This window comes from Lottia gigantea, assembly GCF_000327385.1.
Source record: "Lottia gigantea unplaced genomic scaffold LOTGIsca_55, whole genome shotgun sequence".
Taxonomy (NCBI): Eukaryota; Metazoa; Mollusca; class Gastropoda; family Lottiidae; genus Lottia; species Lottia gigantea.
In genome coordinates this window covers 1,540,606-1,612,694 of record NW_008709889.1, presented here as the reverse complement: position 1 = coordinate 1,612,694, position 72,089 = coordinate 1,540,606, and the positions used below count along the sequence as shown (strand labels likewise).

Below are 72,089 nucleotides of genomic sequence, written 5' to 3'. Positions count from 1 at the left end.
ATTCAACATAAAATATTTATTAATTTTGGCTGATTCAGAGAATAATATCCAAAAATAAAATAATTTACGAAAAGTAATATATTTAAAGGTCCATAGAGACCATTCAAAATACAGAAATAATTTAACAAAAATACTTTTCAAAGTTTCATTTTTTGATAATAAATCTTAAAATTTAATATAAATAGATATAATTGCATGCACAAATAATATTAGTTATAAAAGATGGATTTATGGCTTAAGCATCTTTTTTACAATCAAGAAATTTATTAAATGCTTAGTTTGGTCGCACAAATTTAAGTCAGCTGGAAAAACAAATGACAAAGCTTAACATCGGTATAATTTTGATATTATCAATTAAGATATTAAAATTTGTTACACGGGTATATCGTGTTCCTTTATAAGGTGTATTTTGAAAACCGATCATTGTCTGAAGACCACATTTGACTTTGGATAGTTCAGTTCAATAAAACACAATACAGAGTTGCTTAAGCCATTCAAATTAATCATTTAATGGATAACTCACCTGCACCAGCTCCTGCTGCGGCTCCAGCTCCTGCACCAGCACCGACGGCACTCATACCTCCAGCTGCTTGAACTACTCCTAGATTTGAACCTGCTCTTGGAGGTGAGATGGCAACTGGAGCACCTGCGGCTGGTCCAGCTCCGGCACACCATCCTGGTTTACACCTAGAATAGCATACGATAATCATGCAATTGAGTGTAAGTTACCCTTTCGTAAACGACAGCCCATTAGTAATTTTAAGATATTTCAGTTTAAAATCCAAATACATGTTCTTCGGTTTATGTGCACCTGATTATTTTATTATACAGATACAAAGAAATACTAAACTTACATGTAAAAAGCCCACATCAAACTACTAGCTAAAGCCAGAATTCCCAATATAGCTCCCATAACAGCTCCTGCTCTCGGTCCAGTACCGAAAACACCGGAGCCGGGTCCACCAATGGCAGCAGCAGCAACAGGACCTCCTCCAGCAGCACCACTACCACCACCAGCAGAGCCAATTAGAATACCAGATCCACCTCCACCGGTTGAAGTTTGTGTTCCAGTTCCACCTTCTTCCCATCCTAGTCCCCCTCCTCCGGTTTGTCCTGTACCCCCTGTGCCACTTGGTGGTATTACCACTGGGGGAACTGTAGGTTTGGGGAATGGTGTTGGTAAAATTGCAGGTTGTGTAACAATCTTGATGGTACTATAAATATAGAGTAGAAAGTTATGAGGTTCATACTTGTTTTTTTATTTATGTGATATTAATTTAATAATATGTTTCATTAACCCGGATTATCAATGTATTTTATGTTTTTAGTTCATTTGTTCAAAATTTTTCGCATTTTGACAACTTACCTTCCAGACAATGAGAATGGATGAGGAGCAATGGCTACATCACCAATCCATGCTGTCTGGCGTTTGTTTGCTGCCAAGTCTAATACTCTTAACCCATTGTAGTACATACCTAAAAAAGAAAATTTTAGCGGATTTTATTTACGAATTAATTAGATATAAAAGGAAATGTTGATTTTGCGTTTCGAACATCAACAACAACATTTACAATATCAGTGTATTTTTAAATGATAATAGAATTTAACAAATCGATATAAGAGATCGTGAAGTAAAGTAGATAGATACTTACCAGCTATGATACCATTAAACGGTTGTTGTACAACATTATTAACTCTGTAACCACCGACATATATTGTTCCTTGTTTATCAAATACTCCATGGCGGACTAAAATTAGAATGGAGCATTATCATCAAACTCGAGAGTGCATATAATTCTTTACCAAAATGGGAAAACTATGAACAGCTTTCACCAAATATCATTGGGAACTAGTTACAATTACAATCGAGATCGACCAGAATATGTAGTGATAAGTACACTCGGACTCCGTTGAGTTTAAGTTACCACAACAAATTCTCAAAATTGAGACCTCAACCTCCTGAATACTAAAACATTGTTTTAGCAATGCGAGCCTTTCAAGATAGTAAAAGCCTTAAATGTATTATACTTACTAGCATGGGAATTAATCCTAGCTCCCAAATCATCAACTCTCAAGGTAGCATTGTTACTGGTCCTGTAAAACCTGACTACATGGTATTTACCATCATTGAACTTTTTGGAAGACTGGACGATCTTGCTACTTTTTCCAGAAGAGTCTGTATCGTATTCCGCAACAACGTATCCGTTTTCCTAATGAAGATAAAGAATTTTTGTGATAATTACTCCAGATTCTCTAAATTTAAATTTGAAAAGCAAGATTTGTAGACAGTGGCGTTTCTTGGAAAACTACACTAAACGAATTTGAAATTTCTTACCATTTTCAGTTCAATGAAGTCTCCAACTAAAGCACTGTTGATTCTCATCAGCAAACCGTTCTCTTCGTTAGTCATAAAACCAAAGGCAATATCATCAGCCATGGTGCTGGGTTCAAATCCAGCTGAGTAAGAGTAGATTAACACACCGTTGTTGGCCCCAGATTCCATGATTCTAAATCCATTTGCCTCTGAAAACCCAAAAAGAAGCATTAAAAAGATCGGATAATTCAGTAAGTTTACATGTATGCATGTATATACCTGTATTCCATAATTTGTCCTTGCAACAGGATTCATCAAAGAATCGTTGTGGTTGTACCAGTACCTTAATCGTATCAACAGTTCAGGGAAAATTACATACCTTCGCTACAGATCGTACCAACATAAGATGTCATGTTACAATCGCATCGGAAAAGACCTCCATCAGGTACACAGGTACCGAAGTTTGAACATGTATTTGGTCCACAGATAGACTGGATTTCTGAAACGAAATATATATGTACATATGATTACAGCACTTGGGTGATTACAGCCATTGTCGATTGTATCAAGATCCAAAAAGCCAATTTCCTGATAGCTAGTTCATATTGGTATAATATTTGACAAGTTACTGTATAATCAGGTAATATTATGGTTTTCTTCTAATATGTAAGAGATTTCATTAAAAATACAGTTTAACTTACCAGTACATCCAGTAGAGATATCAGTTGATCCTCGACTGTATTGTAACAGATCAGGTACAGCTCCACTCAAATCAATGGAGGCCAAACATCCTTGGAAACCATTTTTAGACAGTAGAGCACTATTGATGTATGGTTTATCAAACATGTTCTCTGGTAATCCACCAATATACAGGGGACCTTGTAAGTCAATACTGGTATCTCGTCCTTCACTTGCAATAGTGGTAGATGCACCGTCAATACTGACACTGAAACGACGGTTGTCAACTCGACGGATTGTTACAGTATGCCATTTATTGTCGTTCAGTGGTTGAGGTGTATTCATACGCAAAGCTGGAGCACTGTCGCTAGTATTGAAGGAGAAGTGAAGATATCCATTGTAGAGTTCCACGGCAATGAATTCATTATTACGACCACCATTAAACAGTATAACACCACTGGTTTCTTTGGTTTTAAACATCAGGTTGATGACCATAGACTGTGGAATTCTAAGTGTTGGTAACTGGACGTAATGTTCACGTGTCTTGATGGTAACCGGGTTGTAGATCAAGGGAGGTAATGTGGTAATATCTGTCAAGTTGAAACTCAGTGGTTTCTTTGCTGTGTCAAAAACACTGACGTCATTGAACATAAAGCTTTGCATGTAGCCGATATAATTAGTGGCATCACCACCAATTGCAGTTCTGTCGTCAGTTAAACCGCCAACAAATATTTGTCCAATGTCGAAAAAGTATCTTTCACCAGCAAGTTCACCTGGAAAGAAGAACAATAATAATGTGTACGAGCGGTTTCTTCGCTTTGTCTGGGCTCTGATAAAAATAACTTTCAACAGAAAAAGAGATGTCTGTGGTTGATAATGGCATTTCTGTCCACCATGTTTTTGTTTTTGTTCAAGGATTATTTCAGTCTGAAGAGAACGTAGATATTAAATTGCTTTCAAAGGCATAAATATTGGATAAAAGCCAAAAAACTCAAGATAATCACACTATATAACCCACCTGTGACTCTTTCACCATCGTCAACCCAAACTTCTATCTGGTTAGCTCGTCGGTTAATATATACTGTATGCCATTGGAAATCATTGAGATTCTCTCCAGCATAATATGACTAAAACACAATTAACATTTTTGTCTAATATTGTTTAGTTAATTTGTTTTAATTGTACTGAAACAGAAACTCTTTTGGACCATTGTAAGAAATTATAAACTATTGCTCAAAGATACTATATATAAGCAGAAAACAATGCTTAGCCCACGGATGAATTTATGCCTCGTGTTCCTGAAAGTTTGTTGCATGTGAAGACATTTGATACTATAATTGATATCAGTGTTCTATAAACATATTGTATATTGTGACAATAAATTAATAATCACCCCACCTTTGTTTCACCACCGAGATTTGTGGTAACTTTTATACGACCATTTTCTAATTCACATCTGAGGTATTCATTGGATACATCAGTGTAGGTTTGGAACAATAAGGCATCTTTCAATGGTGATTTAAATCTCAATGAGATATCATTAGTGTGAGTCCGAGGAGCATCAATGGATACTATAGCTACTTGATTACCATCTAAAGCACCAATTAATGCATCTGAAGAAAAAAAAACATTTCAAAACTTGGGCATGAATTCAATTGATACGCAGTAGGCAAGGAAAATATCTAAGAAAAAACCTGGGATGATGCTACTAATAGTGGAATAGGTAGCAAATAACACAGTATGCAGCATATGGGATTAGTTTGAACATTTTTCAATAATACCTACTCTTTTCACAGTTTCTTCCAGTAAAACGTGTTCCTCTACAGTCACAACGATAACCATCCCAGGAGTCAATACAGAAACCATTTCTACAGGGTTGAAGTTGGGTACATTCTCGAGGCATATCAAGACATTTTCTTTCTACTTTACCATACAGGAATTGGCCCTTGACCAAGGCATGTAGATCAACCTGTTTACCATTGATTCTCAAATCCTGGATGCAACCTTGATAACCTTCTCTCGACCAGACATACCATGGTAGTGTAGTATAACTGTCATAACCTCCCACATAGAAAGCACCTCGTAGATTATCAGTCAAATTTTCTCCACTGACAAAATTAATTCTCTTAGATTCACCATTCAATAGAAGATCAATATGGCGTCCAAAGAACCTGATCTGCACCTCATGCTGTTGTCCATCCGAAACAATTCTTGGTGAAAAGAGAACTCTTCGAGTAATGCTTCCAAAGTCATAGACAAAGTACAGTTTACCATCATAAAGTTCAATAGCCACGAAGTTAGGTTCAGTTGGTGATCCTTTATTGTAGAACATAAGACCATTGTCCTTGATGGTTTTAAACTTGAAGCTTACGACTCCAGCTTGCTGTACTTTAAGAGTAGGCAAGGTGATGTAAGTTTCAGAAGATTTGAATGTTACCGGTGTAGGACCAACCCTTGGTGGAGGGGTAACACGTGGTGGTGGAGGGGTTCTTATGATTGTGGGTTCCCGGGTGACTGACGGTCGTGGTGTTCGATTAGGAGTTGGTCTATTTATTCCAATATATTCTTCTCGGATATCGATGTCACCATGAGATGAACTGGATAATCCAATAAGATTGACGTCAGTTATTGTATTACCATCTCTAGTGGAGTATATCATCTGTAAGACAAGACAAAAAACTATCATTAAAATAACTTTTATTGCCATTATTTGTATAATTCGCTCTACATATCATTATAAGAGTACTCTTATTTTTATATTGCTCCACGTACTAAACTGCAACTGGGTAAAACTTATACATGAAGGATTATTTCAATTAATTTAGGATATAGTTCAAATACAACAAGAGAACATAAGATGTAAAAACATATGCATTTCCAGAGAGATCTGAGCTAGCGTCAACAACAGCTAGTTTTGATTATTCGAGACTACAGAATTTTCATTTTAAAGTATGGCGTTCACAAAGTTTATAATTCTATCTTCCTTAAAGGTATATAGATATCATACCTCAGCAACACCACCATCGAAGTTTCGTCTGACCACACCATTTGTTAATTCATACGTATTGGGTGTACCACCAACCCATACATCAGCCAATGTTAAGAATTGAATATCATCATTCTCAAATATATAATCTCTACCATTTCTTCCGTCAACTGAGATGTTCACCTGCAATGAAGAAGACACGATTTAACTTTATGAAACTGGGCATGAAGAATGAGACTTGTGCTTATAACTGCAGATAATTTAACGCGATTTATGTACAGATCATGGCTCTGAACACTAACGATGCAGCTAACGCTTTTATCTTTAAAATGTTGATGAACTTGCTACGTTGTTGTCTACTTATTGAGCTATGTTGATGTAAAGTCATAAAATATACTTACTCTTCTGCCCTTTCTGGTTACATGAAGACGATGCCATCTCCAGTCGTTATAACCAGCACCACTATCAGGTCTTATAGTAATCTCTTTAGGACTACCATCTTCATCATTTACGAAGATTAAATTGCCATCCTGTATAATATAAAAAAATAAATTAATAAGAAAAAACAGAAAGAAACAACTGAGGTGCACGATGGATCCTTTCTGTTAGCTGGTCCTCATACGTTGATCAAAGCTCATTGATCTTTCCTGAATTATCCGTAAACATTTACAACTGGATCGACTCTGAGTCACCAGATTTTTACAAGCCGACCAAAATTAGTACCTTACTCTTTCAGAATGAAAGCTGACAGCCCGAAAGATTCTGTGCCACAATGTTCTGGAATTTGGTAAATTGCATAAATGATCAAACCATTCTCTGATAATAACATTACGGAGATTAAAAGAAATATAAAGTAGCATAATTAACTCTACCCACCTTAAGACTGATGTGCATCTCTCGACCATCTTCACCTTGATGGAACCACAGAAGTCCATCAGGTTTGTCCGTAATGAAATAAAAACTAAGATCTTCCTCATCTGTTCTTTGATAATAATTTGGTGGTAGTGTATTGTAATCAAATTTATATTTTAAATAGGCTAAACCATTGAATCTGATAACTTTAGTTGTTCCTCGTCTATCCTCTGTACGAACATTGTAATCGGGTCTTTGGGTGATAATTTCTCCAAAAGCTGGAACACAAGAAAGGTTTCATATATATTGGTTGTCATCGTCTTGATTTCAAATGCAACTCTTATAATCTAATTTCCGGTCTTTTTAATTGCTCGTGTTTCTGTATTTCTGTATGTGAAATGTCTAGCAATTAAGGATTAGTAAGCACGAGTTACGTTAATACTTTGAATGTTGTTTCAAGTTTGATTTCGTCTTGATATTATTTATTCAAATTATGATTCGTTGAGTGTTTAGAAACTGGTTACATGAAACGATGTCATTATCTGATGATACGCTTTTCATAGAAGAGAAGGAAGCTATGTAGTTAATATGTGGCTGAAAGAGGTAGAGATTTTCCAAGGCAAATGCATGTACATCCACCCTCCAGAACACTAAGAACATCGACTTTCCTCCATCAAGATCTGGTTCAAGACAAATATACAATATTAAAAGTAAATTGTGATAAATATAATGGCAGTAGAGATATATGATATGAGTATATTAGGTAAAGAATTACCATCCTCACGGTAATACAAGTATCTCGAGATAAAACCTAACTGGCGTTTACCTTGTTTATTGGTAACTACAAGTGGCTCTGCAGATAACGCTTTATTAGACCAGTAAAACGCTATAATAATATATATTTATATATATATTTCATAAATTAGATATACTGCTGGGTTTCCATATTATACTCATTGTATTGAGTGAATTTTTATGACGCCTTAATTTTCGAGATTTTCAAGTTTTTACACAATGAAATTTATTGTTCGCGCTTCTATCAGTCTGACACTGAGGGAAATCTATAGATGATTCATATTTATATTTGTTAATATGAAAGTGGCTCTCGGCAATATGTGTATTTCCTTGTCCTTAACACAATTTGACAGGACACGAACATAAAAAGAGCCGGCTACCCCTACTTCCCTGAAAATATTTCCCTTATCATTTCTTATTTGAGAACTAACATAATACTAGACTAAACAGAAACACGAAAAAATGTGAAAATAAAAGCCACTTTCTGTAAAAGCCATTCATATATTTTTTTCATAAAGTAAATTATGTACATAAACACGCGCCATAGTGTTATAAAACAACAGGAATTCTACAGTAAAACAGTGATTCTATTTTTACTTTGTGAACTCTCCCTGCTGTCACGATGAGAGAAATTTAACCAGCATGTTGGCTCTATATATCATATAGATATTCTGATAACTGGGTTGTATTTTCACTGTATATCATATATAATTAACTCACTTCCTTATAATGAGACAAATACAGATAGTGCTAGTGCCTTGGTCTGAATTTCAATTACAAAATAATGAGAACAGATATAGAACCATTATCAACGCTATTATTGTAAAGATACAGTCTATAAACAGAAACAGTGAAACCTGTCTCTGGATTGATACAGGACACAACCGTAGAATAACATTCTGATAATTTGTCAGAAGTAACTGGTCATTCAAAACAACACATGTATCGATATAATAATGTATTGCCTTTTTGGATAATGTGCAAAATCTAGTGGCGGCGTTCTCGAAAGAACCCTCTCAGAAGACAGAGTTGCGGCATTGAATTCAGCCGCAAAAGTCTCCCTATTGAGTCAGTGTTACTCCTATTTGTACCCCCAGTCTTGGGCGACTGGCCCCGCCACTGTCAGAATCTCTTATTTATCCGACTCTTTGGAAATAATGTGAGATATACATAATCAGTCATTTGTAAGCTTCAACATTCGTTGGTGAACCCTTCCCCTTACCCATAGCTTGTTTCAGAACAATCAAAGCTTTATATTATAAAAACACATGTTTTATGTTTATAAATATTTCTTCATGTTAAAATGTTTTCAATTTACACTTTCTCGGTTCCATCAACAAATTACTAGCCTCATTGACCTGTACGTCTTCACCACTGGTCAATAAACATTATTTTTACCAGACTTTTATTGTGGTAATGACCGCCTTTGAGAACAAGTGTTTTAGTAGAGAATTATACACACCAGATTAACTATATTCCTCAGGAAGAAATATAAACCTAATATAATATAACATAATAGCTTATAAAGTTTTTCTACTTTGACATATTTGATTTGGTTTAGGTATTCTTTTGAGGCAATCTTGAGAGTCCGGTTGTTTTCTTACAACTACTAAGCAGGAATCATTGTTCAACAATAGAAATTCACTTTTTCTGAACGACAATTATTTCTATTCGAAAGAATTTTTGACAGACTGATTATCAGATGAAAACTTTCTATTGCAGAAATTCTTTTATAACACAAATAAAAGTGCAGATAAATATGAAAAACCCAAGCAACCTATTGATACAGATCAGATGGTAAAACCATCATATTATTTATAATATCAGTAACCTTTCACCTATTACATGTTATCTGGGAAGAATATATACAAGATGTCAGTGTAGTGTGTTCCAGGAACCGTGCCAATATTTACATATTTTAATAATTAATGACTCATACCGGCTCTCATCATCTGATTACAATCCTTTCACTGTGTTGCTTCACTCGATAAGAAACTTTAGGTTGATTAAGTTATAAGCATTAACACACTTAAATAAAATTAATAAATACAAACCTTTTGATTTGTATTCTAAAAGTTATTTAAAATCAAGCTAAGCGATCACAAAATAATGGTCTGAATAGCATAAATGACGAGAATGAACTTGAGGAGCCGCAGCTCGAAATTATCTATAAAGATACACGTTAAAAACCGGATTTTGGTGCTTCTCGTGCAAAATGAATGCAAAACGAATATTAGTTGAGTAATTTCGTTCCTTATCTCAATGATATAAAAACATGAATGCTGCTTAGTCTGCAGGGATTTCAAACCACAATTTGGCATTCGAAAAGAACATGTACTGTTATCATTTCTGTATTGTATTCGTATCTGTAATTCAAGCATGTAATACTTGCTAATATCCTGGTTTAAATTACATTAGTTCCCAAGATTTTTCGTTGCTGAACTCTGAAATGGTGAGTGAAATTAATGTGCCTTCATTATAATCTGTAGGTGTATAAAAGTATCATCGGGGTCATATTCAAAACTATTTTTGTAGAACTGTGTTTATTTTGGTCTCAATTTACATGCTAGTTAAATATTGACTCAAACGCGTGCATGACATTCTAATTCATCTATACTTGACATAAGATCGCCTGTTTGTAATATAATACTCCTTTGGATTGCTCGGACAAGTTTTGTTTTACTAAAAATTTTCATTCTGTTTCTGTTGAATCATTCTCACCTTACCGCAACTACTTCAATAATAAATATACAGTTGAGCATCTTTATTCTTTTTCAAAATGGTATGTACATTCTTCTTAGCCTTTTAAAAGATTGTTAATCATTACCTTCTTGGTACCAGTAAAACCTTATAAATGAATTGAGATTCTTAAAATAAGTTGCCTAATCAGCAAGTTCTTTTCTTATATGATGAGAGTTACAACCAGATAAAATCTAAAAATTCTTAAAATAAACCACAGAAGTTTAAACATACTCTACAGGTGTTAGATCGCCTTGTACCATAAGCCTGTTCCTATTCCTACCAACAATTTAAAATAATTAGGAGAAATCAATGGCTACGTGATATGAATTAATGATTATTATTAGCTGCACCCATAGATTATATGAAAATTAACTACATTAGTCATCCACGACCACGAAGGAATTTTCGTGGAAATACTGACTTAGTGGCAGGCTCTTCCCAAGTTTTTAAAACAAGAGGGAATTTTTTTTACAATTTAACTAAATGTTACTTGTCACTCAAAAATTTGACAAATTTCTTGTAGAAATATGACAAATAATCTCAAATCTTGTATTGCTATATGTCGTCGAAAAGGGTTTAAGACAAGGTGCGCGTGTTAGCCCATGCTTTTTCAAGAGCCATACAAACGACATTAAAGATAATACCTATTTTCTAGATCTTTTTTAACAATTGGCCATAATTACTAGTAAATTCTACTTGAAATGGTATGTTTTCAGAATTTTACAGAATCTAATCTCATTGTAGGTCATGAAATTGGTGTTGGAAATATTTACTAAATTGATATAACGGTAAATATCGCTTCACACAGTTTGTTAACATATAAACTATTCTACACAGTAGCACATTAATTGGTTGGAATTCATCTCATAAAATATACAGACTGATTTCTTACCTAGAAACAAAACACAGAGTTCTAAACTCCACTTCATTTTAGGTCAGCAACAATTACGATATTCCATCAATATATTATACAAAAATCCTTAAAAATAACTTATTTTTTTTTTATTCCGACACCTTTTGAAACACTTGTTTTATATCCTATCTGTATATTGATTCAGTCAGACCTACCATCCTTACTACACTTCAACTCCCGTCTATTTTTAGCTTATGGCTTATTTTGGCGAGGCGATATGCCAAATACAGGCGAGAATTTTTCATTGCTTTACTCATCTACATACAACATCTACACACGTTTCGATTCACACCATTTACTTTTAGTTACCATTCCACATTTTGTAGGTTACCGGACGTCTGCTGGCATTCGTTTTGTAAACTGATTCGAATCACATTTGCACAGGCATAAAAAAAATTGTGAGCCTTCGACCGTTTTGTATTGAACCATTTGGTTATACACGGAAGTTTGAAGTATCATTTAAACTTAACTGATCTAATTTAATATTGTATAAATGAATATGTATACCATAGCTTGCCATATTTATTAAAGATGCAATTTTAGATCAAAGCCAATTGGTTGTATTCCACATTGCAGAGGTAATGAACCTCTATTCTGAAACTAGTCGTTCACGTAGTGATTATGAATACATGTACATTGTTAATCGGAATGATTAAATTCAAAGTAAGATAGTTACTAATCACTGCATTGCAAGTGAAAGTGGCCATAGTAGTTTGCAGTGCATGCAACTTATCGGTCATATAAGAACATTGAGGCATTATAGTTAACCAATTTTGATTATGTTGGACCTCTTATTGTAGTGTTTCTTTTAAATGAAAATTGTAGTAGAAAAAGGGTGAAGATGTCCTCTAATATATTGTAACCTTTGAAAAACAGGTCAAACAAACAAGGGAGGAGGCTCAGTCAACGGGGTGTTTTAATAAAACACAGTAGGTACTATATAGTAGTTTGGTAATACACCTGTCTACCACGTTATGAATATAGGTTATGTTTTGTATATACAATACCATAATATATACCGATTCTTATAATAATATTGCAAGATTTGTTATACACAATCTAATTGGCCATAGATTTCAGGGTCAAAAAGGGTATTTCAATATAGTTTGCATTTTGGCCTGTCGTGGCTGTCTGCCTATTGTAAGGATACTTAATATATTACGGTGATGATATTACATTATAATACACGGTCATGACTGTAGACCATTAAAACTCTAGGAAAAATGCTATGATCCTTGTGTTAGTAGTGTTATTAACTTTCTTAATACGTTTTGCATGCGAATTATATGAAAAATGTTTCAATCAGAATATCTATCAACATGGTTCACCATTGTAACTGTATAACCATACACTTAGAGCTTCACACATTTACACATGGTACCTTTATATTGAGGTTGGAAAGGTCAAAGGTTAGGTATACAACCTTCTAGGTAGTTTAAAGATCCAATCTGGTTCTTTTTGTGAACACAATGATTTTTTTATGAGATTAAACAAAGGCAAATGAATTTTTGCTTCATAGAAAAAAGACTCTAGTTACGGCCTTGTATTGACATCATTTCCAGTAAAACGTCTGGAAATCCCGATGTAGAAAAAATGCACAATAGAATTTATCTCAACTCGAAACTTGACAAAAGCAATTATATCTAATTATGTCAAACAGCAGATAAATGATATAAAACCGAACAACTATGAGTGGTGTATTGAAAGAACTTCAAGTACGTACTATGTTAAAAAGTATCAAGTTCGAAACTAAATCTAATTGACAGTGTTGTTATAAAAGTACGATGCAGGTGGTAACCATATAGGACATGGTGAAGGAGTTCCGCATTAAAATTTCGTAACGGCTACGTATAGGCTAGAACAACCAGAATTGTCAGTTTCCGCTGATTCACTTACACCGAGTTCGACTATAAAGACGCTGAAAATATCCTAGGAATAACTACTTTAAGGTTTACCGCAAATTCCACCCAAGTCAAATTTCGCCTTTAGCCATTTTGACTGCATTCTTCACAATTGATAGGATGTGAAAATAGGTTTAATCACTTTTATCACTACACAAGTTGATATCTTAACTGAGTTTACCATACATTTGAATTATGTGTCCAGCAAGTTCTATTTTTTCATCTCAAGCATATCAGAATGAACGTATCAAGTAATACTGTGTCCTCCTATTTTTGTTTAAAGTCTCTAAATATGCTTAGTTATATGTAACTGAATATATCCCATTCTGTGTTTCTGTGTTCACTGGATTGTGAATGGAGAAAGAGTCGGTTAATTAATTTTGGCACCAACACAAAACTATTTATACAGTGTTTAAACTTAAAGTTTACGTTGATGATCGTTAAGTAATGAGTATTTATAGGTGAATGTATTGGAAATATGTAATAGGATTTTAGATTATTAATGTGTAAAATACAATGCAAACGGGTTTTTTTTCAAAAAGGCAAGCATATGGTGAACAGAAACATAAAAATGTATGGCTAAAAAGTTTGTAAATATTACCAGCAATTCTTTAATTTGTAATTGAGAAGAAACGTTTTAACTTACTTCCATTTAGGTAGACATCTGTTCCGCCAGGACGTGGTCTAGGATACACGATATCAGGACGTGGTCGTGGACGGGGTCTTGGTCGTGGTCTAGGAGTAACTATATCTGGTTGAGGTTGAGGTCGTGGTCTGGGTCTAGGTGTTGGAATAGGTCTATAAACACTAGGTATATAATCCCTTCTTGTATTATACAGTTCAATATTTTCAACATAGGTATTTGCGTATCTTCTTCCAGAACCAGTATTCAGAGGACGTCCAACATACGTTCTCCAATCATCATTCTGAATTGCTGTTCTAATGGTTGGGTAAGTCTGATGAGCAACTCTTCGTCCATTGAGGTACATGCCTAATCCAACAACTGGATGCCAGGACAACTCGATGTTCTGCCATCGACCAGCTTCTAATCCACGTGTAGATACATCCCATTGTTGAGTTGATGTTTGCATTTCGGCGTATAATTTACCATCACGGTAATATAATTTGAGAGGGTAACTGTCTATGAAATATTGCCCATCACGAAGATTCTCTGGTTTCATTTGGATCCTAATAGTGACACCTTGACGACAATTATCCAAGTTACCGCCACAAGTAAAATTCTGTCCAAGATCCACATATTGGTTTTGACCGTTCAAGAAGATGGCACGGTATCTTTGACCCTGGACGGTATTGGGGCCACCATAAACAGTAATCCTTCGATCTCCAATGATTAAACTTCCCCCACGAAGTAGGTCGAAATTAACTCTTTGAGGAACAATAGGAGCTAAAAAAGAGGGACATTGACAGTTATTTACAGAGAAGTAAATTTAAAAAAAAACAGACTCGGAAGCATAGCACGTAAGACGTTCCTGGATTTTTAGACATCGCACGTGTGATAGTTTGCTAAGAGTATTGTATCTGGGAAAGCTTAAGGTTATTTCTAGTTCATCAATGGAAAGACTTTCTGGTTTTAAAAATCCATTTGGCCAAGATCGTAGTACTATTACTACTGTTCATCAAATATTTTTGTCCACAGTTTTTTTTTTGGTAAGCATGTACTGTACATACTAAAACGTTTATCTCTGAAACAACCATTCGATACAGACTAATAAATATCAAAAATCAAACACTACTGAAACACAATGTAAAAAAGTCACATTTCAGTCAGAATATGGGTAGTTGAAATAATATGCTCTAATGAAGTATTAGGCTATTTAAATGGTGCTTCAATGTGACTATTTTAGTGATACGATAGTATTATAGATGACCACAAATGGCATATATAGACATAAAACATTCCATGCAGATTACTTTATGCTTTTTGAACCCAAGAGATTCAATAAACTGACAGACGGACAATCGTACTATTTGTAAAAAACCTTCAGATCTTGCTGCAGTCAGTTTACTGAATCCTGATGAGTTGCCAACGAATTATTTATATTTATAAGTTGACCCATTTTAAATCAAAAATCACGTTTTACCTCCATATTGACCGGTAGCTTTGAGATGTTCTAAGTCATCATACCAGAATTGGACTTCATCAACCATTGCATCAGCAGTAGCGCGTTCTCCTTCTCTCAGAGCGTTTTTACCAACGTACACAGTATTGGTTCGGGGTTGGTCACCCATTGGTTCTTCATTACCATAAGCTGTATCAACCTGAACATCATCTAAATACAGACTCAACCCTTTCACTGGATGCCAGGATAGAGTTACATGCTGCCATTGGTTTTCTCGGAGTCTGTCTGTGGTCACGGTCCAAGATCTAGAAGCACTCTGGAACTTGCTCACCAGTTGGCCGTTTTGGTAGTATAGAGAGTATGCTGGACTTGATAGGAAGTAGTTGCCATTTCTCAAGGATCTTGGGTTCAACATCAACGAGATGGTTAGACCATGGGTACAGATATCCAATTCTGTCATACACTTGTTTGGATGTTCATCTAGGGTGACATACTGGTCTCGTCCATTCAATGATGCAGCATTTCCAATAAGTCCCTTGGTGATAGTAGCTCCGTTGACTAAAAGGACAGTGTATACGGGGTGTTCAACCTTATCACCCACTTCCTTTTCCATGGAGAAAGTCTCATGTCCAAAGTTATCTGGAGGAAACGAGAACGAAAAGCATCTAAGGATTGGGATCATGCATTACAATATAGCATAAAATATAAGATACCATTAATCCATAAACATTTAATTAAAAAAAATTGTTCACCTTATCAGTGTGCTTGATCTTTAATATTGATTTAAATATAAAATTGATACTTTCCCTTCTGACAATACTACAATATGATGATGAGAGAGCATTGTCCAGAAAAGCTTTACCAAGGAAATCAAAAAATCAGAGAGGGGATTGACGAAGGAATATAACGAGAAACTAACATATAAAAGGTATCATATTGTGGAAATGGGGTAGCACACAATGGTGGTCACACATAAACTTGCACATCAGCAGTAATTTCAAACAGGTCAAAATAAAATGGTGGGTTGGGTGTTTTCAACTGATCACATTTTCAAAATAAAATCAAACACACTCGTGAAGTAAAAAGTCATAAAAAAATCAAAACGATAGAACATAATTAATAAAAAAAAAACGTGCAGGATTACAACAACACTGAAATTGTTAAGTCATGAAAACATGAAAGTTTGCTTATTGAGAACTGAAAACAGCGGTTAAACGTTGTGTTTACTCAGTATAAGAATCTTTAATTTCAGATTTGTCAAAGAAAAGGTATAGGTCAGTATATGTATAATAAAATCGTAAAACTTATAAACCTCTGATTAGTCAAATGAACGACTTCAGGCAAATCAACTAATCAGCATTGTGTTTCGACTGTTATTTCTTTTATTTTAATGCAGAGATTTCCATGAAATTCATTAGACAACAGCAATGAAAAGTAAATACTCTGAACTGAAGTATGGAGTGCTATTACCACTAACATAAAGAAATCCACGATGCAAGAGAAATTATTCTACTGAGGTCTAGAGAATCTAACATAAAAAAAACAAATAATTATAAAAATAAGCATGGTAAAAATTAACATTCAGAGTGGAATAGTCTCAAATCTGGTTGGCAATGTTAATTGACCGATGCATCAGAATGACAGATTTGTTTCGCAAAGCATAGGTCTAATAATGTTAATCATGACAAGATACTACTCGAGAATCCGTTGGGCCTCTTTACATATTTTAGATAGAGTCCAATTCTTACCAATACACTGCACTACATTGCCAACAAGTTCTATAGAAACAATAATTGCATGCGATCTAAACGAAATACGATCTAACAAAACAGACAAAAACAGGACATAAACTATGGCGGATGAAATGAGATGAAGGGAATGAAAAAATGGAGAGGATGGATTAAAGTAAAGTATATAGAGAAAAATATTATATAGATATTTTATATAGTAATCATAGAGTAAGAATATGAGACTTTCCCCTTTATTAGCTGAAATAAAGCTGAATATTTAAGCACTTATATTGGAATTTAAGCTTGAAAATGAAATCTACTTTTTATATCTAAACTACTTTGATGTTCAAAAAGATTACATATAGATTTGTATTTAAATTTAAGTTTGAAATGAAATCTACTTTTTGTCTACTTTGATGTTCAACCTTTTTACTCTGCATTTTATTTTGCTAAATTCATAAAATTCATTGCATTGGAAAACAATTAGTGTTTAAAGACCTACAGTAAAGTCGTAAAACAATACGATTTTGTTATCAATTCTGAAAACGAATGCTCACTAAGCCACTACAATTATTTCTCATGCTTGTACCATATAAATAGTTACATAAGCATATATTATGCAATTATTTCTCATTCACTTATACAGTCAGGAATTAGAGAAAAATGATCTCCACAGTAAAACGTTCTATTCTAGTGTAGGATGAAAAATAAATTTACATATGACATAATATACATGTAGATAGTTTCATGCGAAGGATAAGGAAATGGAGATATAGATGAAGTGCTTGTAGGATATAGACGTTTCCTATGGTATGAGGACTATATGCGGCAGACGATACTGTAAGCAGTAAAAATTATATGTATATACCTTCTACCATATCTAGAAGCATTAAAAATTCAATAATTCATGTATCATATTATAATAACCGTATTCATTATATTAGTCATTGTTATTAAATACAGAGAGCATTGTTAGTGTCCATTGCGAAGGCGGCCATATGTAGGTATGTTGAACCCCAGATATCAAAATCCCAATGATATAATGAGAAATTAGTCATTAATATAATATAGATGATGAATGATATTGATAATGATGACAATGATTTTGATAATGGTGATATGGGTTAATGATTTGACATCAAAACAAATTTATAACATTTAACAATTTGAAATCTTAAATGATGCTTAAAAATTAGGTACTTTTACGTCAATAACATATCTGTTTTATTGGAAATTATCAGGACCTTATTTTCAAAGTTTATTTTCAATTCATGTAATATTTCAAAAAAATTCAAATTACTCCATCGTTGGCACTTTTCTTGAAGCCCACTCTTAAATGGATGGATTACGTTTTATTTAAAACAAACCAAGATCACATAATACAATCATACTACTTGGTTAGAAGTATCCAAGAAATCAGACATGTTATATTTAATAATAGTATTCTGGCAACCATCTAAGATATATATACAAACCTCGTCCAATATATCCAAACGCTAACAGGTCATCCCTTCTGCCATACCAGATTTCCATTTCGTCCACATCAAAATCACCAAAAGCAAAGAGACCACCTGGTGTGTCTCCATTATTTGGTCGTCCAATATAGAAACTACCATACCGCTGATCTGCTGCTTCTCTTAAAGGAGAACTGGGTGCTGAGCCTAGTGAAAGATTTTAAATGGAAGTTAATATTTGTAGGGAGAAAACGATTCTTTTGGATGAAATGTATTTCTTGATATTTTGTAACATTAATATGTGTGATAACCAAACATCCAGACAATACCAGTGGTCGCGCAAGTATATTTGCGACAAAGTATGTAGTACGTAGTATCACTTGTAAATTTTTCTTTCGAATTAAGGCAAGGGACGCGACTCTAGACGACGAAAATATTCTACTAGAAACTCTATTTTCAATTTTATGATACCGGTACCAGGTTAAAGATATTTGAGCACACATCACAATTGAGTTTAATTCAAGACATATAAATGGCAAGATGTCATCGACTCAGTATAATATATGATACAAGAAACATCATCTTTAAAGAATTTCCAAACGAAATGTCTAGAATCCTACCTTCAAGATAAGTATCAACATAAACTTGTAGCCCATGAGAAGGATGCCAGGAAATTTCAAAATAATACCATCTGTTAGTTTCAAGGCCCGGTACCGTCACCTGACTTCTACCATCAGCAGTCACATAAATATAGCCATCTCGATAGGACATCAATATTCCTCTTGTACCAGTGGACAAAAATACCATGTTGTTCTGGAAGGATTTGAACCGCATCCATGCAGAGATAGTGATACCTGAAAGACAAATACTAACATTACTAATACCATGATTAGGCATGACACCAATAATACAATAGTAACCAATACTATTGCGTATTATATTGCAACCAAGTTTATATATTATATAGCCTATATTTACAGAGCATCTAGATTCTAGACTGATGATCAAAATAACTGCTCAATTCAAATAAGTTATTTACATAACATGATTACATCACTGATGCAAGAAGTCGTTGTGATAAAGTAAAACCTAGACTTACCTTGCCAACAATGTGCTAAGTTTCCAAGACATTCATTCTGTCGTCCTGATATATCAAGATATTGTTTGTTGCCACTCAATTGAAGAGCATTGCCGATCTTTCCGGGTATCAGTTTGGGATCTTCAACAACCCGGATGGGTAAAGTTGGATTCACCAATCGAATTCCATCTATTTCTTCAAAGTCGATGATGAAATGTTTTGGTTTACCTAAAACAAGAGGATTGTGTTAGGTGCTGATAAGGGACAAGTTGAAATTCATCATAAAGTCTTGTGTCATGAACATTCGACTATCCCCTACTAATATCCCCTACTTATGCGGACATGCAGACACTGATATTCTATAATCTACAGTAGCAGTTTTTGTTATTAGGTTAGAATCAATGTATGGCTATAATTACCTCTCTGAATATAATTATGAGCACTGAGATAATCTCTATCAGCGTACCAATAGTCCATATCATCAAATAGTGCGTTAGCATAGGTATTCCTATCCATATCAACATTTCCTCTACCCAAATATACCTCATCACCAGCTGGTCGATCACGTTGATCTCTAGTGGAATGAGTCTGATCTTCATCAGCCATTTCATTATTCACGTACAGTTTCAGACCAGTTTCTGCGTGCCATGAAGCTTCAACAAACTGCCATTTATTGAGAACAAGGTCACTGGTTGATGCTTCCCATGTTCTAGTCGAAGTTTGGGCCATGGCGTGTAGTCTTCTGTTTTTATAATATAAAGTGAACCCATTACTTCCAGTTGATGCAAAGTACATGTTCTTAGACAACTTCTTCGGTTTGATCCAGAATGAGAATAAAGCTCCATTTTGACAATAGTCAAGGTTTCCAAAACAGATCTGATTGTGTTGTCCAAAATCGGCACTTTGTCTGGAACCTTGTAGTTCCAGAGCTTTTCCAATCTTTCCCGGCACGAGTCGTGGATTCCCTGTTAAATCAACCAACACTGAATCATGAACAAGGCGATTTCCTTGGATTCTCTCCATATCAAAATGATAAGGTACAGGTCGGCCTAAAAAGAGATGAGAAAAATACAAGACCTTGTTGGGTTGAGAAACTTAACTTCAATAATATTTGAAAGATCCATTTGAAGGTTTAAGGATAATCAATGATATATTCATTTCTATGTCTATATGTATCAAAAATACATTCATGTTACAAGGAATCAATAATGTCGGATTCACGCCTAAAATCCATAATTACTTACCTCTAGTAATAAGGCCCAGGTTGACCAATTTTTCTCTATCAGCATAATAGATATCAACCTCATCTATCAGAGCTACAGCTGTTTCTTTAGGGGTTAGAGAAGACGAAACTGCTTCTTTACCAATCAGAATTCGGTTGTCACGTCTTCCTACACCACGATGGGAATCACGAGGCTGGAAGGCGACCCTTTCTTCATTCACATAAATAGTGAGTCCTAATTCGGGATTCCAAGAAACTTCCACAAAGTACCATTCATTTGGTCTGATTCCGGTGTAGTAAGCTGCCCAATTTCTATCACCCATATGAGCATCAGCATAAAGACGATTCCCACTGTAGTACACAGAAATACCATTGGGAGAACTGAATAAATACCTTGTATCACCTTCAATTCGATTGAATTTGGTCCAAAATGACATTGTTATACCATGTGTACATTTCATCAGATCACCAACACAGGTTCCGGGAAAGTTTCCTAAATCTACATATTGACCATTGCCTGCTAGTCGTAGAGCTTTACCAAGGACTCCTTCATCATCCAGGGTAGCTCCATTATAAGCTCTTGCGTTGATGTGGTTCACTGTTATTCTATCCCCAGTCATATTGTTCATTGGAATGTAGTAATGGAAAATTGGACCTGAAATGGATACAGAACTGTGGTAGCAAAGTATACTAAATCTAGGTATAAGAGTTGAATTGGTATACTTCCTCATATGAAGAGTTCATTAACTGCTTCCAATGTTTCGCCAATATGATGTTTAGGATTTCGGATTTCGTTTTGCAGTTGGTGTCGTTAGTATTTTGTTTATTTATTGATTATGAGTATATCTTGTAATAACAAGTAATGGTGAAGGACAAAATTTACATTAGATAGATACATTTGGAACCATTTGAATAAAATCAACCAACCTGATTCTCTAACTTCTTTGGCGTTTCTAAAACCTGAGATGAAATGAAAATCATCTACCATTATTCTACCAAGTCTATCAGTTCTAGGGTTGTCATTAGCTTTACCAAGAATGAAGTCATTGAAATTGCTTCTAGTGGAAGGAGTTCCTCGGGAAGGGCGATCATCATGGTTCACTTGTCTACCATCAGCGAACAGATGAAGTCCACGATCTTCTGACCAGGATACTGCTACATGGTACCATCTCTTGGGTAAGAAGTTCCTGTCTTTAACTCTCCATGTCCTACCATTGGGATGTTTGAAGATGAATTCCAGAACACCATTACCATATGTCAAAGCAATGCCATGAGAATCAGTTCGTTCACCACCATTGGACAGGTAAACACCTTTTGTATTCATAGCATCTTTAAACTGGATCCACATGGACAAAAAATATCCTGAAATAACAAAACATTTTTTAATTCATAATAGCTTACGGATATTGATCTCATTAATACAATTTACACTTTGATTTTTATATCAATATCCCAAAAGAAAAAGTTTTGTGTTACGAGCAACCAATTTCAATAAGTAACGAAACAGCAGTAGGTCCATTGCTCTTTGAGCGTGCTCTCAATCACTCTTTGAACAATAATACACTAGAATATCCCAATAAATGAAAGCACAGATAATTACTCACCATCTGGGCATTTTGATAAATCACCAAAACATTCAGCACGGTGGCTAGGGCCAGCTATACGAGCATACTGTTGTCGACTATCTAATTCTAAAGCTTGTTGGATAACACCAGGTACTAACTGTGGACGACCATGAACTATAGAATCCATACCAGAGGGATTGACCAAGCCATTGCCAGACAATCTGTCCATAGGTAAGTGATATCGGGTGTATAGATCTGAAAGATAAAATGTCACTTTTGCCTTATGAATAAAAATATTTCGAAAAAGTGTAAAAATAAATTGTAATATTCTCTGATTCTATAACTGGCTTTCCTATTAAAAGATTTGAACCAGTTATTACATTATGTGAAATCATAATTCTGGAAACGGGTAAATAGGCTGTGAAGGTCTCTTTGGTGCTTCAAAAGAGTTGTTTGTTTCAATTGTTAATGCAAAAAGTGTGATAAATGAATGTTTCGTCCGATCGAATGATTTTTTGTGTACATGTATTATGTATGTTTAGTGATTGACTTACTTATGTTTATATGCAGTGTGTTGAGTTTAAATCATTTTTTGTCGAATATACATAAACCTGAATACTGTCTTATATATATTTCCATCTTTGAGGCACACCTGGCATTTGCTGAACGATATGTGTTCGATTATATTTCCTTTACAAAAGTTGAAAAATTTAAGAAGGGGAATAACTCGAGAACACTTCAACGTTACACGGCAAACAGATTCGTCTAGAAATCTAATGGAGTTTCCATCTATTCTCAGCATCTCGTCTTGGGAAAAAGGTGCTTACGATTGACACATTGAAAACTAAGAATCCATTCATTATTAATTATTGTATATCTGTGTGTGATCAAAATGTCAATAATTTTAGTTAGTAGGTGATATTAATAAGACTGGCTTTACAAGTTCTCCCTGTTTTACGCCTACCGCAAACATACTTGAAAACATAGAAACCGTTGACGTTTTTGACATGTTGAACTGATGTCTTTTTACTTTAGTTTTATTACTTGATGTACGGAACAGTTTCAGCTTTATGAAGTGTCTTGAAATACAAGGTTATATATCTCTAACTCGTTTACAGATTTATATACAAACGGAATCATATCTGTCCACCAATTGTTCAAAATTAGCTTATATCGATCTGAAAATTTGAGTATAATAAGTGATTTAGTCATTAGTAATGAAAATCCGTTGTCTTCACTATACACATACGATAATAGTTAAATCAAAAATGCTTTCTCAAAATTTTCTCCCTTAATAGTATTCAACTTGCACAGTGGTTGAAAATACATCTGAACTATGAAATTCATAAGGAATATCAATGATTCAGTGACTGTTTTCAGTAACTTCACAATTTGTAAATTTGTGTAACTCATGTCCATGCTTGACTAAATCAAGAATGTAATACAGTATTATGGCATGAATAAAATCAGTCAAGTAAAAAACTATCACAATCAAAAATCTGAATCATAATATGTAATGTTAGGCGAGTTTCAATAGGCTTGGCTTGTTTAGGATTGTTTACGATATGGCTCAAAAAATTTGTTTCTATCTCTTTCAAAGAACCAGTGTCAGCTTTCAAAAATCTTCAATTAGTTTTTTCCTTTTATATTACCACGTTTGTCTTATATCTACATACATTATGTTTTTACTATATACAATGCTACTTTCCTAACTAGGCTTTCTTAGGTTCACCAAATTCAGAATAAGATATACCCGCTGTACAAAATTTAGTTAAAATATGCCAGTAAGTGGTTCTAGAGTCTGTAAAATATATGAGGTCAGAATGTTCCTGGTATGGTTGGTATAAATATACTCTGTAACAGTTACATTGTATTGTTTATATTAGCTATAAACATGTACCTGCACTCTAAACAGAATTTATAAGTTCTAAATTTAATTTTGTATTGAACTCTTTCGTATTTTGTTTCCTACTCTGATCTAAGAGATGGGGATCAAAAGCCAAATTATATTCAAAATATTTTGATTTGGGTACATTGTATTTCAATTTTGTTCATTTCGCCTTTGATTCTTCAATGGATCTATCCTGTGTTCTTAGTAATATACACATAGATGTTAGCGATTCAGCTTGGTCTGTTTACGTATCCAAAACCTGTAACGGTCATTACCCTGTTTGAAAGGATAGAAATCAATTGAAGTGGTTGATTGATTTACAAATAATCGTCTTGAAGTTAATTGAATCAAGCAATGACCATGCTATAATGGCGTACGGCAGGGCGACCACATTAAACCCTTTCTATTCACAGTCAGTGTAAATGAAATACGAGATTTAAAGTGACAGCTAGTGTTATTTGTATTTCATTAGGTGACACCCTCTGGTTGTAGATGTTATCCATCATACTGTATCAGTGGGTGTTCATGGTCGCTGTGACATCAGATAAGCTTCAATGGTTATTAGCTTCTTGAAACCAGGACAAACCTTACATGGTTATATTTCAATTTAAAGGGAATCCATTGAAAAATACACTAAGGATAGGAAACTTGACGACCTGGACAAATGATAATTTAAATGTCATGCCTGATAGGTATGTCCAAATTATTATTATTTCCAAATTCAGCTTGTCAAAACAAATCCTTTTCATATAAACATATCAATAAGTGAACTGGCAACTGCATAAATGATATATGGAATTGGATAATGACTAGATTAAGTTATGATAGTCAGAACCAAGCCACCAGTAGAAGTAGGGAAATAGAGTTTATTGGCAGGATAATCCTCAATAATACTTACTGATTAACTGGTGTAATCAGTAGCCCGATAAACCTTAGGCGACATTTTGTATTTGACAAATGTGTCCCTTACATAAAAATAATACGCAAAATGAGAGACTTTCCTTAACTGTACAGATATTGCCCTTTTATAGACAGGTTATTGTGTACAGAGGAAATATTCGCCTACATTCAAATCGACTGTAGATATATAATATATGTCAATATACATCTAATGACATTCAGGTATTTAATAAATGTCATATATAATAAGAGGCTTGTACATGTACAATAGACATTATTATCTATACTTGTGTATCTATTATGAATATGGTATTACGTTTGCCACGTTAAAGGCTTGGTTTCAAGTAGATTTGAACGGAAGATATGATTTTATGATGCTTTTACATACTCATTCATCAAATAAATTTTTAAATCCCATCGTACCTTGGTAACATTCAATATGCTGATGCTCCTGAATACAAAAAATATCATAAGTTGGTTAGGTGATACTAAGTGGATAGTATTATTTACATAATATTAGATCTGGTACCTCTGGTGGTTTTCTTGGTCACCATAGCAACGCTTAGATAACAAAAGAGATTTCAGGTATTTATGTTATAAGTAAGTCAGAGGTGCAATAAAAATATATCAGTCATACCAGTCAATATATTTTACGTTTTCGCACATTCTACTTGGGTGTAACATTATTATTGACAACGCACTTAGTCCTACATCTTACTTCAAATTTCTGCTTTAAAGCCAAACGAAACAATATATTTGACGATAACTCCCTGAACACATTGTGTTCCCTCTTGTATGATGTCTCACACCAACCTTTACTTTGTGACCTAGGCCAGTGCTTTTATGAGACTATGTTCTCATAAGCATTTAATACCTTTGCTCGAGAAATAAAAAGTAACAAAGCCTAATTCATAGGTCTGTCGGGGACGTACAAAATATACTTGAGTTATCAGTATTTTACCGCAGATCTCAAAAGATTATACCCCTACATACAAAAACATAGACAGAGCTTAAAATCCTTCAATATTGACTACCCACAGCTTGACCTTTACATTGATATTTAATTGACCCTAACTGACCCCAACTACACTCACCAACTAATTTAATGCTTGATAACTACATTCGTTATAGTGAGTTTATCAATTGATTTTTGAGTGTCGGTATATAAAGACCTTTCTGTACCACAACATGTATATAAATAGCAATTGATTTTAAATGAGCTTAAAACTGAGATAACTATCACTAATGTAGGTATAAATGTGCTGCACTTAATGAACTTTATGAGTCTTTCTTCAGTTATTTCATCGAAATTGGCCTAACCTTAAATTTTTCATTTCCCGAATTTTGTACAATTCTCGACTACGTCCATCTCTTGAATATTTCAACAGGTACAGTCTGTATTTACTTCTAGTGAGTATAACCATTTAAATAAAAAAAGGGACCATACAAAAAAGACCTGGTTAAGCATAAAAAAGGTTTTCTTAACCCGCAAGCAATATTTATCTTGTTCGTGTAACATATTTTCTGTTCGATATAAAGTGTTGATATTAAACTGTGAAAAAGTAAGGAATGTTATCAATCTACTGAAGGCTATAACAGTATAATTAAAAACATGCCAATCATAATATTTCTCTAATTTATATTCTGACTTTGTTACAGAACGACTTTAGATATTGTACTCAGTAATACTGAGTGGTTTTGTTTACTTACCATTAACATAAATAATTTATATGGTTACGTCTAGCTCCAGGGATAGAATCTATATCATTGATGCTTTACAAGCTATGCTGCAAAAGCGTATAGATAGTACCCGTGGCGAAAAATTGGATTCCAATAGTAAGATATCAATAAATTATGCCAAGCAAGTGTCCTATAGCGGTATGATATACCTGACCATAAACTTGTGGTCCAATGACCTGCTTTTACCTGGATAATATATCATGGGGACTATACAGTTTCCGACATTGATATATAGGTTCTCATTGTCCAACATGATAACTAATATTCCTTACAACATCCTGTTACCACCTTCTAATGACAATGTGACAAAACTCATTTTTCTAGGATGTATATCGGATAGTTTTCACCATCAGAGGTATGGTAAACAAATCTCAATGTATTGCTACTGATTATTAGACCGTCGCAAGGCTTCATTCCATATTACAGAATTGGACAACGATGGCTTCGATGTGGGTTTTTCCCAGAATATTGTAAAATATAGAAAATATAAAAAAACAACTTCTTCAAGTTACACAAAAAGACAGTAAAACACAGAAACCTTGCAGTATGTTCTAAAAGATAAAAGCAATGGACGATTCTCAAAGATGCGCAAATTTCCTACAAATTATGAAAATTTCTTCAAGTTATTATTTGTTGATAGGTTTGTTTTTCTCAAAATCTCGACGAGACCTTTGCGATGACGTCTGAACTAGGATTGATTTCATTCCAAAGACAGCAATGTTTTTTCACGGCATGATTCTATGAATCACTTGGTGTTTGTTATCTACTATCCTTTCTTTGTACTCATCATAGAAAGTCATTTACTGGCATCATAAATAAGATAGGATATAGTAGATTTCCTTGTGATATACATGTATGATGCGGTAGATATTATCTGTTCTAAATATGCGTTGACGTTACCAATCAATATTCCAAAGATAACTTTATCCGTTCCAATGGCCATTTTATATTTTGTAATTTGTGTGCGACAGATGTAAAATTTGAAGATCATTGTCAAAGAGTGATTAAACTTATTTTTATTTGGAATAAAGGAGTTTCGCGGATATAACAATTATATCACAGTTTTAACGACGTGTCTTTGCTAAGAAAAGTACCAAAATCTGACTAGACAATCTGAGAGTTTTAAAGTTGCGTTGATAAAAGAAATAAGTTTCTGTGAAGCGTATGGTATGTAAATAAACATTCCTTGACTGATGAGAACTGGCAGGACCTGTTTCCTATTTTTGTGTTCCTGCCAACATCAAATAATTTATTAATCCATATTACTTTCATAACTTCTCAGCCGGACATATTCAAATTGCAATAACAACTGGTTAAATGTAGTAAATGATCATTTAAATATTTTAGATCAGCATAAATTGAATGAACTAAAACATTCTAAGGAATTTCACAAAGGATGGAAAAATTTCCATAATCTATGTCTCGCTCTTAATTTAAATCGATTTAGAGATTAGGATGTCGCAGCGGTCGCTAACGAGACACGGCGTGCTCGATCCTCCAGCAAAACACAAATTTGTCATTCTACGACTTGTTTGTTAACTTGGTATTCCTATGTAAGTTGCCACTATATTGTTTGTTTGAGATAATTCTTACAATGATAAATAACACCTGATATAAGTACTTTTATTCATATAGCACACAAAAAAATATGAATATGCTTTGACCTTATGATAGGGACATTTTTGTTATGAAATATTGATATACATGACCTATTTTGTGTTTACCGGGAATGCTCAGCAAGGTATAATACTGTTACTGGTATAAGTAACAGGAACTATGTTAACATGATCTGAAGACTATCTGGCACGAGTTCCTAATAGATGATAGGTAAGGTATACACAGTTCATAAACATTGAGTCAACATCATTATTATCATGACTGTTCTATATGAAGAGAAAGCTAGACTCTGACCTTACTACTGGTACCTTACCCTTGCCTAATCAGGTCATGCTTACACTTGATCTGTAAATGATACCAAACTGGACTCACAGGCGTCAACAATTGAAAAAGATCAAAACTCCAAAGGACACCGAGAAGATTTATTCATTAAGTTTACAACCATTCAGGCGAGTTCGACTATGTTCTTTATCTGGTCTTGTAGAGATGTATTTCAAATGTCAGTAAAAGGTTATATGCATTGTTTTTATTTATACTGTTATATGGATAGCTCCTTTAGAAACATTCAATAACTGTATCCTATATAGTCATTTTCATGGTTATTAATTAGAGAGTGATTCTACTATAAATATAATCATTATTTTATACAATGTTCAGGGCAATGTGGTTTATTACTGTTCTATTGATTGTTAATCATTACAGACTACCAGGTCTGTAAGCTAAAGATTATGATCTGTTTCTATAATCTTCCTGTTATTGCTCATCTAATAAAACTCAACAGCTCCTAGATGTCTTCGGTTGATGGATGTACCCATGGTTGCCTCACTATGTATTGCTTTCAGCTACACAGCATGTCACCCATCTGATATGGAAGAATAAGCATAGCTAATGCTACAACAAATGAACAAATGTGACGATCGAAACCATTCGACATTGGCTCTTTCAGACCCAATTCTTATCTTTTCTCGGTAAAAACAAGTCCAGTAAAACTAGAGAGCTTCATCAGAACATTATTTAGAATTCATTTCAAGTATTTGAAACACAGCCGAAAAAACATCATGCCGTATTCACAAGTTGAACAGCCCAGCTAAGTATTGTGTGGCTTAGAACTAAACATATGGAGATCATTATATTCGCTCTCCATATTGAATCAAGGTTACTGGAGTTCACGAAATCTAGATGCACATATTCAGTGGAATGAATATGGTATATTTTATTCCAGTACAAGGTACATTTGTCACATATGAGCATCGACTTAATAAAAGGTAAAAGATAGCTTGCCAGGCAAGGTAACATACGCCCACTGGCAGCTGTCAGAAATGATTAAACAGTCTTTAGTGACTACAGGGTTGCACAATATAGCTAATAGAGTGAAACGTCAAGTCAGACACGATATTTCGGTTAAATATTATCCGATCATCGCGAAAAGCGATAGGGATCATCTTCATAATGACATTGACACACAAAATAAAAATCAAAAGAATCTGTAAAAAATTGTAGCCTGTAGAGTGAGCACGAGTTGCACAATATAGCTAATAGAGACAAACGTCAAGTCAGACACGATATTTCGGTGAAAAATTATCCGATCATCACGAAAATCAATAGGGATCATCTTCATAATGACATTGACACACAAAATAAAAATCAAAAGAGTCTGTAAAAAATTGTAGCCTGTAGAGTGAGCACGAGTTGCACAATATAGCTAATAGAGAAAAACGTCAAGTCAGACACGATATTTCGGTGAAAAATTATCCGATCATCACGAAAATCAATAGGGATCATCTTCATAATGACATTGACACACAAAATAAAAATCAAAAGAATCTGTAAAAAATTGTAGCCTGTAGAGTGAGCACGAGTTGCACAATATAGCTAATAGAGACAAACGTCAAGTCAGACACGATATTTCGGTGAAAAATTATCCGATCATCACGAAAATCAATAGGGATCATCTTCATAATGACATTGACACACAAAATAAAAATCAAAAGAATCTGTAAAAAATTGTAGCCTGTAGAGTGAGCACGAGTTGCACAATATAGCTAATAGAGTAAAACGTCAAGTCAGACACGATATTTCGGTGAAAAATTATCCGATCATCACGAAAATCAATAGGAATCATCTTCATAATGACATTGACACACAAAATAAAAATCAAAAGAGTCTGTAAAAAATTGTAGCCTGTAGAGTGAGCACGAGTTGCACAATATAGCTAATAGAGAAAAACGTCAAGTCAGACACGATATTTCGGTGAAAAATTATCCGATCATCACGAAAATCAATAGGGATCATCTTCATAATGACATTGACACACAAAATAAAAATCAAAAGAATCTGTAAAAAATTGTAGCCTGTAGAGTGAGCACGAGTTGCACAATATAGCTAATGGAGAAAAACGTCAAGTCAGACACGATATTTCGGTGAAAAATTATCCGATCATCACGAAAATCAATAGGGATCATCTTCATAATGACATTGACACACAAAATAAAAATCAAAAGAATCTGTAAAAAATTGTAGCCTGTAGCGTGAGCACGAGTTGCACAATATAGCTAATAGAGAAAAACGTCAAGTCAGAGACGATATTTCGGTGAAAAATTATCCGATCATCACGAAAATCAATAGGGATCATCTTCATAATGACATTGACACACAAAATAAAAATCAAAAGAATCCATAAAGAACTGTAGCCTGTAGAGTGAGCACGAGCCAAATGTGAACGGACCGACGGACGGACGGACGGACGGACCGACGGGGTGATTACAATATACGCCCATCTTACGTGTGGGCGTATAAAAATAATATCGGGCTTTTATCACTGAAGAAATCGAGAGATGAGTATTTTATAAGCCTTTTCCGACTTTTTTGTCGACGTGTTTGGTAGTTTCTTTCGTCATGAAGATCGGAGTGGTAGGATCTTCTCGCTATGGTTTTATTTTGACCCCATCACATTATGTGACATTATTTACGAGTGTTTCACGACATATATTTGAAAATGATCTTATCTATGAAGAATAAGTAGTGCGTGCAATAGATCTTGTTGATTTATCAAATGATTCACTAGAGACGCGATGATAGCAAGATACCGTGGGGTTAGTGTGTACTGAAGGTATGACCCTATGCACAGTTACAGTAACTTTGGGATCTTGTGTTGCAGATTTCTGACCGTGGGATTAAAGTGACTAATGGTGGTATTTTAATCGCTATGAATGAAAATCTGTATCATTATAAATAAATCACCAAAGAAAACAATTCTTACAGTGGCCTTGACCATATCCTATGTTTCTAATATCAGCTAACCTGCATTGTCGCAAGTAGTCAAGTACTTCGCTAAGATAATCATGATAACTGAATATTTCAAGAAATAGTGTCATATGATGATATTTCAGAATCAAAAACTTTTGAAACCATTATTTTGATGATCTACTTTCCACGTAGAAATTTAGCAACAAAAATGTATAATATCAAAAGAAAAAATATATATTATCAGAAGAGAGTTGAAAGTAACTCAACAAGATGTATGTTAGAAACAGGTTATATATAATAATTATTAGGATATTTCATATTATAACACGCTATGTGATTTTGCTGACTATGTAATAGTTGACATACTCAACTAAAGAATGTTATTGCTATTGCTATCGTATGCAATCGATATTGTCTATGTTTTATAAAATTGTATTCAGTCTAAATAAAACAAAGATGAATATACATGAGTACGAATAGTATGATAATTTCTTACGTATATTGCATGTAACCAGTAACTGGCGATTTCATTAAAGACCGAGCAATAGATCCATTAATGGCTACCGCGATCAATTTAGAAGAAGGTAGAACATGATTTATTGACGGTGACAACTTCGATTTTATAGTTGTCCGCTCACTCACGTCCACTGTATCCTACGATTGATCAGATTCTTCAAAATTTACCGTAAACATGTTCAGTTCACTTTAAGTATGTTCAATTCACTTAAAACATGTTCAATTCACTTAAAACATGTTCATACCACTGTTTTAGAATTATATTTGATACTATATGTACCAGCTGTTGGTAGGGAGAGGACTGAAATTCTACCCTACTCAGAAAACAGTAACCAAGACATGTTGTTTTCACAAACATAACTAACAAGCCAAAGATAAAAAGGCACCAAGGCAAACATTTGTGGTTCACCCACTTCGGATTTATAGAAACACGTGATAAGCTTGAAAATGTAGTGAATTGCAACCTGAATTATGTCCAGTTGATCTTAATGAACCAGAATTGATACTAATAACGACAAATTGTTCCATTACAACAAAAGTACGTGACACAAGTCGTATCTGTTACCAGTTACGTTATCCAGTAAGGAATAGAACAATGTACCTTAAAACTCCACTTCACGCTCTATAAGGTGTGGAACAAATTGACTCCTTTTTTCATAGATATTATCATTATCAATGTAAATATGAAATCAACCATAACGTATAGAAAACGGGGTAAATAAATAGGTATGACTGTTCACTGTGTGTGAGTAATGTACCATTGGATTTGTGTTAAACACCCCTACACATCCTAATCGCCGTAATATGTAATATAAATAAGTGTAGACAGGTCTTACTGATTTAATATTGGATTGTATCCATATAAGGTGTATATATGTTCTCAACAATCATTTCAGATTCTGAACCATTACAATATATCCATATATGTATATGAGATTCTTTTGGCATCTAAATGGGACGCTGATGTCCAGATAGCTTAATTCTAAGTATACCTAAGTAATAAAACGATAAAAGAGTGCAGTGCCATTAGGTGTCTCTGACCTGGGGCATTGTCATTTGTTCCATTTATATGATCCAGGGCCCTGGTCCCCAACCTGGGGTGTTTTCACTCCCTGGAGGTCTGGGACGAGGGTGCCAAGGGTGTGGCCAACTGGTTTAGAAGAAGAATTTATTTTGAGTTGAGAGAGCACCTCACATCATCACATGCTGCAAATGTGGATGGAACAAATTTTTGGGGTGTGAAAGGTCCACGTGATTGCTCCAGGTGTGTGAAGGCTGAAATATGTTGGGGAAACACTGATCCAGGGAGTCTTTTTGGGACTTGTGAGTCAAATAGAATGAACACCTTGTCTATAGCCTTATAGTCAGTAAATCAAGCCCAATGAGTCACAGATAACAAGGTCAAAAGATTTTAATTTTTTTTAAAACAGATGTACAATAAATGATTGAAAATGACACATTGCCTACATTAACATTGTCATTTTTATATCCATCATCCATTTTAAAAAAAAAAACTCACAAAGGAGTGGTTTAAGTAGGTTTGTCTTTGCATAAATTATAACCGGTAAACATTGAGGCCACACGGTGACAGATACTTAACAAATCCACTGTAGGTATCCTCTATTTAAAAGGCAGTTGGTTTTTTCTAATAGTGTACCACATTAGGTGCAAAATAAAAATAATGCCGGAAAGTATAAGGATTGGTGTGAGTCAACACTTTCACTATGAGAACAAGTAAACTTGGATGCTCATTTTTATCTATTTCTTTCAGATTAAGATTGAACGTAGAAAAGATTGAGAATATATTTTTTATTAGCAGACATAACAAAGATGGCCACCATATGTCCGGTTTTGAATGGCCTTGTCTGTTGGTTGATCTGTAACAGTCCACTGAATCATATTAACAGTTTCGTGGCAGGAATTTTCTTGATATTATATTATTACCCAAGACATGTCACAGATATTATGGACCTCGCTTTCATAGATGATCTACTTAAACACAGCAATATTGTAAAAAATGTAGCATTATAGTGGACGAACGAAGACGGATTTCTCCTTCTGTACTAAAGGAGACGTGTTTGCCCTACAATTTGTCTAATTGTTTGAGACCTGACAATCGAGCATGATTTATTTCGGCCAATCAAAATCATGCACGTGCAGTGAGTTGTATTGTCTCTTTTTGTTCAGTCAACGCCGCCATTTTCATTTTTGTAGTTATTTCATATTGTATGTTTGAAGAGTGCTTGTTCCATATTCATGAAGCCATTGTATAAAGCCATATAAATTACTACTGCCGTTTTGTATCCGGTTTTCAACTGTGGGTAATTATAATACAGATAGAACCCTCTGCCATGAGTCTGAGCCAATGAACCACCCCCTAAAGGAAGCAGAAGAATTTCCTTTCCATGTACATACAGTCAGAGCCTAAACATCGCCAACGCAGCGAGCCAATTGGAACTCGTTGACAAATATCGTACGGGTCTTACATATCGGTTGGAAAAGAGTTTGGAAATCAAGACGCTTGTATTTTTCAACCAGAAAGCCAACACATTGAACTTTTACCATGATTTTTATGTCCTGGGTAAAAATGTGGGTCACCAAATTCATGAATTGCGACGTACAAGGTTCAATAAAACTTCCATAATAAGCAATAATATCTACAATTGCTCGAATGTCTCTTGAAGTGAATAGAGATCATAACATTTTGGTAACAAACAAGGGCCTTATTGTTATTGTAGTAGAGGGGTCCATATAAATCACCTTGCATTGTGTTACGAATGTTAAAGTCACAATATGAACAACTATTCAAGTACCAGTAACTGGCAAGACTATCAATCAATGACTTTTAAACAAGCAATAAGGTCTACCTTGGAAATACCACAATACCAACGTTAGATTTATCTATGAAAAAATTTTTCCTCTTTTTAGTATTTGTATGTTAAGCAGTCTTTATTTAGGATTTGAAATAGACCATTGTTAATATTGTCATACAGATTTTGGAAAGTTCAAGTAACCATCACCCAGACATCTTTTTGAGCCAGACTGGAAGCTGATAAATATACTCCATATAACCCATTATTAGGGTATGTACTATGTTTTATGTATGTGTCTTTTCTATTGTAGCTTTAATCTCAAGATCATATTTAGCAATGGGTTATATGTGACCTACAACTATATATGTTCTATTATATGCCCTATAGTATGAATAAAGTCATGTAAGAGGGTCAAAATATTCTTTTATTTATTTAAACCCAACATAATTGGATACTAAATATACTTACAAGATAACACTTGTATCTGATTTGAGTGGGAAAAGGTTGCATTTTTTAAATGAAATGAATAGTTAAAATGGGTAACAGCAATTGTGCGGTCATAGCCTCTAGCCCTTACTTTGTGCAATGGCAGCTTTTTAACCATGTAAAATGTCACATTCGACCCCATTACTATAATTAAACTAAAACAGAATTTTTCCTGTTGTCTTCGGTGCAACATTAGCTGCCAACCAAATATTAATCCTTTGTAGTTCGCTGATGAACGCGTGTATTGAATGTTACGTCATTAAAACCATAACAAAAGAATCGATATTTTTCTTCTAGGAAGATTCTGAAAGATTTTCTATTATGAAATTATCAATTTGACTTGGTTTGCACAAAAAATATCACTGTGTGCTCAATTTTTTATTGATATTTTTTGATCGGCTTTATATATTCAAAATTTTACAAACACTTCAGTGGATAACGACATTTGGCCTCTCTCACACAAAGAAATTCCTGTTTAATTTTAGCTTTTGAAAGATGTTTGTGTGACCACGATGCATTAATTATCAAAAGTATAATTTGTTAGTTTGAATTAGTTAGATTATTCAAAAGGTATTTGATGCAATTTCCCCCCCTTTGATAAAACTGTGTCTGACATTTATACGGTGTACGTTTCTAATTGACCCGTATCCTCTCTATCTCCATATACAGTATGGATGATTTGAACCAGAATGATCTTGTCTAGCTGGTAATTCAATCTGAATCTATGTTAAGATAATAAGCTACTTAAAATGATTAATGGATGTAGGCTAATAGACTTTCACAGTTTTCATTTGGTTTTATCATTCTCTCACAAGTGTCCTTGATTAAACACAACAATGTGTACATTTTATCAACAGGCCCGTCGTAACGTCCAATCGGGCTTGGGTTGGGGCAAAAACTTTCATGAAGTACACAACTTTAAGAAATGTAAATGAATACTTCAAAAATCAAACTAATGAAACTGAGATTTAAAAAAAAAGGATGCTTTTAAAATGTTCCAGTACATTACAAAACATTAAGTGCATCTGATCATTGTACTGCAGTTAGTAAAATCAAGCATTAGATTATCAACTACGACAATGTTTCATTGATGTCCAGTTCAAAGGCAAAGACCAACGCTACTATCAGGAAGAATTATGTAGATCTGTATTATATTACTATCTATTGAATAACTATACTCGGTTCCTGTATCTAAATCATAAAGCCATAAAAATACTTATTAATTTACAGTAACATCTGGAGTTTTAATATTAGTCGCTACAGGATACCTCGTTACGGTTACAACACTACCATTTTCATCTGGAAATTATGACATGTCTACGAATATAGACGGAGTTTTCATACCTCTTTAACGTAAGGCAAGATAACAAACGTTTGTATATTGTATATGGAATCTTGTGAAGCCGAAAGAGGAAGAAGAATCATTCACAGTAATTTGGTTGTACACCAACGCTTTTACAGTACCACCGAATCATATAATTGAAGGATAAAGAACAAAGGCAATAAAATCTTATCAAAAAGTGAAAGTCGTGTGCCATGTTGAACCATGCTGTTGGCGGTTATTTATCAGTAGTTATATGTAATTCCTTATATCATCATCTTCATTCAGCTGCTGGAGTTATCTTGATGGTACTAGGTCATTATCGGGCTTGTCCTGCTGAGATCTCAATTGCTCTTCCAATTTAAACCTAGTTTAGGTATGTAGGTCGCGTTATTGTAACAAGCTGATACATTCTAGATGTATATCCAATATGAATACTAAATAATAATCGGTATTTTATTGGTAATCTCAATATTGATTTGTTAAATGCTTTTGAGTGAACCATGTGTATTGTAACTATTGACTCTTTAATGGTTTCAAGTTTATTGCACTTCTTCAGATAAAACTTCTGCTATTAAAGGGACATTCCTCTTTTTTGTGGGTCGAAAATTTATTTTGCTCAAATTTGTGAAAACTATAAACCAAAATCTATAGAAATGTATCCCATAACGTATCTGAAAGTTTTAACTAAAAAAATCCAGCCGTTAATTTTTTAACGCCAAAACTTTACGTAACCTTTTAAAGTTCGTTATGCTTTTTGCAAGATGTTAGAAAACTAATGTACGGATTTGAGTAAAACAAACGCCTAATTGTAGACAAATATGTCTCCTATGTCTAAAGATTTCAACTAAATATAACGAGCCATTATAAAGCCAATCACCGATACTAGGTTCAAATTAATTAGTACTCAACTTCGGTTTGATCTAGTAGATACATAGATATAAATAGCATACTGAAATATTTTCAGGTATAATTTCCGACGTTTTTGATATTGAAAATGATTTACAAAAAAGTGGAATGCCTCTTTAAGTTGTTCTATGAGTGTGTATGTGTGGTTGGAGGAAGTGACAGATTCAGATATTACATTGTAAATGTAGCATTGTCTTGCCGTGATGATATGATCAGATCAAAAAATAATGTTTGGGTGAAAGGTGTGTCTCGAAGAATTTACTCTTCTGAAGCACTTAAAAGAGACTTGGATTACAAGATATGAAAGGTCGTAACCAGTTTAAGTAGGTTTGTTGGTTATGTAGTTTATTAAATGTCAAAGAAAAGTTGTCCTACCTGCTATACATGCTTCTTTAAATTTACACTCGCAGCCCGAGTCACCCTCAACACTTACACAAGGGCAATCAGCTGGACATCTGTTATCAATCTCACATGTTTCTCTTGGTTCTCTCGATACTCCACGATAATCAATCACCTCAGCTCTTTCAGGAATACAGGTACAATTGAAATACAAAATATTCCGTAAATCTCCTTCAAATTTCTGGTCACTGACGGTTTCATCTTGCTGTGAGCCTCTGGAATCTCGTCGATATCCAAGAGGAACACCTCCAAAATACACATAGTTATTCTTATTCCTATCTCGAAACACAGTCGAGTCGGAACCAAAAGCAACTTTGCTACTGGAGGTTCCATCCACTTGCAAGATGGTTTCAAAATGTTTCCTTTTCACTTCTACGCTGTGCCATCGGTTATCGTTAAGGTTATTTCCAAGGATGATTTCAACGCTTCCGTCTTGTTCATCAATAACGTTTAGACGGAGTCGGACAGATCCATCCTTAACCATAACTTCAAAAAAGTCATATCTTCCATTGTTGTCAGTGTACATTAACAAACCATCTGATTGTGTAGTTTTGAATTCAAAACTAACAGACGCATTGATACAGGCGTTCCATATTGGAAACCTTGCGTATGTATTGGGCTCTCCTCGGAATCGGAGGGCATCCACAGTCCACAGTAACAAGAGGGCCGTGGATAGAATAAACAGCCGTTTAACAGCCATGTCTATCCACAACACATAAAAGATCAACGAGCACCTCAACTAAGTTTATCCTACCATTTATAATTTATTAATCCTATGCAATAATCGGCCTAATCGTTGAAATGTTAATCCACAGACTTGTTTGCTCGTTACAAACTTTGCCAGTAATGATAGCTAACACACCGTTACAAATTACAGTAGGCAACAACACTCCTACTATACGTTATGAACCAACCCTATACTGCTTATTGTTCACAGGTCGCCATATTAAAACGATATTCATAATAAGGAGTCCCTTTTTCTATTCACAACTGCTTGAATAACTGGGTCACTGTCTAAAAGAAATACACCTACAATCCGAATTCCGCCAATCGTAGTCACTGGTTTCAAAATAAAAAGTGAATTAACCAGTTTAGCTGAGCTCCTGACGTCATGAGTCACTCTTCAATACTTTTGCTTCAATCTTGTCGTCTGCTATCCGCTACTGTTGCCTGTGGCGAGAATGGAATGGAAAATATTAAATATAAAAAACTTGAAAAACTTGTTTTGATATTTTGATAGATATTTTAAAACTTCTAGGTTCAAATAGAATTTTATGATATATGAGGGTAAGATAGTCCAGCTTTTAGATTATACTATTAAACCCTCAATAACAAACCGGTTTCAACATTATTGTAAAGCACAATCCCACTGTTACATTCTTAATAGCAAGGCAAATAGCCAAGTCACGTGATCTATCTCCGCTGTGCAGTAGTATATCTATAACACGTCTGGAAAATTGCCCCAAATTTGACTAAATACTGCATACTCAGCGCAGTAGAAGGTTGGGTACGCCACACACCGTTATAAATAGAGGCGTGAGTGTAATACGAGCTAGTAAATACGATGTCTATCTACAAGAGTTCATCAAGATATGAACGAGTGAAAGATGGTGCGCTGGTTGAAATCAGCCAGTGTTTTATTGAGGTAATCAGAATGATAACCTTAACTTTGAGCCTTACATTCCATATCATTGTGTAGAAAGAATCAGTCGAGTACCGGGTAACGCAACTGTAAGTAAATGAGCACAATTCAGGTACATCGGGATATTCAAGGCCATCAATTATTGTTATTTCGTTTGATTCGATCATTAAAAGGGTTTATTGAACTGCCCTAAAATTATTATGAACAAACACTTTCTCAGCGTTATAATCTGTTATATTACTCACAGACCTCTAATTCAAACCACATTTGAACTATTTAAAGAAAAATAGCTATCAATAAATTCTATGCAGCATGACTAAAGTCCATTTCTTTGACTTTTGATTAGCTAAATTAATTCCGTGTGGAAGTCTATTTCAAGGTTTCGAGTTGGTATGAAGATTATTCTGATGTTCATGTGAAAGGATGATTGCAACAGATGGTAAACATGTAGACGATGGAGACAAATATGTAAAAAAAAAACATGCACAATCTATAAATATTCCGTGTTAGGTTGCTTTTAATACGAATACACCATTGAGCAACAAGAAAATTTGGATATCAGGGTAAGAGAGTGAGTTATCAAGAAAAGAATGATTCAAGGTCGCCCTTATTGACCGAAAGAAATATGAAAGAGTGTCTTTCTGTAAAGTTAGTCAAAACACAAAACAAAAATCTTGTTCATTGTAAATATATATCACATTTTTTTATCAACACCGCTTATGTGTGACACTTCATATATTACCATTGCTAACATGTACATTCCATTTACAATGAAGCTCGAGTATATGCTTTGTATGTATGTCAAGGTCAAATTCTATACCATCATATAGGCTACAAAAGCATCATCCAGGTAATAATATTGATCATTATTTCATGCTTCAATGTCTATAATGTCATTCGACGTGAAAACAATTGGGCATAATAGATTTTAGCTACAGACAATTCAAATCTAGAAAGTATTCACCAGACAGCTTGTGATAAATACAATTACATATATATGCCATATTATGATTTTTATGGCCCCAAAATACCTTGGATGTAAAACATGAACTAATTTAATGCACTGTAAGTTCAGATATTGCCACACACAACATGAACCACCGTGTTCATACTATAGCTATATAAGGGCCTATATATAGAATAAAACGGTGAACAAAGATATAGCGTTGTTCAATGTTATTTAAATCATAGAATACATCATATTAGCGACATCAATAAACATATTTTTTATAAATTTTGATTGAAAAATTTTTTGTTAGCTGTGAAACCAATTAAAATCTAACAACATTTCCTTAGTCCTAAACATTATCACTATAACACACTACGAGAATACGAGTATATCTACCTACTTACATAACTGAAAGCCTACCTCAGACTAAAAACAAACACCAATTTAACCATTTGCTCCATTGCTTTACATTATCCCAGGCTGAATTTGAATAAAATTCGACTAGCAGTGTAACAGGTAAAAGCCATGTTGTTGTGATCAAGGTGAGAATAAATGACAAGTTCACCACCAGGTGAAAGCCATCGATTTTTTCAATCTATTCATAGTTCAGTCAGTTATAACCACTCTAATAACTAGCTGTTTTAATTATTCAAGTGAGATTGATGTTTATTGTCCCACCAACGTTAATAAGGTCACAGCTTTGTTTAATACCAGGACTCCGGGAGAGGACAAGAATGTCCTCGAGATATAATATTCTTAAAACTAATTAGGGTTTAAGGTCTTGAGGTCAGATCTAAAAATTATGTTTAAGATCTACGACAATGAGAAATGTGTCGAGGTTGGGTATACTCAATCTTCCCAAAAACTCTACCACTCGATATCAACTCAGCATCTGATTTATAAGGATGACGTGAGGTGACGTTAGGCCCACCGACCGAACGGCTTGAATCAAATGATTAGGGTTATAATTCTATTGCTGGACACGCTGTGTAGGCACTAAACTTGCCGTTATTGAAAAGCTTTATATCCCCACCCCATTGACACTCCAAGAGAGTTCACCTTTTTAAGATTTGTGGGCTTTTTTATACGCCCACACGTGCTCACTCTACAGACTACAATTCTCTATTGATTCTTTTGATCTTTTGTATACATGTGTGTCAATATCATTATGAAGATGTGCACTATTGAATTTGGTGATGATCCGATGATTTTCTTTAGAGATATCCCATAAAACTCTGATATCGCGTTCGTGTTTTTTTCACTTATTTTGCTCGTGCCCACTCTACATGCTACAATTCTCCAAGGATTCTTTTGATTGTTTGTATGTGTGTCAATATCATTATGAAGATATGCACTATTGAATTTGGTGATGATCCGATGATTTTCTTTAGAGATATCGCATAAAATTCTGATATCGCGTTCGTTTTTTTTTCTTCACTTTTTTGGCTCGTGTTCACTCTACAGACTGTTGATTTTTTTAATCTTTTGTATGTGTGTCAATATTATTATGAAGTTGTGCGCTATTGAATTTGGTGATGATTCGATGATTTTCCTGAGAGATATCGCATAAAACTCTGACATCGCCTTTATTTTTTTCTTCACTTTTTTGGCTCGTGCTCACTCTACAGACTACAATTCTCTATTGATTCTTTTGATCTATTTATTGTATGTGTGTCAATGTCATTATGAAGATAATTATGCACTATTGAATTTGGTGATGATCCAATGATTTTGTTGAGAGATATCGCATACAACTCTGATATCGCGTTTTTTTCACTTTTTTGGCTGTGTTCACTCTACAGGCTACGAGTTTGTTTTACAGTTCACATTTAGCTCTTTATCAAGCTGCTGGTGGGCGTATTCGCTTGCGCAAGCCTATGTTGTTTTTTTTTAAATGACAATTTTGTAACTTCGACTTATCATTTATTTGACATTTAAACCACCTAGGTAATAATTGAAGAATTTTTAATTAAAATTTTTTTTTTTTACAAGATTCGTTGAATTAGGTCAAAATAATTTCCATCCAGGTGAAAATTAAAGATTTAATTAAAAATTGCACGAATTATAGGTGAAAATTTTGAATTCAAAATTAAAAGTGAAATATGTCGTATGTGAGCCACCTTACATAAGCATCATTGCTTTGAAACTGTGGTCAAAGAGGGATAATTCAGACTTAACTGTGGTCTGACTTCTCATCGCTGGAAAAATTTTAGTAACTCTAATGCGAGATAACTCTAGTTTGTAGTACTTTGAGAAACAAGATGGCTGCGCCCATGAAACACATTACAGAATGACTACTTCGACCAGTCTTCTGTTCAGTAATTGTTTAATCTTTGTGTAGGTTACACATTTTCACCGAGTTGAACATTCCGAACTTTTGTGGTATTGAAGTTTTTACAAACACATACAGTCTGGATAAACAGTCTTGATCTGTCACTCATTTGAATTCTGCTGGTAATTCTCTTCTTATTTAGCTAAATATGAATTGATTATGAGACAAACTGGTATTTATCCAAGTCATTAGAACACGTCTACTTTCTATTCATATAAGTAATATGAATGAAGGCATGGCCTTGAATGAGAAAGCAGGTTATTGATAAAATAACAATAATTAATAATAATCAAATAAACGAAATTCAACCTGATCTGTATGTAATGCAAACTACTTTGTCTTCTAATCATATGTGTGAAGGTAATCTCCTATGAATACAATATCTGTAGATAATCTTTTATAAGGTATCTAGACAAATTTCTATAAGGTGTAAAAGTAATCATCTATAACAATGACGTCATTATAACGTGACGTATGATGTCAACAAAGCCGCCATCATTGCTTTGGAGAAAGTCTTGGGAAATTAGGTCAAAGCTGTAATTTTATTCCTTATGACGCATAGAATATCCAGGAAAAGTAAAAATAAAACGTAAGGGGTGTTAAGTTGGTACAAAACATCCCTTTCTGTGTTTGAAACAATTGTCGTATCACTCCGAAGCTACCCGGATTGACTGCTATCTAAGTCGAATTTATCCTGGGTTAATCTGATTCGATTTGGTCTAAAAACCATTTATCCTGTATCAAATAAAATTTGATTATGGTAATCAGCGCATTTATTGTAGCAGCAAATCAAATCAAATCTAGTAAATCAACTTTGGAGCGTCGTAGCTCTGTTAACTTCCGCTTTAGTAATGGCGTCCAACATGTCAAAACCATTACGTGCAAGGTAATTTCTTCCTGCCTTGCCGCCATCTTGGAAACTATGAATAGTATAATGTTCATTTATCCTGCAGTATAAATCAGATTCGATTTGTGACGTCATTCTGATTAGGGTAATCGAATCAGATTTAAGTGCGTAAAAATGTCTCTAGTTGTCAACAAACATGGCGGCCCCCATGATCCGCCATCTTTTTTCTCACTTTTTTTTGACTACCCGTGGGGCATAAATTTTCTGAAACGAATTGATGTATATGTATGTGTTACCATTATAGAGAGCTTCGCATATTAGCATTTTCATTTTGATTAATGAAAATAAGGGAACCCATCTTTAAACATTTTTGTTTAATTGATTGAATTTGTACTTCAACCAAAGTGTAAAGCCTACCATCTGCAGCTAAATAATTCGTTTTAAAGTGACACTACGTCTTAGAATGAACATAACATGTATGAATTTTAAACTTGGCCAATAAGAGCACATATTCATCAGTAGATATACCTGGTGTCATAAATAACATAACAGGATCCTTATATAATCCAATAAATCCAAAAAACTTAGTTATTATCCATAAATATGCAATTAAGTATTGAAAAACGCTTAATATCATGATTAAGCGTTTTTCAAAAAGTACTTAGTTTTATAAATTTTCCAATTTTCCAGATTTTACAGGGATTTTGTTGTAACTTTTGACACCAGGAAAGTTCACTGATGAAAATATATACTCATATTGACAATTCTTTAGAACTTAAATTTTATGTTCATTCTAAGACGTAGTATCACTTAACAGACACTTGAATTCATTTGAAAATATCAGGGAAAATGCAGTTAATAATAAAGTTCACAGAGTTATTTTAGTTTTTTCAAGTAAGTTAATAAAAAGAAATTTGACCCCTAGGGTCATAGACAAGCATCCAATGTGTGTACAAAAGATTGATATGTTTTGATTACTAGTATTGGTATTTTACAGATTAGCCCTGAAGTTGGCCATTGGTAAAAATAAGCTGTGTTATTTAACTTATTTCTTGTGTCTTCTGTAAAGCTGACAATATTTCATAAACATGGGGAAGATACGGAGAGTAAGAGAAAAATACCATTCTGTAGCAAAGAAAAATCTCAAAAGTTCTTCTGAAGACAACAAGATGGTAGCTGAAGAAAATGATAACATTGTAGGATTATCATCTGAGGTTTGTGATACAGTAATGATTATATTATTATAAAACAATACTGTTATAGAATCCACCAGACTGACTCTCGGAAGCACAGACATCGGATTTTTGTTACCTTGAGGAGGATTTGAACCCATGGCACCTAATCAGGTGGTTGAAAGATTACAAGTTACTATTAGATGACACAGATAAGATCCTGGTTTTATTGTATTTTCAAACTGGCGCCTTGTCTAGAAAGACATAGTTAATTTTAATATGTTTCAGGAAGTGGCTTCTAATATGGTGATACAAGATAATATATTCAGTACAATTAATATAGATAAATCGAAACTCAGTCAAAGACTCCCTGATTTTGATGCCAGATCAGCTATAACCAGTAAAACATTGAAAGGACTTAGCCTGAAGAAGAAGGATAAATTGAAATTAAGAAGGGAATATTTCATGCAAAGTAAGTAAAATATCAGATGGTTACAATTATTAGTTAGGTTTTTTTTGTTATTATATTTTAGAAATCTGATGCTAGTTAAGTTAATATATTATAGAAATCAATGCTATGAAAGTGAAATTATTATATTTTAGGAATCCAATATGCTAGCAAAATGAAGTCATTATATTTTAGATACCAATGCAATAGAAGTGAAGTTATTATATTTTTTTAGAAATCAATGCTAGTAAAGTGAAGTTATTATATTTTAGAAATCAATGCTATAGAAATGAAGTTATTATTTTATAGAAATCAATGCTATAGAAATGAAGTTATTATATTATAGAAATCAGTGCTATAGAAATGAAGTTAATTTATTTTAGAAATCAATGCTATAGAAGTGAAATTAATATTTTATAGAAATCAGTGCTATAGAAGTGAAGTTGATACACTGGTATTTTAGAAATCAATGCTATAGAAATGAAGTTAATATTTTATAGAAATCAATGCTATAGAAATGAAGTTATTATGTTATAGAAATCAATGCCATAGAAGTGAAGTTAATATATTTTAGAAAATCAATGCTATAGAAGTGAAGTTGATACACTGGTATTTTAGAAATCAATGCTATAGAAGTGAAGTTAATATATTTTAGAAAATCAATGCTATAGGAGTAAAGTTAATATTTTATAGAAATCAATGCTATAGAAGTGTAGTTAATATTTTATAAAAAATCAATGCTATAGAAATGAAGTTAATATATTTTAGAAATCAATGCTATAGAAATGAAGTTATTATTTTATAGAAATCAGTGCTATAGAAGTGAAGTTGATACACTGGTATTTTAGAAATCAATGCTATAGAAATGAAGTTAATATTTTATAGAAATCAATGCCATAGAAATGAAGTTAATATTTTATAGAAATCAATGCTATAGAAGTGAAGTTAATATTTTATATAAAATCAATGCTATAGGAGTAAAGTTAATATTTTATAGAAATCAATGCTATAGAAGTGTAGTTAATATTTTATAAAAAATCAATGCTATAGAAATGAAGTTAATATATTTTAGAAATCAATGCTATAGAAATGAAGTTATTATATTATAGAAATCAATGCCATAGAAGTGAAGTTAATATATTTTAGAAATCAATGCTATAGAAATGAAGTTAATATTTTATAGAAATCAATGCTATAGAAGTGAAGTTAATATTTTATAAAAATCAATGCTATAGAAGTGAAGTTTATATACTGGTATTTTAGAAGTCAATGCTATAGAAATGAAGTTAATATTTTATAGAAATCAATGCTATAGAAGTGTAGTTAATATTTTATAAAAATCAATGCTATAGAAGTGAAGTTTATATACTGGTATTTTAGAAGTCAATGCTATAGAAATGAAGTTATTATTTTATAGAAATCAATGCTATAGAGGTAAAGAAAAAGAAAGATAAAGAAAGAAAGAAAAGAGAGAAAACAGCTGTAGTTGGTGATATGGCTGTAATAGAAGAAGCTTTACCTACCTTAGATTTATTAATGAAGACATCCACCACAAAAGAGAAAGTGTTAGTTATTTAATCACTATTAACTTTGGTTAATGCTTTAACTTGGTTTGAACTTGATCATTTTGATATTCTTGTCTTGAATATAAGGATAAACAAAAATTTCACTTTTCATGTTGTTACATGATATCAACATCATTATTGTTGCATAACCTAGGAGTATATTTTGTTATGAATATTTTTGTAGGCCTCATGTTCCCAAGAAGAGATGTGTACAGAAGGCTAAGAATAGAGTTAAGAAAGGGTAGGTATATTATATTCTATTATTTGTAACAAAGTTTCGCCAGTTTTAAGTGTTCTCGATTATTATCAAATTTGGATCTTGTACCACAGAGACAATGATTAAAATTGTTTTCTTCAATTACATGGGTGATTTTGGGGGTTTCCTTGGTTAAGTATATTTGTAATGTTTTAATTTCTCTTTCAGATTAAGCAATATAAAATCATTTAAACAAGTTTTAAAACATTCAGCTTTCAAAAACAACCCTGGTGCTACAATTAATGAACATTTACATAATAAACTGAAACAAGAAGAAAGTGATGAATCCTAACAGTAATTAAACAGTCTTACTTCTAGGACTTTTCACTATATATCTTCTCAATAATAAAACATGAAATGATGTCATCTTAAATGCATATTGGTACTTTACATAGATGTCTGTGGAGCAATCTTGTTTCTTAATCAATATTAATTTTGTGGGCAATTATTGGTTTACTTGCTATTTTTTAAGAAAACAGGAATAAGGATTACCTGAATATTCGGAAATTCTGATTTCCTTCTAGTGTCAAAATTCTGAATAACAACACTAAAATACCCAAATAAATCTGATCTCTTTCGGCCAATTTGCAAAAAATATACAGTAATTTCTAATTAGATTTATAATTGTAGTAGTTATTAATGATAGATGAATGAATAAGTGCATAAGGTTGAATGATTGAAATGTACATGAATTAATTTAATTAGACCAATGTACTGTCATGTTGAAATGAAATATATTAAAGCAGATACATGTACCATGAATGTATTTTCATCTTTCATTAAAATATATTTTTTAAAAAAAGACCCTGAGTATACATTTATTACTGAGCAGTTGCAAGCATAGACCAAGGTATTTGGGAAATGTATTGAAAGAGATACAATGGATTACAGTAATCTGTAAATGAATTATAGTAAAATGCTAGTAGATATCAGATATACATTGATTAATGTGATCAACATTGAAGCACATACATACCTCTACCAAACCTCATTGATAGTCAGAACAGGAAAAAAAGTTGTCCAAGGGAGGAATAAACAATATAAGGGTTAAAATCTCAATGGCGTATTTAGGAGGTGTACCACTCCCCCACTCAGACCTGTTAAGGTCTTCTGAAGTGAAAATAAAGCCATCTAAATGCTCAATATTCATCTCAAGTCATCTGAAATACGTTGCTGAACCCCTGAACTAGAGAGGTTTCTACTCGCCTGGAAGAGACACCTATCATTTTTGGCCACCCCCTCAGTTATTTTCTAGATAAGCAAGTTTTTCGGGCAAAAATCTCATAACTAGGTTAAATATTCGGGCAATCTCAGATATCTCGCAGGGGGCGAGATATCGGACGTAAACCTGACCCAGCTTCTGACACCCATATCTTTAACATTGAAATTCTGTATGTTTCAAATGACTTTATTCCTGTTGAGGCGTGAATAGGGCCACAGAAGTTGGTTTATAGAACTGTATACGTTGGAAATAATTATTATTATTTGAAAATTCCTCTGCAAACCGACATTCATATTAAAACAATTCTGCGTGAATCAGTCACTATACAATCTGTAGAAGAAAATCTCTATAAACCGCTTGTCTCGGGTCCCAAACTGGCTAATTTATAATTGATTAACCGGCCACTGGATACATAAATTGTCTATTTATTGGTATTCCGCTGATAATATTTAAAGTGATGATGACATTTGATTACATCAAAATGAACGAAATGAACGACTAATCACTAATCCAATTGAAAGTTTAATTCCATTAGATGGACTCCAAGGATTGACTAAGAACGTAACTCTGTTTGAGAAGCCAAGACTGACATTCCCTCTAAACCGTGGTATGGTTTACCTTATTCGTCGGTTCACATCAAAGCAAACCAAAATACTCTTTGCTGTTTATGACAACATTTATACATTTTATATCAGCTAATGAACAATTAACAAGCATTGCAACATACCTTCCAAGAAATGTAGAGAAAAATCAGACAGACTCATAGACTTATTATTTTTCTATAGCTCTATGGTCGGACTACATCAGTAGCAGCCACCTCATAGCCTGTAGTAAAGTATCATAGCTGTTTGAATTACACTTATTCTATCAGAGTCATAATCTGAACTATTTTTGAGACTGTTTCGATTGATAGTATCGTTGGTGGTGAAGGGGAAGTAACTCTGATATGTTGCTAAGTTGGCCATGTTTGTTTACAACATGGCCGCCATTGAACGAATCTGAAGAAGATTATTGTTTTAACGTTGTTTTGTGAAGTTATGTCCGTTTTCGGGTAAATTTATACACCTTTGAATAATTTTTCTGTTTATGCTTACCGTTATTCTGCAATATGTGACACTTGTTACGTAGGAAATATGACATTAATGTACGCACAGAAATCAGCAAAAAAAATATCTTGTTACTACCTTCAGTTACAGATTTCAGTGCCTGGAAATAGAACTTTGAATCTGATCGTTTTTAGTAGAAAGCCAAGATATCGCGGCCCTTACTTAGCCTTAGATTTTCAATTTGATACTACTAGGAATTGTTATGAGATAGAGAGATCTTTTGACTACTGTTGAGTAGTAGCTAAAGAACATGCCTAAATCATAATACAAAGTTTTTTTCTGTTTTTAGTTGAGCACACAAAGTAGATAAACAGCACCATTCACTATGCCTTCATTAGCAGCTTTACACCAGTCTAGTAAAAAACAGAATTTTAACGGTATTGAGGTAGTTGATGGGGTGGTATGGCAGGGATGGGAACCAGGACAAGAATACACTAAAAACATTATACTGAAAAATGTCAAAGTTAAAACTCAGAAATTGAAATACAAGTAAGTCTATGTTCTGTTTCATTCATGCCTAAGCAATGGCAAGTTTTGCTTTCTAGTAACAAACAAATGATATTTCCATTCATGAAATGGTAATTTGAAATAATAGTTTTTGCCAGATATGGAAATTGTGACGTCATAAAACAATATTTTTTTTATTATTTTATAGTGTTGAAACGGTTTATCAGTTAATCGTGTCACAGTGGTCTTAGTTTGTCGACAGTCGCCGTGTGCACCGTTATGTTAATTAGGTTAAACAAATAAGCACTGGAGCACTGTAATCATTATCAGACGTTCGGCACGCGCCACTGTTCGTTGCATCTTGTTTTTTTTTTAATGTATTGCGGAAATGTAACACAGTTTTTTTTAGGCATGTTCTAGTGTTTTAATAAGTTTTGTTATTATTTTATTATTTCAATCGGGTACGAGTTGCTTAGAATAAAACAGTTATAAAGATCGTATTACTTTTCAGTAAATCTAGCTCTAATTGACTGTTTGTTTCTTCTTGCCTGTCAATCAGCTACAAGCTTATTAATATCCATGAGTACGGATTCATTGAGACAATAGTTTTATACTAGTTGTGGAATCAGTACACTGATTCGCGGCGACTTCAATGAGATACACTCATTACACTAACCCCACAACTGGTAAAAACCTTTGATCTGTTAGAGACTGTAGCAATGAGTGACAATGGCGCCAGTCCGTCTGAACCCTATCAGGCCCGCTCGTAATCTTACATTGAAGCTTTTGTTTGGTATCTGTCGATTTGTACCGACAATTCGCGGGGAACTAGCCAAAATCTTCCTGGGTACTCATTTACACTTACTCTAGTTTAGTTAACAGTGAGTTATCGTTACCGAGTTTTTGACTCCTTTTATAATCTTTAGTAATTAACCAGGATTAACCGGGTAACAAACGGTTATTGCTGATGATTACCCGGTTCGTAAAATTCACTTACTGTTTCAACACTATTATTTTATGGTAATAGTCAGAATAACATTTTTTTTTGATTATTATTTTCAGTGTGCCAAGTAGTCGTTTTTTCTCTACACTCTATCCTAAACCCATAGTATTATCAGCTGGTACAAGTTTTACTCTTCCAGTCACATTTAGACCATTGGAGAAAAATGTTTACGAAGATAAGATTAGATTCAAAACCCAGGTTTGTTTTTAATGGTTTCATTTTGGTGCATATTTTCAGTGCTTCTTGCTTTTAAGATATGAAAGAGCCAGATTCTATTTTCAATATACAAGGAGTATGGTAACACTTGGCGAAATCCCCACATTGGTGGTTTCAATCAGATCCTACCAATTAGGAGCAGAATATGGGATGTTCGTGTAATTTCAATAATATTTGATATATTATAGGAAGGAGAGTTTGAAGTGCCAATTAAGGCAGAATTACCACAAGTTAAAATAAGAGTACCAGAAAACCTAGATTTTGAAATGTGTGCTGTAAAAGATTATGTAGAGTTGATGTTTGAAGTATCCAATACAGGGTGAGTTAGCTTGTACCAATACTCAATTTCTAATAACAATATGTGAATAAAACAGTTTACATGATTGTATGTACCAGTATTAGATTTTGACTGTTAGATTAACCAAATTTACATAAAGAAGATGAGTTAATTGACTCAGTTAGGAAAAAAAGGTGATCATCTAAAATGATTGTGGAGGGTAATTATCTTGAATGAAATGAAATTGAGTTTTATAAGGGTGAAAATCACCTTTCCTTCTTATAATATTTATCAACAAAACTGAAAATGTTTTATATACGAATTACAACAAATTTTATGTATTGTAGGGACACAGACACACATTTAAAATGGGAATTAAGATCACCTTTTACCATAGAGCCATCTGAAATATTATTAAAGTACAGATCTAAAGCTAAATTTAAAGCTACTTTTAGACCAGAGGTAAGACACATAAAATGAGAATTGAAATTAGCCTAGAGAGGTTTAAACTCATCAAAGTCAATTTTCCCAATACTACACTAATAGGATCATTATGGATCAAGATCATTGATCTCTCAATTTAGATATAGTATAATTACCACAATTGAATATAAGTCTTTATAGATAACAATCACTTTATTTGTTAAATGTTTCAACAAGATTCCACTGGTCGTTATCAAGAGTATCAAATATAACAAATGAAGTAACATAGAGGCAAAGCATAAATATATACAGGCATGTAACAATGGGACGTAATGATAACAATGATGATGATATATTGGTTGTTGATAAAGTATGGGCTATAATTGAAAAGTTTATATTAAAATGAAGTAAGTCTTTTGGAACAACAAGATAACAGCCATTTGGATAAAGGATGACACAGTGTCTTACTGATCTGTACACCATTCATAAAACTATAGAATATGAATATTGTTTATTGTAGATGGCTATAGTATATAAAGGGAATGCTATCTGTAAATATGGTAATAACTATAGTAAAGATGTAACAGTTATTGTACATGGAATTGGTAAGTCGTAGTAGTACACTAGTCCAAAACTGTTTTGGTGAAATACTCCTTGATGTGTCAAGGTCATGTATGATGGTCTGATCTTGGCTGAGCTAAAATTTTACAATTTTTCTGTAACTCTTCTTAATTATCCTTTTAATTGTCTTGCAATAAAGAGACAACAGTTTTGATAAGATTATTGAATTTATTTTTCTATGTAATTTTCTTCAGGAAAATATCCCCACATATTAATTTCTGCCTCTGGTAAACCTGCTGATTGTATTAAAAGTGACAATTTAGAATCAGTGATTAATTTTGGTACTGTGGGAATTGGATCTACTGTACAGAAATGGATGGAACTACACAACCTCTCTCCTGTAAGTTATCACTCCTGCCTCTCCTTCTTACTTGAGCTCTGATTTCATCTTGTATTTAGTGAATAGTTAAAATTACCCCTCATCATCATCTCAATTATCAGCTTTCTCTTGGAATGAAACTGTATGTGTTGTTTGAAGTAAAAAAAAAGACAATGATTTGCTGGCCATGTTGATAATGAATATGAATGGATGTTAATATTATATAGGTTAGAGTACCATTTCAAGTTGATCATCCTACTCTATCTAATACTATTGATACAGTATTTAAGTGTCCTATGAAGATGGGTATTGTACCACCAATGACAGCTATGAGAATACCTGTAAGTTATTTCACATAATAAAATTTTAGAAAGATATGTCATTTGAACTCTAAAATCTAAATGTATTTTGAACTGCAGATTGTTGCATCTCTCACTTACAGAAAGATTTGCAACACTAACAATTCTTTTAGAAATATAAGGAGAATTCAGAATTTGTTAATTCACTATCCTTTTTGGAGAGTCCACATAGCTTATATTTATTTGCTAAATTTGTTTGTATAAAAAATCTATATGTTTAGAGTGTTTAAGTTGTTAATTTGTTGTATATTTAGATGAGTTTTACGCCAAGTTTAGTTGATGGGTCCAGTATTGACTATTTTACAGTATCTGCTATAGATAATATTAGTAAAAGTGTGGTTAAGTGTTTTGGAAAATCAAAAGGTAAGGAATCATGACTAATATTATACTTTCATTTGCAGGATTTTAATAACAAACAGATTAGATTAGATGTTTGATTTGCAAGTAGCTAAGATCTAACTTTAGAAATATGTATTGAAGGACAGGCTACACTAATATTGCCAATCTTTTTCATCAATTGTGAAGAATATTGACACTACTTACCTTTCTGATTTCTTAAAGTATATTGTAACTAAATATCTATATGATGGTTTAAGTTAGAACTTTTATATAGTGTAAGATCAGATTCTTTTCGTGCCAACAATTGATATTGATAATACATGTAGTTTGAAAGTGAAACTGATGAAGTAAAAGAGATTATCTGATACTCATACATAGATATTTATATTCTTATTACAGGTCCAACAGTTCAGTTAAGTTTTAAAGCTGTTAATTTTATGCAGATTGATGTTGGACAAACAGCTACTAAAAGTGTTGAAGTTATAAATAGTTCTGATGTTGAAGCAGTATATCAAGTATGTAATATCTATAGTATGTTTATGGATATTCATGGTTGTTTAACGAGAATTGGGATAAGATAAGATTGAGCTTGATTTTCATTGCAATGCCTCGTACACAATTCCTTTCTGCCTTTAATGTAAATCGACAAAAAAATCCTTTGAAGAATGTTTTATGTAAATTTGAATAATTGTTATTTTAGTTTATGATTGAATGTGAAGAGAGTGTATTTAAATTTGATAAAGTTTCTGGTATATTGAAACCAAACTCTAAAGATACAATTATATTAAAATTTACTCCACCATACCCTATAAATTATCATAGAAAAATAACTTGTATGGTTCACAATCAGGTAAGTGATAATAAAGACAGAAACAACCACTTTTTACCCAGATAACAAAGATTGTCAAGGATCCTGTCTACTGGCTTGTTCTCGCCCAAACATCATGGCATAGATCTTTAAGTTATATCTCTTCCCATTTTAGTCAACTGAAATAGTGAGACAACTATTTTTCATATTTTTTGATACGGAGATCAAATTAGGTTGTCACTGATTCTGTCTACCAGCTAGTCTGTGGCCAAACCTCAGGCATTGATCTTTCCAAGATTATCTATACTCATCTATTTTAGAGTCAACTGGAATAGTCAGACTTTCAACTACTGACCAAGATTAGAACCTATGACTCATTAATACAATGATACATATATTAATACTATAGCTTTTAATTCTCAGAGAATGATATTAATAATGTCTTTTTAATTGAATTTCAGGGTCCACTGTATTTAGATTTACTAGGAACCTGTCATTCAGAAACAGTGAAACCTGCTGTATTATTAGCTAAACATTTACATCGATTTAAAATAAATGCAGAGAAAGGCTTTTCTTTCTACCCTCCTGAGGTATGTTGATGTTTTTTTAGTTTATAGATGTCTATTGTTTTTATTGCACATTAATCATTATTAACCAGGTCCACAGAAGAAAAAGCTGTTCAATGTTTTCATATGAGTTCTCACGCATAGTTTATTACACAGCTGGGTTATTACTACACATCAACTGAATAAATACATTGGTTTGTTTTATTTTGTTGACAACTTTGTTTCAAACTTGCAGAATGTAACCTGTAGAACACGTAGGTGATGTATGTTAATTAATGTTATTTGCCCTTGCAAGTGGAAGTTTCCCATTGTGGCAACTTCTTCAACTCCATATAAAATTCACTAATCAAAATACTGAGAAATCTCACTTGATGTATGGCCTGATGTTTTTTATGTTATATTACAGCAATTAAATGATATGATAACAGAAGGGAAATTGGAAACAGATGAAAATGGTTTCATTCAAAAGAATGAAAAAAATGTAAGTTATATTTGAAGAAAACTCATCTGTGGTATATTGCCATTTTACATGGCTTTTATAACGCTTTGAGGAAATTGAAAATTTGAGACCTGTATTTTCAAGTTCACAGATTTGTTTCCAGAAAAATATTGTACATGTTTATTCAACTGATGTCAAGATGTCTATTTATCAACTGTTTTAAGTTCTGTGAATTGTTTTACTGTGTTACTTTTTGTTGTGATATTTCTGAGAATGACCTTTGTATTAGCTAGCATAACCTAGGCATAGTCATAATTTTTTAAGGAAATATGGTAGCAATTGAGATGTCAATGTGGAAATTTGAATGCTAGATACAGCTTTATAACATTTATATTTTTAAAATTTAGAAACCAGTAATAAGAATACAACTAGCTGATAATAACACGGTAGTTAGAACAAAAACTGTTAGGCTAATTGGCTATATTATATATTACATTCTTTATTTCTTTCTTTGGTGCTACATCTTCATGTATAGTACAATCATCATATTATGATAATGGATAACATTTGACCTTGACCTTAGTACATTTGTGATGTCAAAGGTTAATGTATATCATGTATATGCTCTACATGTAATATACAATACAATATTATGATATACATTATACATAAACAAACTGTTAAATTCTATAAGCTATGACTAATAATATATCTTCCTCTATATGTCCACAAAGCACATGTATATGAATTTGTAATGCACTTAATGAAATATATATTCTATATTTGCTCATGTGAAATGGAAAAAAGAGAAACTATCAGAAATATTTAACAAGTTTACTCTGTTGTTATTGGATTACATTTGGTATACAATTGTAGAAGTAAAATATCTGATCGCTATACAGAGATTTTCATGTTTAACATGCCATATTGGACATTAATTTTCATTTTAGACGTGGAAATTGAAAGAATAGAATTGTCATTTAGCATTATTTTGTGTTTTTTTTCTTTACTTGCAGACTGAAACAGTAAATGTATCAAACACAAATAAAATGACTGAGCCTCGTCCAATGGATGTATATTTTAATGATGGATTCCATTCAGACCTAGTGGTGAGTACTTTCCCTGTATATAAGAATATAAGACCTGGAATTTTAAACTTAATTTATTTGTGAAACACAGTTTTATTCATTGTGCAATTGAGAGTTAATGTTTTAGCCAAGTACTTAAAGCCCATGTGGTTTCATGTTCTAGGTAACTACACCACATGTTAGTTGTGATATAAATGTAGCTGATTTTGGTAACTGTCAGAGTTTAAGAACAGTGGAAGACAAGGTTAGAACATTTCTTTGTTACTTTAACAATGTTTAGCAATAATTGTGTAAAGAGAAAATGTAATATTGAATAGTGTTTGATTGATGTAATGTTCAATCATTAATTCTTTATTCCCCATACATTACATATTTTTACTCTTTATGATACTACATTATATTTAAAGTTCAATATTTACGTTAGTTTGTTGTTTGTCTAATTATTATATTTTCATTACAACTTATTCATGTTAATTAGCATCAGAGCGATTTTAGGCTCTGAGCATGTGTGATATATGTTGTTCTGTAGAGATAATATAAAAACACATTAAAACCGATGTTAATAACTATTCAATAGGTTGTCAATCTAATCAATCATACAAGAGGAAAAGTTACTGTTCAATGGATTACAGGTATTGTTTATGTCTCTTGTATTTTAGATTTAATGTTATTACAATTAAGGAAACATATTGAAAATAAAATTACCTTCAAAATCACAATCTATCAATATCAAAGATTTAACTCTTGGAAATGAAGAGACTTAATTATGTTATATATGTTTTATTTAGACACCAATAAAGAATTTTCAGTATTTCCAAACACATTGGATATCCCACCTTTAAAAAGTTGTTCATTTAGAATATCCTTCAAACCCGTAAGTAGAAGTCATAGTTTTGAATTAATTTTGAATTATAAAATTTTAACTTTATGCATTTGATGAGTTGACACAAGAATTTTAAACCATTTAAAGCGTAAAAAGCATATTTTTGTTTCTTGTGCTTTGTTGTAAAGTTTGGCGATTTATCTCTTTTTCTTATTATAGTGAGAAATATTTTATCAATTTCAGACAGCACCAAATCAATTCTACGGAAGTGAATTGGAATGTTATGTTTATTACAAAAGTTTAAGAGATTACAGATTGGTGGAAGATAATACACATTGTCCACCTTGGTGTCTTACATTAACTTGTTCTGGTAAGTTGACATTGTCCACCTTGGTGTCTTACATTAACTTGTTCTGGTAAGTTGACATTGTCCACCTTGTTGCCTTACATTAACTTGTTCTGGTAAGTTGACAGTGTGTCTTACATTAACTTGTTCTGGTAAGTTGACAGTGTGTCTTACATTAACTTGTTCTGGTAAGTTGACATTGTCCACCTTGTTGCCTTACATTAACTTGTTCTGGTAAGTTGACAGTGTGTCTTACATTAACTTGTTCTGGTAAGTTGACAGTGTGTCTTACATTAACTTGTTCTGGTAAGTTGACATTGTCCACCTTGTTGCCTTACATTAACTTGTTCTGGTAAGTTGACAGTGTGTCTTATGTTAACTTGTTCTGTTAAGTTGACAGTGTGTCTTACATTAACTTGTTCTGGTAAGTTGACAGTGTGTCTTACATTAACTTGTTCTGGTAAGTTGACAGTGTGTCTTACATTGACTTGTTCTGGTAAGTTGACATTGTCCACCTTGGTGTCTTACATTAACTTGTTCTGGTAAGTTGACAGTGTCTTTTACATTCGTGTCTTACATTAACTTGTTCTGTTAAGTTGACAGTGTCTTTTACATAAACATGTTCTGGTAAGTTGACATTGTCCACCTTTGTGTCTTGCATTAGCTTGTTCTGGTAAGTTGACTGTGTCTTTTACATAAACTTGTTCTGATAAGTTGACATTATCCACCTCGTTGCCTTACATTAACTTGTTCTGGTAAGGTGACATTGTCCACCTTGTTGCCTTACATTAGCTTGTTCTGTTAAGATGACATTGTTTTATATCCTTTTCTTGTAGGTTGACATTGTCCATCTTGCGTCATAGTTTTGTGATATCATTTCTGTTGCAGCTCAAACATTCATGCCCCATCATGAGACATTCTGGCCAAGATATACTCTAGACAATACCAGTGTTGTTTTTGATGCTGTTAATGTTAATGAATCAACATATAGAACTGTTTTACTGACTAATACTGGTACAACACCTATATTACTCAATACACAGTCTGATACAGATAGGTTAGTTCTATTGAATTATTATTATTTACTTATACCTCTTTAATGTTGCTTGGCAATCTTTTTAATTACCAATATGTCTAGAAATATCAGATATTATTAAAGTATTATTAGTGACATGTGTATGTACATCAAGGGCTGATAGATATTCACTATTGATAACTAAATTACCATGTATTTAGCAAGATTGTGCTATGACAAATCTGAGGTATGAGATATTAATTTTAGTCATGAATAATCAGATTTATGGAATTTAGACAAATTTGTTACCATTGCTAGGTTTTTATAATATTGTATACTTTCAATTCTGTTAATTTGTAATGCCTATTTTCAGCATCTTTACTATGAAACCAATGAATGGTTTAGTGAAAGGGAAATATCAGATATTGACTATTAAAGCCACACCAAGAGAAGCAAAAATCTATCAACAGAATTTTCTGTTAAAACTGAATGATAATGAAAAATACAACCAGGTCTGTCAAATTGATTTTAGTTGTCTTCAAACAGTTGAAAAGGTGGGAGGATGAACAGATATTCTCATGGCATGGATATTAAAAATGCTTACTTTGATTTTGGTCTTCAATATGTTGTTTGTAGATTTTCATGTATGCTTACTGATTGTCATGAAATATCTGAACTAGCAGAATTGAGATTGAGAGAAAACAATAAGTTTTATATATTTTACAATTTAATCTTGAGCTCTTTCAATTATATAAAAATGTTACAAAATTAATTTTTTTTAGATATTAAAACTACATGGATCTGCTGAATCAGCTGAAGTAGTATTAGATTCCCAGGGTGTGATGTACTTTAAACCTACTTGTATTGGTACAGCCTCTAGTAAATATTATGGTATGAAAAATATCTCCAGAATACCTCTCAGGTAATGTTTTAATTTGAATTTTGAAATGCTCTCGTGTAGAATGTTCATTTTCTAGTCAATTTAAAAGAAAAGTCCTCAGCTTAATTTAAACACTAATCTGATAGACCAATATTCTGTCTCTTATGATAAAACCTCTTATTCTTAAATGTGATCAATGTGTTGTAGATCTTGTCCATTCTGTTCTGTGGAAAATCATTATATTATATTATACTATTAATTCCTGTTTGTAGATATGAATGGAAATTAAACCATGCTGACAGTAAATTGTTAAAGGTACATCCAGATTCAGGTATAATACAACCTAACGAATACCAGGTAAATATCAATATTTTCCTTTAAGACTTCTCTCAAGTCATGACTCATGAGTGTTATTTATAATAAAAACATGCTCCTGTTTTAAGTAGTTAATGTGTTGAAAAGGAAGTCACATATCTCTGAATAAATAAGGTATTAATTTTTCATCATTTAAATTGTTACATTTCAGAGTCAGAAGTGGTCATTTATTCCATCTTCTGAAGAAAAATCAGTGATGAAACCAACATTGTTAGTATGGGGACAAGGTTTAAAAGATAACTCATCTGGTGGTAAGAAGAAGGCGTTTACTGTTCGAGCTATTGGTGAGGGAGATCTTGGTGATCTTAAGGTAAAGATATTTTTAATCATTGATTATGATTTAGCTTAAAAGATGTTGAAGAGCTGACTGATATACAGCTTATAGAGGTCAATTCTAGTTATACTTAACTCTTTCAAATCATGTACAGGTCTCCAAGAATACAACAGAACTGTAAGCTTACTACAGCCATTTATATTGTTGTTACTTCCTTGGAGTTATTACATTCTCATTTCAAGTTATTACCAATGATATCATCATATAGTTAATTACTGTATGTGTGAATGTCGATACTTCTACCTTTACTTTTCAAATTTAAATCTTACATATATTTTCCCTTTCAGTCCAATCAGAATCATTATGATTTAGGTGATATAGTTGTTGGTAGCTCAGCATCTCAACGTATAATACTCTCTAATAATAGTCAATGTAGTTTACATTATAAATTACTGGTAAATCAAGCCTTTGATACACTTAATAATAGATCAGAGAAATTAGGTAATTACATCAATTTTATATCAGTTTATAATTTTTAAGGGTATATCTAGCATCTGCCTTTGGTGTGGAGCAATATCAGACATCTGAACATAACAATGATAAAATATCACCATTATACATAGACAGGGAATTGATTCAATGGTCGAACAGAGTTTACCTCATTGTGCACTGTATTTTTTCTATGTTAGGTTTAGAATTGGATGAAACTGAAGGAGTTATACCAGCCAGATCTAAACATACAATATTAGCTACTGTAAGAACATTACAACGCAAAGAATATCAATATACAGTATCTTATCAACTGTTAACACCTAAAGGTTTGTATCTTAGCATTTAGCATTACTAATAGATATACCAAATAAATAAGTTATATGAATAGATATATTTACTCTATTGAAAGGTGTGGCAACTAGACAAAGCCAATGGCAGAAGTGGAGTTAGTAAGACATAATTGATTAATTGGTGCATTTTAAATGCATATCTTTTCAAAACACTTTGAATTCATTTAAAGAAAGATAATTTATGTTGATATTTCATATATTTTAGGAGAAAATTCGGATATTGTGCCTAAAGAACCAAAACATTTATGTCATGTATTGACAACTGGTGTATTCCCTACTATAGTTGTTTCAGATGCTAGATGTTATGGTAGTGCTGTAAATATAAGTAAAAAACAGCTATGGAACCTTTTCTCCTTAGATACGTATGTAAATGTTATACAACTCTCAGTGTTGTCCGAAACATCTGCCTCTATTCCAGCCTCTGATGGATATTTTGACAGTTGTCGGCTGGAGTAGAGTAAGAAGAAAAAGGTCCTGATAAATGGGGATTTTCCACACCTCCAGAGAAGCGTTTTTTCTAACATAATATTAAATTACTTTTACAATGACTCTAAAAAAATGTTGGCCAAATGATGATACGACTGAACTACAAAAATATTCATCTTTCGAAATATACCTGGGCATCTAAATAGGTTTAAAACCTGCAGAGATGCAGAATGTACCCAATTTAACAGGCCTATTTTTTCTGTCTCTACACCAGCTCACATCTCTTAAAATAGCTATCAGAGGCCGGAATAGAGACATATGTTTCAGTCTTCTCTCAGAGATACTGTTCTCTTGTTATAGTTTTGAATTACAAAATCCAAATGAACACAAAAAAATTATTATATACATGAGTACAAGATATGAATTTGTGCACTGGTGTCTAGTAGGACCACATATCACTGCAAACAGTTATGTATATATAAAACTATATTGGTGTTTTTCATTGTTATTTGTCATTTATTTTACAGGTTGAATGCTTGTTTAGATTCTGATCCTTCTGCTCCTGAATTAATGTTCAGTATGGCTACTAGACACAGGTAATTATTTCTCCAACACAAAATATTATCCTGACCACAGGTTGTTTATTTAGTTTATCATCTAAGTTTCTTTAACTTGATATCATGTTGATAAGTATTCTCACAATTTTTTATACACCCACAATCTATTTTCATTAAACTAAGAATGTATGGTATATGAACTGAATATCAAATGAGAAAGTTTTTCATTTCATCAGAAGTGGGTATGATCCACTTTCTTATTTTATTTCAGTCATAACAGAAGACCACCAGTATATACCCGAGCTATCATGGATTTTAATTTTAGTTCTGCTCCATTAGATAGTGAACCATGTATAGTGAATTTAATGTTTGAAAATACAGGAACAGTAGCATCAGATTGGTAGGTTCTCCTAATCTTTTATTTAAGATATAGCAATTCTTTCAATTTTAACCCTTCAAAGATAAGATAAAAACATTTCTGTTTTTATCGAGAGTAATACCCAAGCACTTTGTTATTCTATATTCTGGCTGAAAAGCAGTTACTAACACCATACCTAGATGGATTTCAAAATGTATTTATCAGACCTAAATGATAGAATACAGTGAAGAGTAATCCATCCTTTGTATTTTCAGGGCATTTTTATTTCCATCTGATTTACAATTAGAGTTAGAATATTGGTCAGAAACAGGAGAATATGATCAAGATGAACTACATGAGGTATTTTATTAGTTTGTTTTAGTCCTTTGTTTGGTCTAGGTGTCAAAGTAATGTTCACAGAAGAGCCCAATTTGTTAGAATAATAATTAGGAACTTTTAGTAAATTATAAAATTTAGTAACATATGCCATTGTTTTTTCAATTCATTGTAAATAAACAAGAATTTTTCTTAATGAATTCATGGAATTCTGAGATAATTGATCAATTTGGTCTTTATCTATTTGTGGCATTACCTTCAATCTACAATGTATTAAAAATAATATGAAAACAATGGAATGTGTTTTTTTTTTTTTACAGATGAAGGTTATGGACAATAGACTGTTTGCTATTGAACCTAAAAAAGGTCGTCTGCAGCCTGGAGAATGTCAAACTGTGACCTTCACCTATCAACATACAATGGCTGGAACAGATAGATTACCGGTATTGTTGAAGTTAGCTCATGGTCGAGAAATATTGGTATGTAAGCTTATTGAAAAAAAGAAAATAACCAAAATGTCAATTCAATCCATAAAGTAGATCAGCAATTTCAAATTTATTGAGTTGCTTTTTAAACATAAAACTATAAAACTGAAAAAAGTTTGCTGTCCATATCTGTGCAAAATATGTGAACTTGCAGTAATATTAAATATAATAAGCTTATAAAAATATAGAACTATAGGTAACAGCAAAGAAAAATTACAGAGATCATATTGAGAATCCTAGAACACATGAAATGCTGTGTCTGAGTTGAACTTAATTTATATGATTATTTTCAGTTAAACTTTATTGGTGTAACAGTAGAAGCAGACAGAAATTATATTCATTTCTCCTCCAACAAACATATGTTTACACCAGTTCCAGTGGGAGAGAAAACTAGTCCCATACAGGTAAATAGTGTACCCCCTCATATTATTATTATCATATTATTGACTCTCCTTCATATTATTGATATTAATCAATATCCTACATTGAGCATATGTTCAGATGAGTTCATATACCAAAATTTAGGTGTTTTTACCTTCCAAACTTAGTTGTAGATAGATGGAAGGAAATGAGATGCTTGCATTGTTATCTGGAGGTCCCCATTTCAACTGATTATATATTGACTATCTATTTCCGAGTGAAGGTTAGAAATGCTTTCAAAGCTTCAAAGTTGTTCCATAGCACACTGTACAGAACACTTAAAAAATAACACCCTTCATTTCTAATAATACTTATATGTTTTATATTTAGATCTATGAATTATATAATGGTGGAGCTCAGTCTGTCAGATATGAGCTTGATTTAGCTAGTTTAGATCTTTTACAACAGGTAGGCCCTTTACCTATACTATAGAGAAATCTTCAATCTTTTACTTAAAAATATTTTGAATGACTATTCTAGTTAGGGCTGGGTATCGACTTCCAAATTGAGATCAATTATCCACAGCAGGCTACCTATCAATAATCGATTAATAATCAAAATGATCCAATTGAGAAACCCTGTAAATACTGAATTAAAAACATGCTGGAATTCGTAATTTCATGAGTAAGTTTTGCTTCATAGAAGTATATTCTTGCTTTGATCTAATATTATAGTTTATTGTGGGTATGTTATGGGTTAAAGGGAACCTATGTAGAATAGATTACTACTTGTAAACGATTACAGTGGACAAATGTAACATATAATTGATTAAGAAATTTGATAAAAAGATAATCGAATTGAATTCCTAGTGATGATAATCAATTATTTTGATCATTTTACCCAGCCGTAGTCCAAGGATCAAGTATGATTTGAATGTCATAAGTTATTTTTTCTGAGCTTTGTCAACAAAGTCGCACAACCTTTTCAATAGTTTTATATAATTCTGCACGCTTCATTTGCAACTTTTCAATAGCACATAACTTAAAATGCCGGTAATGTTTCTTGAGTGAATTAATTGCATGGTTGAAACACAAACAATGTTTAAGCCATAACTTTGCTTATCTCCTGTAGGAGAATTTTGACCAGCCAATATTTGAATGTTTGGATCCAATTGGTGAAATATTACCTGGTAAATGTGTCGCTGTAGAATGGAGATTTTCACCACTTGAAGCTAAGACATATATGGTATGTAGATAGTTATAATAGATTAATATAATATTTTATCTCTAATAAGTCACAGTTTATAATAAATTATAACTTAAACATTCATAAGATGTACATGTTCATAAAATCTAAATTTAGAAATTAAATCACATTCATCTAAATTCATATCATGAAAAAAGGTTAGTAAATTGTCAGCCAGTCTGCAGGATGTATAGGTTTAAAACATTACCTTATTCAAGATCACTATCATAAATAGGTTTCAATATTTCAATATTAACATGATACATTAAAGGTGGATATTCCAATTTTATGGTATAATACTCCTATTCCATAATATTGTGTTCTGTTATTTGATTTGATCTCTACCCCTAAATGTCACTTAAAGATTTTTATACATTAAAGGTGGATGTGCCAATTCGAATTCAAGGCGGTGAAACCAATATAGTAACATTCACTGGTGTGGGGTATGATAAAAGGGTCATGGGGGATAGCACACCTTTAACTAATCAACAAGACCTTAGTGGTGTACCAAGCGTACAGAGTGTACCAATTCCAGGACAGGTGAGCAGCAGTGAAATCTTAGTCGAAGAATCGAGCCAGCTAGTTAAAAGGATATTGAATACTTGGAATGATCCTTGAGAAACGTCATTGTTTCTTTCCTTTTCACAAAATGGACCCAGCCATGACATTTCAGTTTTAATTTCACTACAAAACCCCAAAAATGTAATTTATACAGGTACATACCTTAAATATCTAATAAAAGACAAGAAAATAAACAAGCATATAACATTCGCAGGTAAATTGCTATCTTTTGAAAATGACGTATGATCTTGATATTTCTGTATTCCAGCTGGCATATTTGTCTCAAGAAAGAATAACATTTGCCAATGCCCCACTATTTAGTCGGTCCAGGAGAATAGTTTTTGTGATGAATAAATCCAAGGAGAAGACCATATCGTTTGAATGGCATGTAACAAGTCCTAAAGATACCCAGGTAATTATCTCTATGTCTATATGTGTCTTTATTACCATTAAATTATCTATATTTCAGTATGTGTCTGTATAACCATTAATTATCTATATTTCAGTATGTGTCTATATTACCATTAATTATCTATATTTCAGTATGTGTCTGTATAACCATTAATTATCTATATTTCAGTATGTGTCTATATTACCATTAATTATCTCTATTTCAGTATGTGTCTGTATAACCATTAATTATCTATATTTCAGTATGTGTCTATATTACCATTAATTATCTCTATTTCAGTATGTGTCTGTATAACCATTAATTATCTATATTTCAGTATGTGTCTATATTACCATTAATTATCTCTATTTCAGTATGTGTCCATATTACCATTAATTATCTCTATTTCAGTATGTGTCTATATTACCATTAATTATCTCTATTTCAGTATGTGTCTATATTACCATTAATTATCTATATTTCAGTATGTGACTATATAACCATTAATTATCTATATTTCAGTATGTGTCCATATTACCATTAATTATCTCTATTTCAGTATGTGTCCATATTACCATTAATTATCTATATTTCAGTATGTGACTTTATAGCCATTAATTATCTATATTTCAGTATGTGACTATATAACTATTAATTATCTATATTTCAGTATGTGGCTATATAACCATTAATTATCTCTATTTCAGTATGTGTCTATATTACCATTAATTATCTCTATTTCAGTATGTGTTTATATTACCATTAATTATCTCTATTTCAGTATGTGTCCATATTACCATTAATTATCTATATTTCAGTATGTGACTTTATAGCCATTAATTATCTATATTTCAGTATGTGACTATATAACTATTAATTATCTATATTTCAGTATGTGACTATATAACCATTAATTATCTCTATTTCAGTATGTGTCTATATTACCATTAATTATCTCTATTTCAGTATGTGTTTATATTACCATTAATTGTCTATATTTCAGTATATGTCTGTATTACCATTAATTATCTATATTTCAGTATGTGACTTTATAGCCATTAATTATCTACATTTCAGTATGTGACTATATAACTATTAATTATCTATATTTCAGTATGTGTCTATATTACCATTAATTATCTATATTTAAGTATGTGTCTATATTACCATAAATTATCTCTATTCCAGTATGTGTCTATATTACCATTCATTATCTCTATTTCAGTATGTGTCTGTATAACCATTAATTATCTATATTTCAGTATGTGACTATATAACTATTAATTATCTATATTTCAGTATGTGTCCATATTCCCATTAAGAGGATGTTTAGAAGCAGGTGAAAGTCAAATGTGTAGAGTTAGCTTTATTGCTTCCACAACTCCATCGTTTTATGATCTTGACTTAGTTTGTGAGGTGGGTAATATTCCTGATATTGTATTCAACTCAATTCTATGCTAAATTGAGGCGAGATTGAGTGAACATTTATTTTATATCAAACAAGTTTTTACAGCCCTATGTTCAATAATTGCATTATTTGAGATGATTTTATTACAGATAACAGATGAACATGAAATGAAGAAGTACAGAAAAAAATTATTGGAATGGGAGAAACAGAAAGAACGTGAGAAACATGAATTTACTATTACAGAAAATGATTTGGATGCTGATAAACGTTTACAAGACTCTCCTGATATGTCCAGTGTAAGTTAACATAATACATCATTAAACAACGTTCTACTGTCAGGTATTAGAGTAAACTTGTCCACCATTCCATCTAAAACTTCACAATGAAGGAACAGCTTGGAGCTTTTGTCATCTTGACATAAATTTGATAGTTGTCAACGCTAACTAGACTACGTCTCGCCAAATCCTGCAGTCAAAACTAAAGTGTTATTAGTGTAGCGATTCCTGAACACAACAGTTCAGCATTTGAGGAGTAGTAGGTTCTCAGGGTCTAGTTAGGTTTTGGGGTTTGAGACGTTTTTATTAATGATTGTTGTGGAATTCAACAAATGATGGACAAATAGACTGATAAAGGTGCAGAAACAATCTCATTTCCTTTTGTGACAAGTACACCACTCTTGTCAGGTAGTAAAAAGGGTTCCACAGCAATATGATATTAATCTTTATTTTTTGTTCTATGCTAGCCTATTGGAGGTGAGAGAGAAGGTAGAAATGGCAGTAAAACACCAGAAGGAGAACTGTCCAGATATAAGGTAACCACTTAATTCTTTTAACCACATCCTTGTCTGATTTGGCTGTATCTGTCAGACTTTGAATTCCAAAATGTCCAGCAGAATATTTGGTGTTTTTGTAAGTCACTGTTATGGATTTTTCACACATTCTAAGTTTTTTCAATAGAACTGAAGTTAATTGCTTGATGCTAAGATGGAAACAGCATTGAGTGTACAGGAACATGAAACATTTTAAATGTTGTCTTTTTCTTATAGACATTGCCTCCAATTCAAAGAAAATCAGCTGATGAATTAAATAGGTTAGAAAAGAAAAGAAAAAAGAAAGAAAAGACTATGAACTTAAAACCAGTAGCCCCAACTCCTTTCTTACTTCATCTTGGTGTAACATCCAGAACTCATGGTATTAAAGATTTTCAGAGTAATTTCCCTGATGAATATCAACATTTCCATATTGACAGGTGAGCAGAAAAAAAAAGCTTGATCAATACTTTTAATTATCTAAATTTAAACTAAAACATTCACTTCTATTTCATGCAGCTAACGAAATCCTGAACACATATCAATGTTTTTTATTTTCAATGGACAAAATTCCATCATCTACGCCTAGATTGAGAAAACCTAAAAAAGCTTATAACATTTATTAACTTCTTTAAAATCTTGATTTCTGTGTTTAATGTGATTCTTTTAGAAAGATTTGATTTATTCAGATGATAATCATGAGACTTGTTATTACAGAGCTATGGGAGAGAAACCAGTCTCAAGAGAATCTAATCAACTATCTACTGAGATTGTGGAGAATATTCAGTGTAATCAAGGTGAAGCTGGGGTGATATCAGGTGTTCTGTGTAATATCTTGAGGTTTGTTCATTTTAACATCAACTGTCTGACTAATTTGGATGATATGAAAGCCATATAGTGTTTATAAACCAAGTCACAGAGTGCTGATACAATTACTTATTTCTGTTAAAACACTTCCTTTAAATTTTCCCATCACAATGGTGTCTTAACACATTTACAAATTTCTATTTGCAGAGGTTTGCTGGAGGACAATTACTTTGTTGATGCTGCTAAAAAGGTCATCAAGGAACCAGTACCTTATTTCTGTCAGGTTGGGGATCGACCAAAATCAGCACCACCATCAACTGGCAATATCCATAAACACAGGAGTCCAGATATTCATGTAGAAGATATAGAGGCAGAAGAACTATCAAGAGAACAAACACCATCTCAAGAGTCACAAACTGTTTCTGATCAGGTAAGCTTTAGACTTTTAAGACATGCATTATAATGTATTATGTGTAATGACTAATGAGTTGTTTCTAAATGTAGTTCATGAAATATGGATTACTACCTGTACTGATATTAATATAAAGAACATATATATATATATATTTAATATATCAAATACTGAAGTTTTTAGGTAAGTAAAAATATTTATTATTTTGTCTTGCTTCACCATTGAATGATTTTTTATTTTCTCAGAGATCAGCATCAAGTCGTGGAACTAATTTCAATTCACCTGATCCTGTTTTAACTCCTACTACTGAACCTCTCCAACAGGATCAACATGATGAAACTAGAAAACAAAAACTTAAAAAGTTAGTCAGCTATTTTTATATGTAACTCTTGATCTTCACAACATATTTAACTTGTTTACATCTTTAACCCAATTTCAATTCTATTTTATAATGCAGATACGTTAGAAGAATGTATCACAGGAAAATGTCAAAATGCTTATAAATAGAAATGTAAACATTTGAATTTAAATCTTTTCAGAATGCCTAGGTTTGTTAGGTTATCTTGCATTGTTTCAAACTATTCATCAGAATCTGGCCTGTCACTTAATTTTTTCTCTCTATTTTTCAGAAATCCAGCAGTTAGTAATATAATGGAGTCAGTTCTAGAAAACTCAATATTCAACATTATGTCAGAGGCTTTAGCTCAAGAATTTAACATTACAGCTCGTCCTAGATATATTGCTTTACCAAAACGTCCTGCATTATCTACTAATAAATCAAAACATTAGGTTTAATTTATTTTTATATTATTTTTGTGTGCTAAATCTAAGTTTAACTCACTAGGTATGAATCTTTTATAAGATATTGATAGAAGGTAATCAAGGTGAATTTTGAAAATGTAAATCAATAAGTTTGCAATAGTAGGTTCAAACTAGAACTTTTGGTGTCAAAAAAAGAGTTAACAAATATATATATATCATATATATTGCATGAAACACCTGCAGCTATAACCTTCAGAATATAAGAAAGCATTATAGTTTCACTTTACAAATATTTTTGTTGAATTAATTAGCATGTCATATATTCCCTTTTTCAAAACTTTTTTGATTTATGCGATAATGACTACTATACAAAATGTGATACCAAAGTAAACTACGTTTCAGGCTTATGTAAATGTTTTTAGGGGAAAGAGGTATTTGATAATTTAACAGCAGTTCTTGCTCTCTCTCATCGAGGATTGTAGCTCTATATATTTTTATCTGTGATATTTTGTATAAATATTGATAATTGTATATAATATAGTTAATCTTAAAATTATTTATGATATAGCTTTCCTGAAATTTCAGCATTCTTTTTATTCTGCTTCCTAATACATGTTTTTATAATTCCCACAAGAAGCATTATTCTGATGAATTCTTTCTTTCAAGAATACACCAATGTTTTATAACAAACTTACTTGAATTTTACATATTGCAGTATTCAAATATAACAGCATCAGCTGTGTTACCTTTATGTGTTTATTTATGTATTTGTATATTATTATAAATAAAACATTATAAAAATATGTTTTTTGATCTGCAGAACGTATATTCTGTGTCCATTTCACTCTGATATTACTTTTGCCAGTCTACAACTGGATAGCTATCTGGAATAATGATCCAGCAGGGAAAAGTTATGCAACTACTCTTAACTATTGTGCTTTGCTCTGTTATCTTCCAGTAATAACAGAGGAAACATGCCTTTTAAACCTTGGATACATGAGTACAGGTCTTTTCAGTTTATGATCTTCTGGAGTTCCTTAAAATTTACGCTTTTGAGTCCAAGTCATAAAACTATAATGAATTTAAGCTCAAATGTATTAAGAACAGTGACAAGCAATGTTAGCAAAATAAAGAAGATTTGAACTAGGTTTGTCAACTTTACATCCCATAAACTGGGTTTGTCAACTCTGCATCATATTTTAAATATATACAATTGTTATTTGGAATATCAATCATCATGATCCATAGATATCAGCTGATTGAAAGGATCCTAGAAACCTAAGCTACCTTATTTTTATAATATGTATTGATGTGATTTATAAATGAAATGTAAGTATGACAAATAGTTTTTTGTATGGGGAAAAAATACAAGGTGTGTTAGAATAGAATACTGGAATCACATCAAATTTATTACAAACTATAAGTTTTCGCATTAGAAATAATCAAACTGGGCACGTATTCTCGAAACGATCTTTGCGCTTGGATATCCAAGAAATAGTGTTTGAAATTAAAAACTTAGTACATCCCAGCGCTAAGATTGTTTCGAGAATACGGGACCTAAATATAAATGCCCTATCCCATTCTGCAACACCCGCATAAACTCCTGGGTTCTTAGTCTTCAAAACGGATCCCATTAAGCTTGAGGAAGAGGGTAACACACGAGTAAGGAGGTTCTACGGCTATTTTCGATCAGGAACTGTTTGATGTCAGTGTCTTGAAGACAATTTGGCCGCCTTTTTGAGTGGCCGTCGATTCGAGCTGTCAAGTTAGCGGCCCTTTAGTGGTGTCTTGTCATGATGGAGCAGCCAAGCAACTCTCGCGACTTCTATCCCAAAATAAAGTAAACGCCACAATATCTATTTGCAGTTTTGCTGGTTGATCGTCTGGCTAGAACTCTTGCTTTCTTCCGGCTTGGCGAAGTCGGACCCTTCGACTAAAGGCTCTTGTGTTTGGTCTCCAGCAGGTTTCACACGAATGACTCTTCCTGTAAGGGTTGGCTACAGGACGCTCGAGTATGTCCTAATA

The 72,089-nt window shown here is 32.9% G+C and overlaps 4 protein-coding genes across 4 annotated transcripts; 2 read left to right on the top strand and 2 right to left on the bottom strand.

Moving 5' to 3' along the window:
• Window positions 1–2,694: 2,694 nt before the first annotated feature.
• LOTGIDRAFT_71684 (hypothetical protein) lies at window positions 2,695–5,432 on the bottom strand (the record flags this gene model as incomplete). Its single annotated transcript, XM_009063010.1, has 6 exons — window positions 2,695–2,813; window positions 3,016–3,765; window positions 4,011–4,119; window positions 4,254–4,343; window positions 4,391–4,605; window positions 4,778–5,432. Coding segments are annotated over 6 exons (1,938 nt in total), but the record flags the coding sequence as incomplete, so codon positions are not given.
• A 32,829-nt stretch (window positions 5,433–38,261) lies between these two features.
• Window positions 38,262–38,774, bottom strand: LOTGIDRAFT_97249 (hypothetical protein; the record flags this gene model as incomplete). Its single annotated transcript, XM_009063112.1, has 1 exon — window positions 38,262–38,774. A coding segment is annotated over one exon (513 nt), but the record flags the coding sequence as incomplete, so codon positions are not given.
• Window positions 38,775–43,046: 4,272 nt separating this feature from the next.
• Window positions 43,047–48,155, top strand: LOTGIDRAFT_234815 (hypothetical protein). Its single transcript, XM_009063111.1, has 6 exons — window positions 43,047–43,194; window positions 44,917–45,133; window positions 45,380–45,563; window positions 46,957–47,104; window positions 47,289–47,345; window positions 47,529–48,155. The coding sequence occupies exons 2-6, from the start codon at window positions 45,008–45,010 to the stop codon at window positions 47,650–47,652; spliced, it is 639 nt and encodes a 212-aa protein (XP_009061359.1). The 5' UTR covers window positions 43,047–43,194; window positions 44,917–45,007; the 3' UTR covers window positions 47,653–48,155.
• A 1,858-nt stretch (window positions 48,156–50,013) lies between these two features.
• LOTGIDRAFT_219687 (hypothetical protein) lies at window positions 50,014–70,860 on the top strand (the record flags this gene model as incomplete). Its single annotated transcript, XM_009063110.1, has 42 exons — window positions 50,014–50,177; window positions 51,198–51,336; window positions 51,543–51,673; window positions 51,979–52,093; window positions 52,575–52,659; window positions 52,870–53,015; window positions 53,222–53,335; window positions 53,608–53,716; window positions 54,092–54,207; window positions 54,393–54,542; window positions 54,962–55,090; window positions 55,473–55,551; window positions 56,532–56,611; window positions 56,757–56,837; window positions 57,171–57,225; window positions 57,382–57,471; window positions 57,664–57,786; window positions 58,651–58,819; window positions 59,151–59,289; window positions 59,560–59,699; window positions 59,930–60,014; window positions 60,184–60,342; window positions 60,654–60,807; window positions 60,996–61,124; window positions 61,354–61,510; window positions 62,102–62,170; window positions 62,403–62,531; window positions 62,765–62,849; window positions 63,146–63,304; window positions 63,604–63,714; window positions 64,061–64,138; window positions 64,802–64,915; window positions 65,297–65,455; window positions 65,745–65,888; window positions 67,167–67,283; window positions 67,425–67,571; window positions 68,018–68,086; window positions 68,321–68,523; window positions 68,801–68,923; window positions 69,098–69,320; window positions 69,548–69,663; window positions 69,932–70,860. The coding sequence occupies 42 exons, from the start codon at window positions 50,014–50,016 to the stop codon at window positions 70,089–70,091; spliced, it is 5,244 nt and encodes a 1,747-aa protein (XP_009061358.1). The 3' UTR covers window positions 70,092–70,860.
• Window positions 70,861–72,089: the final 1,229 nt, after the last annotated feature.

What these genes read in the sequence shown, in the direction of transcription:
- LOTGIDRAFT_234815 (XM_009063111.1), top strand. Translation starts at nt 45,008, where the DNA reads ATGGGGAAGATACGGAGAGTAAGAGAAAAATACCATTCTGTAGCAAAG. An exon ending in TTGTAGGATTATCATCTGAG is followed by an intron (nt 45,134 to 45,379) that starts GTTTGTGATACA and finishes AATATGTTTCAG; the next exon opens with GAAGTGGCTTCTAATATGGT. An exon ending in TCCACCACAAAAGAGAAAGT is followed by an intron (nt 47,105 to 47,288) that starts GTTAGTTATTTA and finishes ATATTTTTGTAG; the next exon opens with GCCTCATGTTCCCAAGAAGA.